The sequence below is a fragment of the Ischnura elegans genome, chromosome 1, assembly GCF_921293095.1.
Source record: "Ischnura elegans chromosome 1, ioIscEleg1.1, whole genome shotgun sequence".
Lineage (NCBI taxonomy): Eukaryota > Metazoa > Arthropoda > Insecta > Odonata > Coenagrionidae > Ischnura > Ischnura elegans.
Window position 1 is genome coordinate 36,565,749 of NC_060246.1, and position 60,948 is coordinate 36,626,696.

Genomic DNA, 60,948 nt, shown 5'->3' on the forward strand with positions numbered 1-60,948 from the left:
CTCGGCTACTGACGAGGCTTCTTTGACAAGTCGATATATCGATCAGTTCTAAGACCCGTAATGTGATTTGCAATAGCATGCGATACAGTGGAATGAATGGGTGCTATGTTTTGCCAGTGAAGAGACTTCACAGTCCCACGCAAAGAGGATAAATTATGCAGATCAATGCGAGGCTTCTCCATGTGCCATCTTTATTTTATACGTCAGAAGAGTTTAACAAATAACAAAATCACTCAAAAGCGGAGACTTTTATTTGAAAACACAGCAGTCGAAGAAAATCATCTTCTTCATCGTGACGTCTGTTAGCATTGAAAATGGAGTTTTCTATTTAAGAAGGCAAATAAAGAGTCTAAGCTGTTAGCAAACGGACGACTGGAACCATAGTCAACGGCAATACTAATCTCTTAAAGAAGATCCTTAGTAAAGAATTTTTATATGCTATATTTTTTTCACGCGTATGGTATCTAAATCTACACAGCAGGTAACTGCGTGCATATGGTACCTCACTATTTACACGAAGGAATTGTGAAATGAGCGCCACTTATATAAGGGATTATGCAAAAAAATAAGGTACAAGGATTAGAAAAAGTATACCTGAAAAATCCCTGAGCCAAAATGCCATTTCAACTTGATAACCATAACAAAATTCAATCAAAACTCAGCTTGCAAATACGATTTTCAATCCGAAATATGAGCTAAATATAGTTAAAATTAAACCAAAATAAAAGAAATATTACTTAGTACCAAATAGTTTTTAAAAACATAAAAATATCATAGCAGCACTTATTAAATGAATAAAAAAGCATTTAAATAAAAGTACTGACTATTACTATTCCCGCATGAATTCTCTCTATGAAATAAACAGACAGACGAATGCATAATTACAACTATAATTAATTTATAATTTTTATTTGATGAAGCACTTGGGATATACAAAAGATTTCCCCCCACCAAAAGAAAATTCCTGTTGAATTTACGGGAAAAATAAAGCTCGTGGACGTGGCCTGAGTAAACAAAAAGAATTTCCTTTGCCTCGCGCTGGCAGTTCTCCTGAGTGCTTGCGTTATTCCGCGCGTCTGCCTCGGGCAAAAGGATTTGGCGCTTGCCGTATCATGTAGGCAGAGAGCGGAGAAATGTCCCTCCACCCTGATTAGAGCAGGGTCACGCCGGAAGAGGCTTAGGAAGTGTCCGTGGACGCTTCGCCCTATCCCTTGCCCCTCATATATATGTGTCAGCCCGACCCCACACTTTCCTCCTCCCTTGAGGGGTGCCTCGCAGTGCTCAGTCTTCCGAGTGCGTGGACTTTGAGGTCGGTGGCTCAAACCGCATCAACGCTCGCTACATTGGGTGCGCTGCATCCGAGCCATATTCGTCCCCACCCCCACCTCCGCGCCTGTCTAAACCGCATCCTTCCCCGGACATCCTCTTCCTCCCAGCCCCTTACTCGCTGTCCCCTCAAGGCTAACCTCAAATAATAAATTATTAAAACCCGTTTTGAAGGAAACCCAAGCAGCAGACGATATACATTCTTTCTAAAAAATAAAGGTTGACACATGCAAAATATGTTATTTCATGATGGATATTTTGACAACGTTACATAGATGTCCTACTTGTAACATTTACGACGAGTTGTAAGAATATTGTTACATAATCACCCAGGTTGTAAAATCGGTGATAATATTTAAAAAATTCATTCCATACAGTATTCATAGGTTCAGGCGCGCAGCTAGGAATAAAGGCTATGGGGGGTTTTAGGAGCATCTAATACTGGGGGTATGGAATACAGGAGTTGCGGGTGCCCTCCCCCAGAAATGTTTAAGATAAACTGTTCAAAATGGTGAGTTTTACGGCTTTCTGGTGTATATTTTATTAAACCTTACACTATTCTATAAGTGATATTTATCCAATTGAGTAAAATGGATTAAATTTTAAAATTTCTCTGAGTTCTGAGGGGATTTTTATCCCCCTAAACCTCCCCCCCTCGCTGCGCCACTGCATATGTTGCGTATTCCCTATAGAATTGAAGAGCACACATGTTTTGTTTGTATATCTAGGGATTACCAAAAACCATAATGAGCACATCCATTACCTACTCATAAGATACTGAGACGATATCTAAGAGATGTTGTAAAATGAAATTCGATGTCCACTGTGTTGAATGAAACTCCCTGCAATGTTGTCTGGCGGGCTCATTCGATATTGGACGGCTATCCATAAAACGTTAATTGGATTAACATGGATATTGTGCGAATGTCATATGTTAACACCAACACTGTTGTCTGGATGATGTAAGAATATTGATTGTGACTTGGGCAGCATCTAATTTCCATAGCGTTGAACATCTAAATGAGGATAAGGCTTTCGGAAAACAAATGCATATGCCTATATCACACAAAATATGTATGAGTCGGAATGAAAGGAAAGCCAGATGCTCCGAAGATCTTTGGCTGGATCAAGTAATGTAGTATGATGGACATGAACGACGCATGTACGTTTCATTTACGTTAATTTTATTATCGTTTTCATTTAACAAATTACAAATAAAAAGTTATCAAAACGCCTATTTGAAGGACATGTGTCATTTCACCTTGAAAATTCGCAGAATGAGGAAATAATCGTCTGAAAATAAATAGATGTTGTTGTGTAACACCAATAATGAATCCTTAAAAAAAGGTAAGTCACATACCAGGCTAAAAGTTATTTTGATGGATCAGCTGAGAAATAAAAATGGACATGAACACTGCTTACATGTTTCAATCGATTTCTCTCGAGTTCTTCTGAGACCTCGGGGATATCCAAGGTGGTCAATATCCTTTTTGACGGAAAACATATTTTCATTTATCAAAACGTCTAAAAAAGAGACTTTATTGCCAAAAATATATTAATAACACCCCGTATCACTCTAAATATGACTCGGCCGGTTTAATATTAAACCGGTTCAATCATTTAAATGATAATCGTTGAGATCAAATAAGATAGCGAATTTGATGTGATGCCCTTACATGCATAATTAAAAAAGTTCGCGCGTTCTTATCCAGACCAAGGCTAATAATATAGGATTTAATCTGTTTTTCCAGATGTGTGCATATTGCTATCTCAAAGAACGCTGAATGAGGATATTTTATGCCCAAATTAGATCACTTTTATCTTAAAGTACACAGATTATGCGTCAGTAAAGAGGAAAAAATCAATCCTAACAGAAATCGGTAAGCCTGCTAAGGAAGGTTTTTGCATATGAATGCATACATGCCGATTTCCGTCAAAATTTAAGCAAAGGGGAGGTCCGCCATTGAATACATATAATTATTTCTACTTTTTATTAATCTTTTCTTATTTTTAAGGCCACCTCACAACTAATAATTGCACTAAACCAGGGGTTAGTTCTTACAGGGGAATTATGCGAAGCACTTGCTTACTCTAGTTGTGTCACCATATTTATATGGTAAGACAATTAATTTGAGGAGATGATGATCCACGAGTTAGGTCATTCGCAGCTTAAGGGAAAGGTTAGGAAGGATGTGGCAGAAAAGTCAAAGAGTCCATCGCTCAACGCAGGTTTTACACTTCCTCAGGATATTTCTACCAAGATCGAGATATCAAAAAAAGATCCTCGATGTGAGGAGGTACAAGGTACAAATTATCCAAATTCGTGGTATTCGCCAGATTTAAATGCAATCCGATGTTGAATTTTTTCCCACCAGAGGATTGCCTACCCGCACTTCATCGATTGGGCGCCAACGATGGAGTTTAAATTCATAGATTGAATATTCTGGATGCGTTAAAGCTCGGCTGCTCAGAGATCTCAGGGAACTTTTAGTTGACATTAATGATACATGTATCAGCAATTATGGTAACCAAAAATATTAGCGAAGTGTTTTCTACGACAAACACACAAGTATTAATGAAAACAAAGTGATTATTCTGTATTATAATTTTGTAATTATGCATAATCTTTCAAATTTCTCAGCAAATATATTAGGCAGTAAGAAACAAGCGTTTACGTTTCATAAGTTACTGCTTACGATTTTCAATGCTACTTATCATGCGTAAAGTAACTACCTTTTATCTTCTTAGCCATTGATAGTTTTTCATTCTCAACTCAATCTTTGGGTTAGTGCATTATTAGTTGTCCGTAGAAATCTATTACGGCGAAGTTTCACATCAATTTGTAGGTGTATACTTTTGGACTTGGTCTTCGCGTAGAGACGTCAAAGCAGTTATGCCTTTTTGTAAAGTTAAGTATGTTCCCTGTACTTGTAAATATTTGAGCTTTCATTTACGTATACTTCTTAAATAACATTCTCAAATCTTCGATGGACTCATACAGCAATACTTGAAAGTAGTCATTAATTAAGTGTCACAAAATATAAAGGCTATAAATAAATCATGGCATCTTATTTTGCCGCGTTTTGATATATTGGCTAACCAATCCTGTAACTTGTGGTATTCATACGGTAGTTGAATGAAAAACGCGTAACAATGCCCTTTAGGTGCTGGAAATACGTTCATTGAAAGCTTTTATTCATGCAATGTTCTGCATTCGAAGCAGCCTAAGTATTCTAGATATAAACACTGGGTAACATTCAATTTGTTGTCTTAGATCTGTGACTTGTTTTTGACTAACCTTTTGGCTCTGTATAAGAAAATTCCGTTCCGTTTTTGCCTATCACGTCAGCTTTTTAAGGTACAGTATACCCTCTTTTGGTCTCATACGTCATAAAAATTTTGCAAATGAAGGAATTCAAAGAGAAATCTTACCTTATAAAGTGTACGTACAGGAAATTTGTTGGTAATCTATGAATAGGTATGGTTTACCGATGCTCGTGAATTGAAAAATATAACCGAGTATGCAACCCATACAACAAAAATTGTCCCCAAAGACGCAAGTCTCACTATAGTATTTCCTGCATAACTAGAGTGCTATGCACATGTCGCTGGTGTCCTAAGGCGTCAGCTGCGCGGCGCCAGTTTGATAAGGCTTATGTCAGCCGTTTGGAGCAGGTGACGCGGTAGAAGAAAAATCACTACAGTTTTGAAATCAGCATGCCTATTTTACTCTAAATCAGTGGCGTAGCCAGGAATTTCGTTCGGGGGGGACCAAAACCAGGGGGGAATTTTTTAAAAATAGAGTACTAAATAATGGGTTTTGAACTAATTTTAATACTTTTCACAATCGAAAAAACTGCATTTGTAAAAAAAAATATTTTGAAATCCATGATTTTTTTACCATTTTGTTTTCTTTTATGAAGGAAAATAATTGTGCTTTTATATTTCGGGGGGGTCCGGACCCCCTCTGATCACCTGGCTATGCCAACGCTCTAAAGCAGCTCCAAAATTAAAGTCTACAGAAAATAAGTTAAAATTGTTCCCCAGTGTAATTAAGAGAGCTACCAATGCTCATGAATTGAAAAAAATAAACAAGTATGCAACCCATACAATACAAATTCTACCCAATGACGCAAGTCTCACTGTAGTACTCAGCAAGCCCAGTACGTAGCAGTAAGACCAGTACTTATTGGCATAATTCACGCCTAAATGAGTAATTATCTGTTTTGAGTCTCGCAGTCATAGGAGAGCCTCCATATTATCGCATTTACGGGCTCTGACGCACGCAGTATTACTCACATCGGCTAAAACCTTCCATGCTCTTACACCTCTCAGGCAACTGTGTCCCTCACCGTGTACAGCTTATCCATGACGGCCTAAACCTCGTCCCGTCACACACCGTATCGTTCACAGTCCACCTAGGCGGAGATGTGGAAACACTCTTCGGAGATACACAAAATAATGATCCAAAATAACGATAGTGATCAATAAATGCAGTAAATTGAATTCGAATTACATCTACAAGTAGTAAGAAGAATTGAATCATACCCTAACATGACATATAAAAATGGATATAAATAGAAAATGTTCAGTTATTTTGTTACAAGATTAATTAGTACAATGGTCTCCTTGATTTAAACATTCGTAAGATATGTGATGATTTTTCATCTTTATTACTAGCGGTAAAAAACACTTCAGACTCATGGATCATACAAACAGCGCTATAAATTAAGTTCTATTCTATCAATATTACCAATCCCAATCACTATCGTTAATTTTTTTAACCTTTAATTATTCAATTTCAACATTAGCTCCGCATTTTTTATATTCATAATATATTTTTTTATTTCTCAGCTATACTCATTGGTGTTGCTCAGGTATGTCTTGAAAATGCGATTTCCTTCCCAGCCCAAGGTTATTGCATAGACTGGATTTCTTGGTCTTTCTCTCGTATTTTATTTAAATTTTGACTTTATGTGTTAAATAAAAATATACATTGATGCCTTGTTTTATCATTGATAAATTCAATAAATATCATGTTAGTTTGGTTAGATACAGAATCGCCTTCCCCTTGGATCAGTGTAATGCGTTGGCTTAACGAAGGTTCCGGGATTAAATTCCGTGAGTGAGCATGTTCTTCCTCATGCTCCGTCTCCCTTGAAATCCTCAACCTGCCAACCTGGCCGCACATCCAAATTACCCCAGTTGTCCGCCGTCTCCTCAATTAACCTTTTACAACGAACTGGCGATAGAAGGGAGATATCAGGAATTTTACTAGGTGTACTCTGGAATTGGATTACGTTTAATTAGGTAGTAGAAGGTACTACATACCACCGTCGTTATTCGTCATTACATTCCATGCATATTCAAGACTTTGTCTTCTATCTGATTTTCCCTCCGTTCAATGTCCTTATAACCGGATAAAGTGAATGCAAATATAAATAAAAATATTCTGCTATTACATTACAAGATTTATTAGTGTAATGGACTCCAGAATATTTACATTTCTAAGATACATGGTGATTTTTCATATATATTGCTAGCAGTAAAAACACTTTAGACTCATGAATCAAACAAACCGCGCTATAAATTAAGTATTCTATCAACATCACCGAAAGCAAGGTATTTGGAATTTTGCGCCCAAAACTTAAAATTAGTGAAAACTTTCAAGTCAACATTTCGTCAAAGAAATTTATTTTCATGTCTTGTAATCCCATTCTTTGTCACTATAGCATATTATTCCAATGGAAAACTAAATAAGTATTATTAAATAATCCTAAGTAATTAGTTCCGTAGGTAATTAATATTGAGGATTATGTTAATAACCCCAATAGATTGATAAAAGCTATAGAAATGACTCCTTATTCCGTTTGCAGTTCGAACCCGTCTTTCAAACAGACACGCGCATTATTCTGGGTGAGTGGCTGCGACCATCACCCGTGGAAATAGCAAAATATAGATGGCACGGGAACATCACTCTCCAGTGACTCCACAGTACCAGGAATTTCGAATCCCGTGCCGCGAGATCGTCGAATCATTCGAGTTTCGCCGTCTGGAAAGAGATTTCGTGCGTACCCGTGGATCCTCATTCAGAGAGAGTGTGTTTGAGTTCGAACTGCACCCCGCCAATCTCCAGCCATGCAAAATGTCTTACGCTCTCCTCCGCGAGGGGTAGCCGCGGGATTGGGAAGGGAGTAGGTATCATAGGCCTGGGAAGTGCGGTGAGGAAGGGGGAGCGAAGTTTGGTAGTTCTCTGCTGTAACAGCGCCTAGGGATACTGATACGCATTGTAAGATGAAGTGCTTCAATAGCCATAACGTATTCTACTCGTCCCTTTTACTCCGACACGGATATCACAGTATTGGTTCGCGGGGATGGCGCAAATACCGCGGGGAAGAAACACACTCTCAACCGGCAAGCCTCGACAATGACTCACTCACTCACTCAAACTCACGTACAGACAGTCTAAAATTCCAGGATAGTAAGCTCAAGAAGATCGGGTCAATGATAATAATAGAATAATAATAGCGGATAATATAATCATTAACATTTCTGATGTTTTGAAAACTACGGAGTTGTGAATTCTTCAAAGGTGTTAAACGGACAAGTAGAATACGCTACGGCTGTAGGAGCACATATCTTACAATTCGTATTCAAGGCCGTAGAGCTCTAATCCTCATCTTTACTGATACGTTTTTTCGTTCACATGACGGTATCCAGACGAAAAGCAAAGAATTCGTTTCTTCCTGAATGTTGCATCCACCAATGTGCCAAGAACACACACTTTTTATTTCCGATTTTAGCCATTAGTTCTATCGTAAAATTTATTCTATGCATTATATTGCCAAATTGACTTTACATGTTTCTTATGCAGGGTGTTTTAGGGGGAATCTGCAATCTTCCAAAGGTGGTAGGGGAGGCAATTTTTAAGCACTTTTTCGTCCATTAATATCAGATCGCAACTCCTTGGTTACTGAGCTATGGCAACGCACATTTTTTAATGCACTTTGCTCTAACCATTAAAACGGTTTTTCTTGAGTATCCAGCCTTTTCAACGCTTTATTTAACACTCTGGATTATAAGCGACATTGAATAATTATGATTGGAGGAAAATTTGCGATTATAATTGTCTCTAACAATTAATCTTCGAGGTTAATTAAACGACGTCTTTGAGCGAGGATCAAAAATACCATTGCGCAATCTCACACATTATGAGATCGATTGCTTTTATTTCTCCGTGTGAACTAATATTATTAGCACCCTACTGCATTTTCAAGTCGGACGGAAACGATAAATTGATAGAGATATTTTGACGACCGGATGGGTATGGGAATTCGTTTTTCCCCGGCACGACATTAGACTTTAATGAATGTTACGCGTAATTTCGTTAGAGCGATTCTATTTTATTTGTTGACGGCTGGTCTCGTAAAACCCCCGCAACACGCCCATTGAGGCGGCTTGTAGAGCTTTACGTACAGGGTTGCATAACTAGGTATTATTAAATATATATTTTTCAGCTTGAGACGATTTCCCGATGCCAAAGGCGCTTACATTGAATTTTAAAATATTCATTACGATTCTTATATAATTCTGTATGTATGATATAAATTTCAATAAAATATTTTTGTTAATATGCAATTTATTCGTCTTTTTCAATAAATATTTAGATACCAGCCACCCTGTAGAACAGGGGTCTTCAACCTTATTAACGCAAGGGCCAAAAATCTATTTCACAGCCTCCGAAGGCCCACAATGCTTCACGTCACTTTACAACCACATCAATAAAATTTTATAAAAGATACAAATTCAAAGTGCAATAATCTTCTTTAGATAAAAAGTTCAATAATTCAATGCGAATTTTGACGGTGTTTATTTTTAACGATAGTACAGATGTAATTATTAATATTGTGTGGCACAATAAAATATTTTAATCAGACCTCTAGGGGCGGCAAGAAATTGGCCGACGGGTTGCATGCAGGTTTAAGACCTTTGCTGTAGGTGTAGATGAAGCTTCAGTAGTTGGCAACCGAAACTTGCCATCTCCTGCGTCTCACTGACTCGTTCCTTCGAAACGAAACTACCCCAAACCCTCCCCCAACCCAAAATTCCCCCGAAGCCGCCCGGTCGCTTTAACTCCGCTCATCCGTGCCGCGCTAATCCGCGTGTTTGCGCATCACGAACCATTTGGAAGCAGAGAACGAAGATTCCATCTCCCACTTTCAAAGGTGATGCTTTAATCATGTTGCAATCACCCACGGCTTCCCGCGGAAACATTCATGGTCATGCGCTGATTAAATCACCCGCCCCCCGATGCGCACGCGGAATTGGAGCCCTTGGAGGATTTAAACGGCTGCCACAGGGATGATCAAATGATGCGATTCATCGTTCTCACGGTTGCAGCAATAATTTCGGCCTGAAAACTTGGAGGAATAAGTTTACACCCGAAATATCAAGTGGCTGAATTTGATGATAATTCAGTTAAACTTTTTTTATAAGCATAAATTAATTATGTTTAGTTTTAAACCTACTTAGTCTCTTCTGAGAATAAAATTTCATGAATTCTCTTATAGAAAACATTATTTTGTGATCTAATTATTATTTGGGAAATGATGCGCTTCATCGTTACCACTGTTTCACCTTCAAACTTAGCGGAATAAGTTTTCACCCGAAATATCAATAGCTGGAAATAAAAATTTAGTTAGACATATTTTATACATGCATGAACAAATCATACTTCATCTTAAGTCTTTTCTGAGAATGAAATTCATGAATGATCTGATAGAAAACATTTTTTGACGAGCAAAAGTTATGTTCGTGAAATATGAAATGCATCCACACTCAGACTAAATGGGGAGAAGTTTATGAAATCAGCTTGCCAAGCTAGTGGCATTAATTTTTCTCGTAAAATTTAGCCAGATACATTCAGTATTAAACTCACTGTTATATCCATTTCGAAACGAATATCTATAATATATTTTGAGGAAATGGAATTAAGAAAATCCTTGCAACAAATATGTCAGAGGATTTTTTCCTTCCTTTATGATGTCGCGTTGAGTCTTTTTTAATAAGAAAACTGAAAAATAATGATGAAATAAAAACAATATCACACGAAATTAGGATATAATATTGGAATCTATTGTTCTTCAGGGTTGTAGCGATAATTTTGGTCGAGGAATACACTTAAATAGAATTATTCACCGCACGGAATGTGAATAACAATGAGTATCATATCGGAAATATGAATATTTAAACGATTGCGAACAAACATGGCAGTTATAAATGAATATTTTTCCATGGAATCATTCCGTGATGGTTTAATATTTTGGGTAATGAATTTCATGTGTACCCATATCCACTTAATGAGGCCATCTACCTTAAGCCGGTTAATGCGAGTGAGTAGCTGTCAAATGTAAAGCCATCTCATACCAAATGTATGATTAACTTGACGAGGGAAAAGATACATTAGTTTTCTATCCAAGGCAAATTGGATGACGAATAACTGTCACCAATTTGTAAAAACATCTTTCATCATCGTCATCATGACGTAAAAATCTCTCTAATATTTATAGCGAAATCCGGCCACTGATCGGTTACTTAAACGGTTTAAGTAGAGATTTTGAGTAAAAGAGGCCAATAGTGGTGTTAGTTACTGTATTTTTTTAAAGTCAACCTGAAATTTTAAATAATTAATGATGATGGAAGTAAATATATATTAGAATGGAATCCAAACATTTGTTATTTTTTCAAACTCAATTTTATAAGTTTCAATTTCATGAGAACATGAGAACTCACATGAGAACAAGAAATATCTTCCCGACTATGTTCCCATGTTCTTATGTTCCCATCCGCTACCGAGATTAATCTTGAAATTTCCATTTTTACCGGACTCACCGGTCAATTGGGTAGTTTCCTTCATCAAAAGAAAACGAAATGCATTGATTGCTATTCGTTCCCCGCCATTAGGGTTTTCATAATATACAAATTATTTGGTTTTAGAAATACCAGTTTAAACGAATGGCAATTGTCAATTTTAACCTCATTTGAAAAAGGACAGATTGGCGCCCATGCGATTCCACTCCACGTGACGTCACAGGGACTTAGTTTCTACACGAGAGGACAGGATTTTTACATCGTTTGAGATTACCAATGCATGCAGGAGTCGCAGATCTCAGAGAAACATCTCTTAATGATCACTTATTAAAATTGTCTAAGGTCGGAAAGTTTCCTTCGTTTGATAAGGTAGTAATAATCCATATTTAAGCCAAGCGCTACCTGCTAGCTGGGTACTCGGCTACCTGCTAGCAGCCTGCGTCGTATCAGCGCTCAAGCCTTGCCTCAAGGTCACCTCACAGGGCGGCAACGGGAACCATAAATACGTCACACGGACTTTTTCCCATAATTCCTACTTAGCCGTCGCGTTTTCGCGCGCTTGATATTTTTCACTTTTCGTTTAATCGCGAAAAATAGATATCGTCATTCGAAAATCTGAGAGCGTGAAATGCGTACTCCAGGAGTAATAATCTTTCGATTTAGGCAATAAAAAAATCATAGGAAACCACCCTATTGAAGTCATCACCTAAAAACTCGACATTACAGTTTTAACATGAATGCACAAATTTAATGTCTTCATGTGTGATTTAGTGAATGATATGTATTTTAGAATAATATTAGAGCAAAAATGCCACTTTCTTTGAGTTTAATGTTATCGTAACCAATGCCACAATAATTTTGAATCTATGGTTGAAAATTATGAGGAATTTTACTGAATTTACTGAATCATACACGCATTACATTTTTTCTGGATGTTTTCTATAATTCAACTTTTGGAAATAAATGCAAGCCAAGATTAATTTATTCGAAATTTCTATTTTCGTAATGTGCGTTCTTTTCATTCAGCCGTTTTGCTATTCAACCCAATCGTTCCATATGTTCGCATAAAAAAGTTCGTAAATTAATAAAATACTACTTTCTTATTTATCACAATTATCTGTTAAATTTAGCATATTCCATTTCAACTTCATCTCATTCTATTGTAGTTAATTCAGTTACATGATACAAACATTCGCAGATACCCTAATTATGCTGGTTACTATCACATCTCCCGATATCCCGCTAAATCCCAAAGCCGGCATCACCCACGTCCCGAGGGAGCTGGATTTACGGTGCTCAGCTGTACTCATGGTTATCATTCATGCTTTCTAAGTTTATTTCAAAGTCTAGCTAAAAGCCAGGAGCCTGGCCGTAAACAAGGTGACTTGACTTTTCCACCTGGGGTCAGATATGCAGTGCGGATTGACGACTATTACTTTATAAAATTTAAATAACTCTGCTGTGGAGTCACGAAGGTAGAGCAATTATACTCACATAAGTTTTCCATAAACCACAATACACCTACAAATTATGAATGGAATCGTTTTGCAGCGCTTCACGAAGGATCTTTGTCATTAGTCTAACATTTATCCCAATTAAAATAGTTTTACGTTAATGGTCTAATATTTATCCCAAAAACACTCTGATATTTATGACGAGGTTAACAACATTATATTGTTAAGGCTTTTTGTTTATCAGTATTTCCTATTCTATATTTTGTATTTTGGTCTTTATATTTTTTTATGCCAACACCCAGTCGAATGGCCAACTTGTAAAATTTGTGAGATAATAGAATTCCCTACGTGCACCTTGTTTACTTTTTGAAACGACTGGAATACAAAACCCCTGAATCTCAGCCTTATGTTAAAGGTGAAATTTAAAATTTGCGTGCCAGGCATTGGTTGTTGCTAGTTGTAGTTTATTTATTTGAAAAGTATAAAAGATGAGACCAATGAATGTTACAGTGCCTACCTTAAATTTACCATCCACTATGAAGTTTGCTTTGAACAGCTTGAGGGTTTCTTTGAACAGGGGAAATGTTTCCAAGGTGTTTGCGTGCTAATTAAAAAAGAGCCCATATTGACTACACCAGTCAGGTAGAAAATGGAATTCATATATCGATGGAATATTAAAGGGCATGAAATTCAAGGAGTGTGTAACATAATGATGTGTTTATTCATCTGAAAAACTCATTATGAAGATTATTTATTGGTACTTTTGGAACAAAATAAAGTAAATTTGTTCAAGAAAACATTAGGCAAATTGCGATATTTTAGATATTTCGGTCAACCAAAAAACTTTGAGCATTTACAAGGAAAGAAATTATGTTGATAAAATTAATAACAAGAGTTATGAAGAAAATATTTTAAAATAATTTTAAATGAGATTTTCAAAATGTTTGAATTATAGTAAAAGAAAAAACGAAAAGTGCTATATTGAGTACTTAAGAAAAAAGTGTGTTTAGGCTAACTGAAATTGAACCATTGCTCATCACAGGGAAGTGTTAAAAGCTACATTTCAAATGGTTGTGCCGGGCAATGGTTGTTGCTAGTCACAGTTTATTAATTTAAAAGGCATAGAAGATATGATGAATATACTTAAATGATATCTACTTATTCTTTCAGTTAATAAACCCTTATTCACGGACTTTCCATCCGCGAAACTTCGTCTAGTTTTTATCCCGATAATAATTGTTTTACATTAATAGTCTAATATTTATCCCAAAAAAAGCTCTGCTATTTATAGCAAGGTTAAAAAAATTGCATTGTTGAAGCTCTTTTGCTTATTCGTATTTCGTGTTATGCATTTTACCTCATGTGTATTTTCGTCTTTATATCTTTTTAATGCCGACACCCAACCGAACTCTTACAATTTATGGAATACGCGTACCAAGTTTCATATTTTGTAAACGGCCAAAGTAATAAACCCCTCCACACCCCCACCACGTGCCTGCAGAGATAGCATGCTGATGGGAATGTACGTAGATGAACCTATTTTTCGTTTTCTTCTCCTTGCAATTAATTAACCTTTTTTCGCGGATTTTCCATTCCCCTCTCAACAACGTCCAGTGCTCTCGCCGAGGATTGGGCGACGTAGGCGTCTAACCGCGTGGGTCCAGGACACTTTGCCGCAGAGGCGCGTCTCCGAGGCGGCGAGCGCCGTCTGGCAGGACGGATCCCTGCTCTGCGGCATCGTCGAGGCGGCCGTCCCGGGTTCGTGTCCCGGATACGACTCTCTCACCCCTCCCAACGCCGACCGCGGCGCCACGCTGTGGCTGGGCCAGAAGCTGGCGTCAAGGTACCTCGGAGTGCCGCCGGTGAGTGTATCTACTCGTACTCATCGCAAAGATCCTGGGATTGAAATACATCCCACGCGGGAAGCCTAGAAGCCAAGGGGTTTCAAGGGGTTCAAGCTAACCAGAGCTGTTTTTATAATTTCATAATTTTTTATGTACTCTCTTATAATTTGTATAAGTTCATATATTTCTATAATATTATGATGATAATTTTATAGCCTCTTGGATTATAGGTCTCAGAATCATATGCAAATTATTTTTTCTAACGTTTCGATACATTTCTTCTATGTTCTTCAGGGCTTTGAATCGTGATGATTACAATAAATTAACACATGAAGGCATGAAGGATTGTCACAATGTTTTTCTACAAAAATACAAAAAAATATTTAGACACAATTTGAAACTCAGGCAAACACGTTTGCGTATCATTAAATACCTATGCTCCCAGACGTATAGATCACAAAATTATAAAAAATGCCCTTTGGCACCCCAGAAGTCTATGGTTACAAGAGTAGTTTTTTATAACATTGTGATGAATAACATCTTGGAGTTTAGGTCTTACAAAGATAAGCAAAATTGTTTTCCAAAGTTTCGATGTATTTTTTATTACCTCTTCAGGGCTATGAATCATGATGTTAACCATAAAATAATAAAATAGGTATAAAGGGTTGTAAAAGAAGAATAAATAAGAAATATATGGAAACGCTGGTAAACAATTTTGCGTATCATTCTCAGACCTATACTCAAGATGCTATTGATCATTAAGTAATTGAGGTCGAGTATAAGAATTCGATTCATAATTTTGAAGATAAATATCGATAATAGCTGATGTGGTTCATATTATTTTTGATACAAGTGAATCAACCCTGCCAACCATTATCTGCACTTATCTCCAAAATTAAAAACAAAATTTGCACCTCTACCCCTTGGCTTCTATGGCCCTCAATTAAATACTGCAATGGTAATGTGTTTACTATGATATTGATTTTTCACCTCTTAAAATTATCATTTTTTCCGAAATGGTCCATTGCAATACGAAAGCGCTTCGATATAATTCTCCAAGAGCAATAATTCTTTGATTTAATGAACTCTACATGTACTGAATGCATTTTTCTATCAAATTACATGTTAAATGAAGCATAAAACTTTTAAAAAGGAATTTACAACTCCACCATTCTTCAGATTATGTTTTTTTTTTAATTTCATAAAATGACTTTTCCTATAATTTTATTCATTTCATTTTAATGCTCTAGCTATATCAGGTCTGCATACATTTAAGAACATAATCACATGGATAACCTAACTGCATTATAGGTACATAATGATATTTCCCTGGTGATGTTAGTTTTTATTTTCAAAAACGATCTGGAAGTTACTTTGACTTGGCAAAAGTGTTTATATTTATAGCAAATATGAGATAAACAGGCAAAATGGGGTATTTGTATAGTTCAATTATTCCTACACTAGCTTTTTGCGGTATTATCGCGTTACTCTCCAGTCGATGAAATTTTTGAACGATTGGTTATGTAATGACTTGTGCAATTCTTAATGACATACATGGAGATAGTGAATAATTATGCTTAGTAACGGAAAGTCGCAGTGTATGAGAAGAAATCAAATCAAAGGAGAAGGAACTGCGTTCCCATCCGGCTCTTAATTCGTTTTCAGACCCCTCAAATCTGCGCAGCCTTCTAGACTGACGTATTCGGACGTTTATGTGGCCAGCTCACTCCCCCTGCTTCCACCTCTTGCCCCTGGACCCGGTAGAGGTGGTTAATTATACCCCCTTAATTTCCTGCCGCGATGATTTGTCTCCCTTGCCAATTTGTGCGAAATGGAGAACTGTCCTCCTCCAGGAGACGGATGCCTGGACTCCTGGACTGGACCACACAGCCTCCGACCCCGTTCCCTCTGTCTCCCGCGGATGAATACATAACAATAAGGCCGTGCGTGCGGAGGGCCACTCGTTAATCATGATCTCCGGCGGGGTCGACCCGCCATCGGTTCTGAGTATTTTTTCCCCAACTGCTTCCACTCATACCCTTCTGACGGCATAGCTCTCCGAGCTGAAAAAAAAGAATTAAGTCTCCCTACCTCTCGACCGCACTCATTCCGCTTCTACTCATTACCTACCTACCCTTCATCTCCACCGCGGGATACGGCACCCAAATCTCTTTTGTTTTCTTTTTTGTGATGCGATCTTTCCCTCTCGCTCCACGAACATAACTCAGCAGCCAACGCTGCTTCCTCATTCCTTATCCTTCCGCATTTGCCCCTTTCGACCAATACGACCGTCAAATGCTCCCTCCCCGACCTCTCATCCAGCGCGTAGCTCTTGTGTCCAAGCAGCGTGCATTCTTCGCGAATGAGTACGGGGCTCTAATTAGCGGGAAAGCGACCAGCCTACTCAGTCAGTCAGACGACGTTATTGCATTAACCATCGTTATGTCTGTAAGTGGATACGCTTGATTACAAGATTGATCCAGAAATTGAGGCGCTCAGAGAATAAAGTAGTACACGTAGAGAGTATGCGGGGATTACTGACTTCATTTTAACTATTTTTTTATTTCTTTATTGATCTTATAGTTTTCCCAGCAACATAATTACAGGAAAAACTCAAGTCACAAAAAGTATATAAACATACAGGTAGATATACAGGACCAGTCATTAAAAATTATCAATGATATCGGAATCAGTCAATATAATCATCAATAACATCAGAACTTAACAAAATTAGTTTCTTTCTTGAAACTGATCAAATTCACTACAATACTTATTCTATTTCTCACACACTCTGTGCAATGGCGATTTTCGGCACAATCCTGTTTTATATAGTTTAAATAAATTGAAGGCTTGGGTCTCAAATGAGAATTTGAAGCATAGAAGTGTATACTCTTCAAACAAAACTGGCATTGGCCAATTTTTATAATGCCAAATTAAAATATAATGTTTAATATGTCTTCCTTATTTCTAAACTTTGACAATTAAAAAATTATCTTAAAGCTTTTTTAATTAAAAATAAAATAAAATTTTCATAAAGCCCGAGCAGAAGCTCTAGCTTTGAAAATAAAAATGCTAGAGGATAAAGATAATGTCGAAAATTCCGTTTAAAAATAATTATTGATGATAGCCAGATTTAAGTCAGTAAACTTGTGTATCAATACTTATCATAATATAATAATATCATGTTTTTTATTATTTAACAATTTTAAAATTATTATTGAATGGAAATTCTAAAGTTAGAATGACATACTTGTTGAATAATGTTCGAAGTTGTTTAAACTCCTGAATAAAATGGATTATTTCATGACCTAGTGATGATTTTCATTGACTTAGACATTCATTGGTATTACCTGTGGCCATTCGCTGGATTTTGTGGACATTCATTGGGTTTTTACGCAGATTTCCTTTCTCAGCTGTACCTTTGATCATTATTCTTTTACATCAAGAAGAGGGGCATTTATTTCACATTTGAACATTCAAGATCAAGAAAAGTCTTTATCGAGGCAGTTTGACGACATTTCATTTGTCTAAAATCAAAATTTGGAAGTTTACTTCAAAAGCGGACATTCACTGGTGCGATTACCCTTAGTCAGTCGTTTTTGAGGTTGTCAAGGAAAATATTGAGCCTTGAAATGTTGAGGTGAGGGACGGCTACATTCCACCATAAGAGCAAAGTAATTTGAGGCTGAATATTACAATATTCAAATCCTGTTATCAGCGCTCAACGATCAATGATCCCCAATGATTTTTTCACAGGTCAACTGAGGCATCATTTCTCCGCGATTTATGAAAATATCAGGGAATATTTTTTTAGTAGAGATTCTACTAAGGGTCTAACCTCACCAATTCTCCACCAGCTATTCCGTCTCCTGAAAAATTTTTGCATTAAAAGATATTGGTTCGAACGGAGTGAATTCTTAGTAACGGAGTTAGTGATACGGACTGAACCACAAATTCATACAAATGTGTTTTGTAAAACATCTAATAGAAATCACTCGCAAGATTGCAAACCCATTATTACATACCAGCGAGGTAGTTTAATATTCACTCTATGCATTTGGCCTCCAGATCAGTGGAAAAAGTTTTTTCGGTGTCATGTGTGGCCTCTTTCTCCGTTTTCGTAAACTTTTTCCCTCATTTAAGAAAAACGAATATATTCTACTGGATTACCTCTGCCCCTAAAAAGTAATTTAGCAAACTTTTTATTGCTTGAAAATACATTCACGATATTAATAAATCGAGATATGCAGTAGATGATGTAGTGAAAAAAGTAAAGATCAACATTTCAATGTGGTGTGTGGCTTATTTCAGGGCGGAAATGTATATCATGGGGATGGATTGATCATTTTTTAAGAGAATAGAGAAAGAGAGGTGTGCTCAAAGAAGTACAAAATAGGATACACGGTAGATGAGGAGGATGCATGGATAGGATGAAGAGTGGCCACTAGGCGAGAATGCATCCTTTGACGACATTGACGAGAAACGAGAGTAGGACCAAGCATTACATACAGGGGACGATTACAAGAAAGTGGTGAGGAATAGAGAATGCACGGGATTAATGGTAAATGTGTGAATTTGTCTACCATAGACTGAGAGTGATATACGGCTTATATCGGAGACTTGTATCGGAGAATTGAGACTTACCGTTTAGCAGGCCGGAATCTATATGAATTTCGGTTAAGCGCTGAAAATTCTGTTTGTTCATAACCGCTTAACACGGCATAGTACGGATAAGGAGTACCAATTTTTAATAAAAACCAGACTAAAGGAAGCCAGACGCAAGTAAATTCAAGGGAGACATGCTCATCGATGATTTTGAAAACAATACCATGTCTTATTGCATCATCATTGACATTTTGCGCTATCAGAAATGCAAAATTGATGTGACAAATTTCTCATTGAACATTGTCATTAAAAGCCTGATTACGCCCAGATGATTTCTTTGGAAATGAGAGACAATATTTCTCAGTGTATTCATAATATAATTAGCGGACGATTACGCAAGAATATCCAAAAGAAAGAATATTACGCCTAGAAGAGAGCTGTGTGTAACTGCATTGCCACCGCTGCAGTGGAAGGGGATAAATACATTAAAGCATCTAGATGCGGCGCTATACACAGTAAAACTCGTTTATATTGATCAGGCATGTAACGAAATCCCGCCTATAACGAGATGAGTTCCCGGTCCCAGTGACTTTCCTATGACCGCCAATGTTAACTTCCCCGAATGTTTACAAGTTCGGATGATACCAAATCCCCGCTGCTGTGAGCTATTCTTAGACTTTTGGGGTATTAATTCCGTTCCTATACTTGTCATAAGTTGTTTCCTCGCGTCGCCATCACCGCATAGACATTTGATATATAGATCTAATTTTGATATTAAAATCCTTCTCTTTGCAGCCATTTGATGCAATGGGTGGGACGATGGTTAATTGTTACGGAATTTTTGCTGAAATGAAAGCGATTTACGGCCTGCATCCCTGTGACGTACTGGGCATAACCAGTTATTACCTATGGATACAACGAAATCCCGTTTATAACGAAATAGGACGATGGAACCCTGACATTCATTATAAGCGAGTTTTACTGTATATTATTAGTGCTCCCACTCGCCGTAGCATGGCACCCAATGGCCTTTCATCCCCATCAGTCCGCTACTCCCGTGTCACCGCCACCTCGCCACCCTTCACGGCCTCCCTCCATCCGCCGCCCGCCCGACCGTCAAACTGAGAGGCCTGGCTCTAATGCGATCAAGAGCCGGCTGCATACCGAATGCGTCGCCCCCCTCAGGGTCAAAGGACCTGCCGCCGCGCACGACGGCGGCGCGGCGCCGCGAGGAAAATTTAATGCGGGCACTTGGCCCCGAGGAACGCATAAATAAGTGCGAGTGCTCCCTTTCGCTCATTCATTCGTCGCCGATTTAACGACGGCGGTGGCGGCGAACCCACGCCCTTCCACCGCACTTGAGATTTCCCTTTCCGATGAGGCGCAAAGTGGTGCCGCGGTCCCACCTCCCCTCCTCCCATGGCGCCACAGCAGATAGGACTTCTCGGGTACATGCGGACCTGCGTTTTGTTGGTCGCGTAGAAGGGTTCACCCGAATAATGTATGGAAACTGTCCTTGGGTCCAGAGTAAGCATCATTATTTCAAACGGGGTGCGAGAGTGTGGGCACGCGAACTTTTCCACCGTCGGAAGCGTTCGGAAGCGTGATTTGTGTCCCTTCTCTTTTTCGCTTTTCTTTCCAGACCGAATCACCTTCTTCAACTACTCATAGGGACTACGTAACTGCAGACGGAGAGATTCACGCGGTTTTCAAACGAATTAGGAAGGTAGCTGCGATAGACGCGGAGGCTGCGTGCTATGATTCGACTGGTTGAGCCATTATGCAACACTGCAACATAACTGCACAGTAAACAGGTATGAAAGAGTAAGAGAGACAATTTGCCGAATGGATAGGTATTTGAATACCTCGAAAAATGAAGGAATTCAAGAAATGGTTGGTCGAATTCGGGCAGTCAAATATTTCACAATGCACACCTTAATATTTTTTGCATTCTCCTAGAGGTTAAAGGCTGGAGTCCTAGAACGCCTATTGAGGTGCCTTGGGAGTTAGCAAGTTGATATGAATTTATTTTGCCTATTCTATCTATGAATTCAGTTCTCTTCTTTCCTTACTTTCTCATCCTAAATGCTTCCCTTCAACATGGTTTTTAGCATCATTTTGATAACGCACTCCATCTAAGTTTACTATATCCTTATTTTTAAAAAAGCAGTTTTTCCACTCCTACTACGTCTGGAACCTGGTCGTTTCTTTTTTCTCCATCCATTCTACATTTTATGCTCTCTTCTACCCTATATCTCGATCGCCTCCTACCTATTGTCATCTTCCTTTCTCCGCGTCCACTATCTGTCCCTAAAAGTGCTACGCTCCACCTCAGACTCTTTGTTAACATCCTAAAAGGGTGGATTCCTTTTATTTTTTATTGCTTAAATCGAAAGAATATTACTCCTGGAGACAATTTTACGCTTTTATAGTTTTAAATGACGATATCTATTTTTCGCGATTCAACGAAAAGTTAAAATTTTCAAGCGAATGAAAACGCGACGGCTAAGTATGAATGCTGGGAAAAGGCCGTGCGGCGTCATTCTGGTTCCAGCTGCCGCCGTGTGAGGCCAACTTGGTGCGAGGCTATGAACACCGCTACGATGTAGGCTGCTAGCAGGTAGCTCTTGGCTTAAATAAGGATTATTAATACCCTATTAAACGAAGGAAACTTTCCGACCATAGGTAATTTTAATAAGTGATTATTAAGAGATGTTTCCCTGAGCTCTGTGCCTCATGCATGCATTGGTAATCTCAGACGATGTAAAACTCCTATCTACTCGTATAGAAACTAGGTCCCTGTGACGTCACGTGGAGTGGAATCGCATGGGCGCCAATCTGGCCTTTTTCAAATGAGGATAAAATTGACCCTTGCCATTCGTCTAAACTGGTATTTCTAAAACCAAATAATGTGTATATTATGAATACACTAATGGTGGGTAACGAATCTCAATCAATGTCTTTCGTTTTCTTTGATGAAGGAAACTACCCTATCACACTTAAATATAGAATACCAAAAGCATTGTCGATTTAAATCATTTCCAAATTAAATTCTGGGCTAAATAATGACTCTTTTGACTGTCTAAATCGACAGTGTACTATTGAATGTTCAGGACAGTCGTGCTCTTTCCAATCCATTTTGCGTGCCAGGCCCAATCAACTCTCCCTCCTTCAATAATGGTTGGCGTACACACACATACTTACCTTCGCTTTATCGGCTAATGCCACAAGCATTTCAGTATGGGCGGCATAATTAACATGGTAAAAATAGTATTTTTTTCCAGCATACCACAGAGCGTGCCTAGTTTTGATAATATCTTAAAGCAATAGCACTTTTGAAAACTCTTACATGTACCTATCATGTTGATTCCACAATTTTCAACGTAACTTCAATATATGTTTATATACATGATTGTGCTACCTAAGTGTGATGATTACAAATTGGAGTGTACATACATATTTACCTTCGCCTTGTTGGCTAACGTTATCAGCACTTCTGCGTAGGCGGCACAATTAGTATGCTAAATAGAGTATTTTTTCCAGCATCCAGCATAGCACCTACCACAGAGCGTGATTGGTTGTAATAACATTTTAAAGCAATATCCTTTTGAAAACTCTCACAGGTACATATAATATTGACTTCACACTTTTCAACGTACTTGCAATATAAGTTTTTTATATAAGATTGTGGGACTTGTGACGACCACTAATTGGAGTGTGAATTCCATCATCTTTTTATTTGAGGCGTGCTCCGTTCGGCCAATGTCTCACGATTTGGAGTTCCTCATGGTACGGTTCTGGGTCCATTATTTTATCAATGCACCGCATCTACATTTCAGTGATAGGGTTTGAAAAAGTACGGATCAATTCATTCGCATTTTGCACCATCTCTCTCCCACACCCCTTGGGTGCAATCGAGAAGAAGCCACTCTTCCATCATGCATCACGGTCAGGCCCCTTCCATCCCCCATCCCATACTAATAACCATTCTCTCACTCTCCATCACGCTCCACGCCAAATTCAGTGCCCCATCCCATTCACCGCAAACACACATTTCGTGATCAACTTCCCAGGGAATTTGCATTTATTCATTATCCACGGGACTCTGATGATGCGATATCGAGAGTGGTGCTGCGAACGATTGAGTGCGTAAAAAATTACGAGTGTCAAAATACACTTTGTCTGTCAAAACAATTGAATACAGATGCATATTCATTATAAAAATAATACCACGCATACACTCCGGAAAATTTTTCCTCTCCGGATTTTTTATCCGTTGGTATTTTTATGTGTAATCGTGCGCATCACGATCGATTCAAGGGGTGGATTTCGAAATAAAAATTATCACCACCATTTTCTCAATTTATTCTCAAATACACTGCCTGATAGAATCCATGCTCTATTTAATTAATCCGTTCTTAATTATTTCCCATTTCATACAACTAGTATTTCGAGTATTGTCACTATTTCAGTATCTTTAGGTTAGCTGTTCATGTTGAATGAATAATTTCACACCCTTTTTATTTCCATTTGTCAATTAATAGACCAATTTTTACAAGAAATTCGGTGGTCATGGCGCTGAGAGTTACGCTGCCTCAAATCGGAAATTAATTCAATAAACCACGAAGATTTTTAAAAATGCTTCATTTGTCTTTCATTAATCTGATAATACTAAAATATCTTTTAACAAAACGCTTTTTCAGGTGCTTTAAAAGTGTACACAAGTGAAGAAAGCATGATCACAAGGTAAAAAAATGCTCCTTTCCAGTTATCGCCAATTTTACACAAAACACCCTAATTCTACCCATATTAATTGCATTAAATCACATTCACGGGGTGAATAACAAATATATCAGCGATTTCACCATTTTTCACTCTCCCTTTACCCGTTTACGGGCATAAGGAATCGCTGTTTTGCTTATTTCCACAGTTAAATCGTCTAAAGTTATTTTGCCCGTTACGAGTTAAAATTTTTACTTAGTTAAATTTCAGAATTTTAAAATAACTATACTAATGTAATAACAATGAATAATTGCTTTTTTCTAAGTGGTGTAAGCACTTAATTATCAACGCAACTCTTTAGCGCCATGAGCACTTCACACTTGACTTTTTCCACCTGAACACCATCAGATCAGCTCTTGAGAAACATCTGCACTAAAGGCTATAATTTGTATACTCATGTCAACATTATATCGGTATATTTCGATTTTAAAATAGCTTCAATTTCGGCCACTGCCTTCGTATACCATGCGGCTACATTTATTGCTCATGTTTACATTCATTCGCAATGAGGAGTGATCATGGGATACTCTCGGGAGCCCGCTCAATACGAGGGGGAGAGGGTTTTGAGACACCCCGGAGAAGGCGAGTGCGTGAATGGATGAGGAGTGGATGAAGCATTGGCGCGAGGGTGCAGCGAAATGGTTCTTGCATGAGAGTGCAACGCAGAACACGCGTGCAGGCTGAGGATCGATATGTGCCCGTGGCCACCGTCTGCCCGCGAAGCACTCTCGACCGGCCAGGATTCACGCCCACCCCGTCACGCGCGACCACGGGAATCTCACGCGGAGTCGCGCACCACGGAAATAATATCACAACCTCCATCACCCTACATCAATATCAAGGTCACCACGTCCTTCCCACCAATGTGTTGAGAAAAAAGCGCAAACTGCGAAGAAAGCGCACAGGTAACCATTGTGGAGTTTTTGGAAATTATTTTAAAGCAAAATTTTAGCTTTGCCAATGGTAGCTTTTAAAAAATATATTTGCTGTTTTGCATTATACTTAGGCTTGTTTTAAAGTGAGTATAGCTTCGTCAATATTATATGTTTACTATTTGCATTATTATCTTATCTTGATTTTCTTCTTTAGCCAATTTTTATTATATATATTAGCCAAGCTTTTAGGCATGAAACTGTCCTTGAACAAGCTTTAGTTTTGTGTATGATTTAACACTCTCCCAGCTAACAGAATAAATGAACTTTTCTCTCTTTTCCCGTGCCCTAAACTGTCCAATTGGCCCAAGTACGCTTTCTTCGCACATATTTATATTTGGGCTTTATTCGCTGTGAGCTTTTCGCATATTCTCCACGAATGGGCATTCGTTGGTTTTTTTATATGTAATCGTGCGTTTCATGGCGAATTCAAGGGATGGATTTCAAAATAAAACCATCACCACCATTTTCTCAATTTATTCTTAACTACATTTCCCTATAGAATTCATGACTCCATTTAATTGATCCGTTCTTAATTATTTCCAATTTCCTACAGCTATTCAAGTATTTTTACTATATCGGTGCTTAGGGTTAGTTTGTCATGCTGAATGAAAAATTTTACATCCTTTTCATTTCTATATGTTTATTAAAATACCAATTCTTGCAATAAATTTGGTTGGGTGCATGTAGTAAATGCATGCAATTACTTGTGTGTAGTGCACTAAGGAGGGATGAAGATCGTTGAACAATCACGTAGAATGTGTCGGACTTATCAAAGCTCTTAAATTAATGGTTGAAGGCGATACTCGGATGAAATTTCCAACGCTGCACATGTAAAATGAAACCACTTTCACGTTTTTAAACAGCTTTTTAAGTTCCCCTGTGGATTTCAACGCATAATCGTCATTTTCAATATTTAGCTCCCCTCCTTCATAAAAAAGGCTTAAACTTTGAAATCGATCGGGATGCTTATGAAGCTGTGTATAAACGTATAAAGTTACAATTTTTTAATAATAAAGCTCATTTTCAATCACACAAGATCATTTTCACTGCTAGATGATAATTTTATTAAGATAGTACCGACTATGAGGTAAACTTCGTCCAGAATATGAAACCCAACAAGAGGCCACGTTCTTGGCCAGTAACGAGGACTTATCGCTCTCGTCTGATATTATACGTATTTTCCGTTTTATCGTGATGTAGCATTCATTTGTTTGAAACTTACGCGACCATCTTGAAATTCTCATTAATATTAAACTCCTATTAGTATCTATTATTCTAAGAGAAATAAATTATAACCAAAGTTGAAACCATTGAAGTGCACTTTTCCTATGCTGACACGCACCTCTAACGTTAGCGGTGTCCTTCTTTTCATACTCTGAACCTTTCCCGATGACAACGCAAGTTTCTAAACGAGAAACACGTCACGAAAAACTCCGGTCTGGCAAAAAATATTCGTTACTCCTAAAGGATATGGTTGACTGGCTTAGTGATTATTATTATTAATGTATTCTACCGATTAAGGTAGGTTTCCATGGAGTATTTAGGAAGCATTTTGGAAACCTCCCCTTCCTTCAAGCTCCTCACTAAAAGGCCAATTCCCTTTCATTCTATTGAAATATCATATTCTCTTCCTTCCTCTCCCTCGTTTACTTAGCATTCTACCCTCTAAAACCGTTTTCAATATCTCATCCCCGCTAAGTACTCGCTCCATACGTACTTTCTGTCTTTTACCTACCTCATCTAGAAGCTGCCTCTCTTCACCCACCATCTCCAACACTTCGTCGTTCCTCCTGCTCTCTGTCGACTTCACCTTCTTCATTCTTCTCCACATCCACATCTTGAACGCCTCCAGTCTCTTCAAGTCCTTCTTCCTTAGTTTGTGGTTTTCATGATCAAAATTAACTTGACCAATTTCACCGCTTAATTTAAGCACACAGCGCGTTTCTACCATTTCTTTTTTAGGAGAAGAAGGAAGAAAATAGTATTCTTAGATGGAATGAAAGGAAAGAGGCCCTATGGTGAATTGAAGAGGGAGAACCATGAGCGGTGGGGAGACTGCTAGAATACTTCCTAAATATTCCATGCAGACTTGCCTTAATCGGTAGAACACTTTGATAATTATAGTTTTACAGTTATTTCAGTTTAACTATTTTTCTCTTTAACAACAATGAGTGGATACCATTCGTCAAAAATATGGTGCCAAAAAATTGACTGACCTTTGGTCATTCGTAACAAAATTAAAATGTCCATGAAAGATAAATTTTCTCGTTCCATCGAAATAATGCCATTAGATCAGGTTATATTATATTGGTTGCACCATACGTTCACGCGGGTATATGGCGCAACTTAATTCGCACCCTCCCAGGGTTTACGAGATCCCAATTCTACTTCAGGTAACATAACTACCCCTTATATGTAATCACTTACTTGACACATAATAACATTTTTTAAATTCTATTCCTCGGCAAAGAATTTCTTCTACAGATCGCTTTCCCTGAATATTAAGAATTAAAAGAACCAAATATGTGTGCATTGAACACCGTTAATTAATGGAATGACGTCCCCAACACTTGGGCCGCGCAATATGAATTGTATTGGTAAATTTTGAATTGAATACCATTTATAAGCTCAATGATATTCTATTCAAAATAATTTATACGTTATATTAATGACTCAATAACGAGATAAATTATTCCTCATATTTTATAGATATGCTCCTGTAAAATTTGTTTGTAATTAACAGGTTTTGGTGCTGGGAAAAATGCCCATTTTCCTTACTCCAATAGCTGTTTTAATTAGCTCATGAATTTATATATTATCCATGCATACACATCACCCGTAAAAAATAATGAACAAAATCATTTCAGCGAACACTCACTTTAATATTCCAATAACTGCATCAATGCATAAAAATGTCATCTAAAACCTACTTAACCTTCGAAATAGCATTTCAAGGTGTCATGTAATGGCTGCTATTATATTTTTTTGGAAATTTCATGAAAACAAAAATAATTTCTCGCGTACAATTTTACATTTCAATGCTCTATTTTTATCTTTACATTCATCATCATCACTGGTGACAATCCTAAGATTGGTTTGACGCAGCTCTCCACTCAATTCTCTTTTTAGCTAATCTTTTCACACCTACGCATTTCTAGTCTTTCGCATCCTTCTTTAACGGTTCCATATAATTTGTTCGCGGTCTTCCTTTTCCGTTCTTGCCATCTCCTTGTCCTTCTACCATCGTGTTCGTCAGGCCATTACAATGCAAGAGATGGATTATGAGGTCGTTCCGTCTTATTTTTTAGGTTTTCATGAGGCTTCTGTTGTCTTTTATTCCTCTTAGGACTTCCTCATTACTTATAATTTCATTAGCTTAACCTAATTAAAAACAAAGTTTCAAAACTACCTTGTCCGGAATTATAAAAGCAGGGAAAAAATTTTATAGGGTATGCACGCACATTTTGTTTTTAATTTTCGGGGAAACACAAGTATTTGCGAGGTACGATGTGATGAGCCTTTCAGGTCAGTTGTTAACTGTGAATCAAAAGGGATTGATCGAAGAAGAAGACAGCAGAATATGAGCCAAATTAAAGAGGGAATGGGCGACAGGGATGATAAATGAAGACGATTCGTCCTAAATTGTAATTATTATTCTATCATTTCATGTTCTTGTGGGAGTGGAAGTTGTGTTCGCACCGTGCGTAATCACTGCCGTGTTTTTCACGATTAGGGTGGGATAACCGCGCCCAATTCCTCTCTAGGAAGTCTATGAAGATCAAAATATCTCCACCAAGATTTATTATTTGGGTTAAAAAGTTCTCTGGGCATATTAATTTGGTTTGAACTCGGGATTTCCAAATCTGAAACCAAATCCTCTAACTATTACGCAGCCATACCACTAAGTAGGAGCATCATAAAGTTGTAAAATTTCCTCACCACTATTATTGTGCCTTATTCTTCCCTCCTGTGTAATTGAAGTCAGCTTTCCCAAAATAAGTTTTTCGGCCTGGCGTTACTTTTTTAGGGCACATCAGTGCACTCCAGTATTCTTAGAACCGAAAGGAATGCAAAACATTGGTATTTCTTCTACCTTGCATTACCAGTAAATGGATGCCTTTAAAATACTCACGATATTGATAATAACAACAGTCTTCAAGAGGAATGGCTTAAATTTCCGCTTATATTTTTGAATGAACGGCTAGTTTGGGATATTATTGTTCTCTTTCCTTGCCAATATTGTGCATTTTCACATTGATTCGAGTCAAAAACACAAAGAGCCCGCTTTTCTTCTTTCTATACAGCTTATACAATGCAATCGAACGATAACTTGGTTACAAATAGTAAGGGTAACTGGAAAAAAGAATTCTCGAAGCAAATAGACCAGAAGCTGATGGTGCGACGACTCAATAAAGATCCAGTTGAAATTTAACCTTTTTTTTATGCCTAGCTAGGCTATTAGGTTTAATTTATGTCTGCGTTGAATGAGCAATAAATTATTCAAGCGATGTCTGAGAAGAACAAGTTGCTGCGCAATTAAACGTTCAGTGTCAATAGCTCCGCCGAGAACCATAATATCCCGAAAAAGCTGTTCATTCAAAAAAATAATTGAAAATGGCGGTAATTACTCACGAAGACTGCTACTATTAGCAATACCGTAAGTATTTTTAAGACCTCCCTTTTCCGGTAATGGATGGTAGGGAAAAAACACCGCCCGCGTTGTGCGTTCCTTTCGGTTTTAAGGATACTGGAGTGCATTATTGTGGGTTTCCGCGTGAAAAGGCATAAAATGAATGGACGCATATCCGTGGAGGATATGAAGAATGGTTTACCTTGCAGGGGAGCCTTGCATAAGCTGCCCTCTTATCCGCTAAGGAAAGGCAATTTATCAATTTCCCAGAGCTGAAAATTCGCAGACTCGCCCCAACTTCCCATTAACCCTTTCCAGAACCGTAAAAATTCACCGTATCTCCTTAACTCGCCCAAAAAAACCGTCTTATCTCCCTCCTATGCGCCTTCAGATCTCCCGTGAGATTTTTTTCTCTAATTTGAATTCTTAAAGAACCCAAAGCGTCCTCAACCTGTATATATATATAAGATTTTTTTGTATATGCTGGTGCATAGAGAGTCCAACAATAATTCCGTGGTAGGAAAGTATAGACGGTTCTTCTGTAAGTACATATCCATTGAATTCTAAAGCTGTTTCACGTTCAGCCCGATACCTTGAGGTAATCGTCTATTCGATTGCATTATACCAATAATAACAAGATTGCTGAAGCTTGAATCTCAAAGCAACGGATCGCTTTAATGCCTAATGATAATATGGATGGCAATGCATTGGATGGGTTTCCTCGACCCCCTGAGTGGAGGACTCGGGTGTATCCGGCTCAATCCCCCCCCGTCCCCCAGCATCCCCCGGCGGTAACTCGCCTGCCCATCAAAGGGCACCGGAAGTTCACGGCTGACGTATTGCGATTCATCGCTCCAAGTCCAATCACGTCGAAACTGCTTGGTTTACAGAGCCATATCAAATCATCCATTTCGATACCATAACATTCTAATTGATTACAGGCAATCAGTATTTCCGATCAACTTCTTAGAATTTTTTTAATTTTTCTGAAAAGACTGTGTCACCTTTTACACTGGTGCGTTTTATCTTATTTCTCAATAACTAGTAACTCACATTGAAATCGTGTGCGTGTTTAAGTGCTTCAGAGTTTTTAAACATGGATGATTATTTTTAGCCACTCTTTTCAGCATAAACCATCGGAAAAGTTTAAAGAAACACTTGCAATTTTCCACGACTAAAAGTTGTTGATTAGGTGATTGAAATGAATTTGGTTTAGCAAAAGAAATTGATCTAAGCTGTTCATCGCTTGTTACAGTTTTTCATTAAAATTATAATTTCGTCTATCGCAACATATATTCATCTATAAATCTCTTAACTCTAGTAAACGAGTGTTTTGAAATCGGCGGAAGTACGGTCTCAAATAAGGTATAAATAAAGCTCACAATCCGACACATTCAGTTGAGTATGATTCTTTATCAAAACGGCAGTCAAAAGAGTCAAAAAACTCAGCCCGAAATTCCATTGGAACTATTATAACTCAATGTCTTAAATTTTTAAAGCCTAAAATATTTTGTATGAGCTTTATAACAGCGCTGTAATGGATGTTCACCGATGTTGATACCATTATATTGCCAATTGTATGCAATGTCACATCTTTACGAGGCCAAAGCGAAAATAGACCTTTCTTAATAAATTATGCTACTTTATGATAGATAAATGTACCGGAATCATTTCTCTTCTATTTTTTGCACCAGTGAAGCTTTAATTGATTCACCTGGTGATAATTTAGCGTCTATAACAATAATAAATGATTTAACCAAATATTGTTATTTTCGATTTCATTTGATATTATGTTATATGACTTTGTAAAATGTACAAGACGTTTCATTCATCCGTTTTCTTCACAATGACCCATCGTAAGTGCATTATATTTTTTCTGAAATTAATAGCCGAAAAGCTGTTTTAGATGAGGCTTTTATCTTTTATTTCTCAATTTGAATGTTTCATTTAACGGATATTTTGTTTCTAGTAATATCTAGCATGTTATTCCATAATCGCTTATGAAAATTGGTACTAAACATGATCTCGAGATGTCAAAATAGTGCGCCTGATGGTGACAAGCAGGAAAAAAAGAATATAAATTGCACTCGTGCTAGAGTTTCCTTACGTAATTAATAACCCACTCTAGCCAAACACGGCTGATAGATATTTGGAGAGGGGGTGAACATTTCCTGAAGTCTATCCGCCATTACTCAATAGTATTTGTTTCATTTCATATTCAACTCCGCATAAATATCCACCAAGGAATTGAAGAGCGCTCCGTCATTTTCCTTTTCTATAATGCTTTTGATGCTCCCGCAATCCAACTCGCTTCCTTGCCTTTTAAGTTTCTTGGATTTTAATTAATTATGCTATAACTCGAATGAATATAATTCCTAAAATAAATATTAATTTCTAAATAATCCCTGTTTCTCAGTGAATCATATACTCTTTTAGCAAACGGTGTACATTCCACCTATTGAAGTTCGAATCGAGTACGTTTAAATGTTATTTCGATCAAAATACGAATGATTTTATATATTATTATTGATTTTTTTAGTTATTCCAAATAAATGACTGGTGAACGCTCTGGCAGCATTAGGTAGCTTGAGAGGCACATACATTTGGAAGGCATTGACCATAATATTGTTAATTTATATCAAGCATTTATTTTACAAGAAAAAAGTAAAAAACTACTAAAAAAGTGATAAATGCACCAGTTTTTCCATGGAATAAAATATGTTAATAGCAATTCGGCATCTTCCCATGCCGAGAAGATGGTGAAGGAAGCCTAAGAAGAGGTTGATTTGGTAATTTAACTTTAGTTAAATTGGTGCTGAAACGTCATAGGTTTCCTAGTAATCATACTTTAACTCTAATGCTGTATTTTAATGCTGGGAATGCTTGCAGAATCTGGTGGATACCTATAATGTAAACAGGACTAAAAAGAGCGGACGATGATTAGGTAGTCACAGTAATAGAAATAAAAGGAGGAAGAGAGAAGTAAGGATGATATGTAACCATTGCTAGCTATTTCATCGTTACTTATCATAATATTCTATAGTTACTAAGGGTGAAGTAATGATTCTACATGCATAGGCAACAATACAACTTTCAGAATAAAAAATGACAATGAAAAAATATTATCCTCAAGTTTGGATTTAGAGGAGAAATAATTTAGGGCGAAAATAAGTGATGAATTAATCATATACGCTCTGATTTCAATGCACAAAAATTGAAGCTGCAGGATGGCATCACTAAATGTCTATCAAGGGGAATCAAACGGCAGTTTGAAAGTTTTCAGAAGGGAAAGAGACTATTTATTTATGTATTCCACGGTTTTGCCTCCCGTGAAGGAGGCACTTCCATGACGTGTTATCGTCTCGAAAGACTCGGGAGCGCCATGAGAAAGAAAAAGATACAAGAAATGGATTTTTCACGGCGAAGAAACACCAGCACACATTCTTTTCTAGAGGCGAGAAGAGGAAACATGACGGAAGATAAAATGCCATTGCAAAGATGGCCGTCAACACTCAGTTCTCGGATACCTCACAAACAGTCTTTACCTTCACGCTGCCAACTCATTCCCAATCTCTCAAGCTATTTTTCTTCCCCGTCCTTCCTTCACAACGCCCACCCCTGCACGGCGCCCTTGAGTACTTGTTCCACCCCTTGACGACACCCATCAACTCGAGAGAAAGGTATGGAATATAGAGGAAAGAGTTGGTTAGCTGTTGAGTATAGGATGAATTAACTCATTGAAGTTGAAGATGGCAAAGGAGGAGAAAGGTCAACGCCTAAATGTTACTTCATTTATGAGTTTCATTAATTTTTCCATCATGAATGATATCATTTCCTGAGTCATTAATTCGATCTACTTAAAGTTGCATTGATATTGAAGCCTAAGTTTTGGTGGAGTGGAATTAAACGATAACGCAGGTGATGGAATCGCAAGCCATTGAATTAGATAGAGTTTTAATTAAAAGAAAGAGACTTATTTTTCTCATTTTCAATTCGTCGCCCATTTATCGAGCTATTCGCAGCGAAAAATCGCTGGTCTTAAAACCTTTTTCTGATGAGTCGATGACGTCACCACATCTGAACCACATCTGGACCACGTGTATCGACATTGCATGTATGTTGTGTCCGTCACGCATTCCTTCCTTCAATAAGTAGTTAAATCTGAACGAGTCTACGAGCCGTAACTCTAGTGATGTCACCAACTCAAGAAAAGGGGTGGCAGCTATCGCGTTCTTCTTTTTTTTCTTCTGAGGGAATTGCTGGATGAAGATGTTATTCGTCATATGTTACCATTCCTTTCCATCTACCGAATTATTTTGATGAATTGATGAATTTGGGTCTGGGTGAGCTATCCCGTTGCTCTGACGACATTTCATGCATCGCTTTGACGAAGATAGAGCCCCTTCAGCCTTGTTCATTACGCACGACATGACCTCTCATGCATTACATGGCGAATTTCTTTTCTATTTACGTAATTCTCACAAAAGTATAAGTAATTAGGACAAGATTTATCATGATTTCGAAAAGCTAATGATAGATATGTATTTCGTTTGCTCATACGATTTCTCATCATTTTAATTAAGCTGGGGGTTACAGTGTCGGCCTCGGCTGGTTTTGTTTAATAGCAGCCACTTTGAGGGCTCTTATTCACACACATATTTATTTCCTACTCAGTTCGAGCAGCGTAGTAAAAAGGGGAAGAGGAAGAAATTTGAAATCGTATCGTAAAGTGATTACATTTATTTATTTCGATTGAATTTCTTAACTATTTTATTAAAATTTCACATAAACGGTATTAGAATTAGATTTGTCAAGATTTTAAAAAAATCTATTGATAAATAAGAGTTTCATTTGCTTTTTCCATTACTCGTAGGGTAATTAATGGGATAGTGGGTATTACAGTGTTGCCTCGGCTTCCAGTAATGGCGCAGCCTTTTTGAGAACTTATATTTACACACATACAATAAAACTCGCTTATAAGGATCAAGCGCGTGACGAAATCCCGCCTATAACGAGGTAAGTTCCCAGTCCCTTGGACTTTCTTATGATCGCCAATTTTTATTTCTCCGCATGTTTACGAGTTCGGATGATACGAAATCTCCGCTATTACGAGCTATTCTTTGTTCCCACGGGGAATCATTACCTACTTCATAAAGAATTTACGGCTAATTTCGCTGCTTAACCGTTCCATATCTTTTCATCAGTTGTACTTACGTAATCCCATCACCACTTATTTCAACTGTTGATCTTAAAATCCTTAACAGCCGTTTGATGGAAAGGGTGTGACGATGGTTGAATCTTACGGATATGATACTTAAATAAAGACGATTTACGGAATATTAGCCGGCAAATCCTTTGATTTATATGACAAAATTCCTTTCCTATGGATATAACGAAATCCCGTTTTTAACTAAATACCCAGATGTTCCCCTAAAATTCGTTATTAGCGAGTTTTAATATTTTTAATCGTAGAATTGAGGCTTACCGTTAAGTAGGCCGGATTTCATATGTACCTATTTCGTTTGCACACCGGAAAATCTGTATGTTCGTAACCATAGCGTAGATTGATATGGAGTACCAATTTGTTATAAATTCCAGACTTAAGGAAGCCAGACGTAAGTCAATTCAAGGGATTCGTGCTCATCGATGATCTTGAAAACAATCCCATATCTACGGCATAGTTATTGCCATTTTGCGCCATCAGAAATGCAATTGATGGAACATATTTCTCAACCAAATGCAACGATGATCCCCTGAAATCCGTTAATAGCGAGTTTTATTGACTTTATTTACTCCTGAGGTCGAGCAGCGGAGTGAGAAGGGAAAGTGGAAGCACAATGGGTGACGTGAAGTGAGGGAGAAAAAAAAACAAAACACAAAAGCACGGCGTTTAATAAAATCAAACCATGTCTAAAACTGCATGAGCGATCTCCTTTCGGGCTGTAAGGCGATGATTGTTTCACATTCGTGGGTGCAAGAGATTCTATTTTCTTTAAATATAGAGATGAAAGATTAGACGGGAAAAGACGAGGAAGGCTTCCCATCCGGTAGGTATGCACGCGCAATATATATTTCTCAACCAAATAGTGTGATGGTCCCCTGAGTGATAATCCGTTATAAGTGAGTTTTATTGAATTTATTTACTCGTGAGGTCAAGCAGCGGAGTGAGAAGGGGAAGTGGAAGGAAGATGGGTGAGAACGGTGTGTAGGGAGTGGGGGAAAAGGAGGTTTGTGTATGCGGAAACAACGGGACGAGGTTTGGAAGTTCGTGGAAGCGGAATGCATGTATGTATGTCGTACATACTGGATGGGTGGGTGGGTGGGGGGTGTGGAGAGATTTGGGTCACGTGGGGGAGGGGTGGAAAGAGGAGAACCCTCTCAAAGGGAAACTTTTACCGCTCTCGTGCATCGGAAATGCTTCCCGCCGCCTCCTCCCAAACCTCGAGGATTTTCTCTCCACGGACTTTTCCGTGGGGAAACCCTAAAACTGCTTAGACCTACGTACACAAGCATTGGTTATCTTTCTTTACTGAATAAAGCGGGATATGTAACGGGCCCGAGAGAAGCGAAGTGAGAGAGAAAAAAAAACAAAGCACAAAAGCGCGGCGTTTAATTAAATCAAAGCATGTCTAAAAATTTTTATGAGCGATTTCCTTTCGCGGCTGTAAGGCGATGATTGTTTCATATTCGTGGGTGCAGGAGTTGCTATACTTTTTGGCAAGTATAGAGATGAAAGATTAGACTGGGGAAGGCGAGGGAGGCTTCCTTATCCGATAGGTATGTACGCGGGGAAAATGTTATGGCGCAAAAGCTTCCTCATTGAATGTATTACGCCTAATCCCTTTAGCATCGGCCGCCAAGTTACGTGATGCTAGGCGAGGGTCTTTTTTCCTGCGCATTGGAAGTAAAATTGCTTCAGAAAATAGAACTTTGTATCACCAACAAAGTGGCTAATATTCGCATTTCTTTATCAGAAGTTTTCGCTCTAATGATGTCCTTGCCATTATTTTTCTTGTATAATGCAATAACTTTTTCTTATGTTGCATAATAAATATTTGACAAGGCAATTAGCACTAATATATAAATGTGGATATTTTAATGAGTGAAACCCAAAATAATATAAACGTATGCTTCCGTATCACCACAAATATTATTGATTCCTACGATTTAAATTTTAAATATAAGGCTTCATTTATGATGTTATTTAAGCCGCCGAAAAATTTCGTAATACAAAAACTGAATATTTTTTGATGGAAGGCAAGGACAGGCTGAGCAAAATTATGACTATAATGTTGCGTGAAGGAATTTGGTTAAAGAATTATTTAGGTTTAAAATATCAATTATAATTCGTTGCAATTTAACGGTACTTACATGAATTTGATAAGTTGTATTTGGCCTCCCACTGCCAAAAGTATCAATTGAAATCCATGCATTTTCATCGTCATTAACATGAAAATGATCTTAAAATGGCATCATTAATTTACACAATTCCATCTGGTATGGATTTTCGTAATTCTTTAAATAGTTGATATGATTAATTAGTATTGTTAATTTCTCTTCCATTCCTTGATCTTCATTTTTTTTCTGCGTAACTATGAAATTTTAGCAGAATATAGGACGTATTTAATAGTATTTTTATATCAGTGATAACTACTTCCCAAGTATTTATGAGTGATGACAAATTTATGTTATATTGTCTAAGTCTGCATTGAAGCACCATATGGAGTAAAACAACCCCCAAAATTGGAGGAAGTCAGACTATGGAAAACACATCAAAATTACAAATCTTTCCCGTAGAAACGTAAATATGCGTTACTTAGCTAATGGGCCATTGTCCTCGCTAAAATAACCTTGATAATTCTTGACCTTGTAAAATATACAAGGTCAAGAATTATCTGAAAAATGCGTCTTACTGCTCATTTTAATATATTTTGCATAGCCTGACCACCTTCAATTATGGGGTTGATTTAATCCATATGGTGCATCATCCACATTGTCATAGATATTTCAATGCACGCTTACACAATATAGCATAAATTTGTCATCAATCATAAGTTCTTTGGAAGTAGATTTCACTGATGTAAAAATACAAATAAATACGTAATATATTCTACTTAAATGTACAAAAATACAGTATTTTGTTAGATAATCAGTAATTTGAAATAAGTGCTCAAAATAATTAATCAAGAGCTTCTCCGAAGCTTTAAAACCATTCATCATAAAGGCATGTGTCAGTTTTGTAGTTGAGGTAGCTTGGTCGTTCATGATCGTTTTTATGCCAAGAGTTACCATACTCTTTCTTGAAGTTGATGAACCAAGCCACGCATTTATGGGCTACAAAATTCTTTCAATATTCTGCTTATTTTCTAGATTCTATCTGAAATGCACATAGTGCTATGAAACTATTAAAACAACGACCAAAAGTGTAAGTATTAGTCTCTAAAATGTCGTGCATCGAATTATTACTCTTTTTCTCGCTAATGGCAATAAAAGTGCTGAAGAACCTTGTGATGGTGCTGTTCTATATTTTATCTGAAATCTTATTAATCACTCATTTTTTACATTTTGGAAAAAATCATCTGAATCCCCTGTTCATTTATATTTGAGTGCTTTTCAATCACAATATTTCAAACTACAATATGAAATAGTCAAGTTCATCATCACTGTGTCTCATCATTACTTAAAGTTGACACGATTTTCCCCGCAACGTAAACGTTCCATCATTGGGTATTTATCAAGATTTTTTAACCGGCTGTGCGAGAAAAGGCTAAATATGGTGTATGGTGGATTTTTCTCAAAACCTCTGTGTATGAGACTTGAAAACCTGCTTTTTACATCTTAAAATATATTAAACTTGTTATTAACAAGATAATAAACGATAATAAATTAACCACATAGGGATATTCTACTTTTTATCTCCATGCGTGAATTTATTGAATAATATTTATTTATCTTCACCACTCCGAATGCATCACAAGTTCGATGGGAGAGCATTGTAGGGGAGAGCATTTTACGTCGTGGGGTTATAAACCAGCAATATTCTACGATCACAGAGCACGTATTCCGTTTTGCATGTATTGTAGTACATGTGTTGAATATTTGACTTTTGTATTCTAAACAGAGCTTTTATTTAACCTGCTCTCGTGAAGTAAACCTACCATTAAAATTACTTTATCAGACTTTCTTTACCGAATAGGGACTGAGATTTGAAAGGGCAACATTTCTCCCCGTGTAGAGACATTGATACAACTATTTATTTACACCTCCAGTTTGGACGATCATTTGCAACCATTAATTGAATTCCAATCACCAGGGGAATATCATATTGAAATTATATTCATAAGTCTATGTTTCTTTTTTCCAAAATTAAAATCATTATCATCAATAAAACAGTGAATGTCACACCCACTTATATTCCGATACACCCTCTTCATCCTCTCTCCCTTCCTGCCTAGGCCTTCAGCGATGAAGAGTTCTCAATTCCGCACCTCACCATCCACATGGAGCGCCGGATGCTGCGCTACCTCTCGGCGCTTAAGACTGCGTCGGCGAGGGTGGAGGCGGAGCGAAGGCGTCGCCAGGCGGTGCTCGAGAGCAGCGGCGCCAGCGTGCTCCAAGAGGACGCCTTCTCCTTGGACACCATCGCCAACAGCTCCCTGCCGCCAGGGGAGAGCCTCCTGGAGTGCGTTGCCCGTGGCATGGGGCTGATCCTGGGCGTGCAGGGTCGAAAGTCCACCTTCTACCTCTATCTCAACCCCAACCACCCCCACCGACACATCCACCGACTCATGCGGTCCAGCACCTTGGAGAGACAGCCGAGCTTCGACGAAGAGGCCGGGGCAATCCTCATGCAGATACGGGGACCGGAGGGTGACTTCGGGGCTACCCTTCTGTCGACCGCTCCCGGGTCGAGCTCGACCACGTTAGGCACCTCCCTCGAAATCATGAACGAGAACTGGTTTGGCAGGATTCCCATCCGCTACGAGACCACGGAAGAGTCGGTCATGGTGTCCTACGTCCCGCAGACGTCCGGTCGTCACGAGCTCATACTGCTGCAGAGGGGTGGCTCACACGTGCCTGGTTCGCCCTTCTCCATCACCGTGGAAGAGTCATCGGATGTTCCGGACGACAACGGGAAGCTGAGGAGGTTCGGAAGCGAGCCTGTGGACGGTCTCCTTCCCCCACCCAAGTATTTGATGACCAAGGCTACATCTTACGAGTCGGGTCTCAATAAGGGGCACCGGAGGTTAGGGAGCGGGGGAAGTGACCCAGGGACCAGATCGGAAGGGGACTATCCTGGGGAATCGCTCGGAGTTGGAAAGAGGCGTCGGGTTGTCGCTCGTGTGGTGGACTTTGTTACGGAGAAGATGCTTCTGACGGAAGATGGAAAACTCGAGAGGCTTCCCAAGAGACGCAAGGTAGGCAGGCAGGAGAGATCGGGAGAAAAGATGGGCCTTCTCAGCGAAGATGATGAGACCATAGATGTTTCGAGTGGTAGGCGATACTCGACCCTTTACACTTCGCTGAGCCGTGTGAAGCACTTAGAGGTTGATGAACCGATACACGGCACTTACCCCGGTCGAAGATCACCTGTCGATTTCGGGAAGTCTGAGACAACTTACGGAATATCCAAATCGGGTCTTGAGATGGACACCGTTTCCGATGGTTACAGCAGTAGAGTGTACAAAGGCAAGCGGAGGGGAAGCGAGAAACAGGTCAGAGTATCTGAAATTGCCAGCCACGGCCAGAAAGAAAGTTTAGATTCAATCAACTTCCGAGAACACTGCCGTCGGATCCTGTGGCTGTGTGACATATTGCTCAAGCACAGTCCAAGGCAGGAGAGTTTGGAGATTCTGAACACGGCGGGAGATATATTAGATGGTAAAAGAGTCCATCCGACTATAATGGAAGAGAGCGAACCGGAGGACACCTCGAACGCGACGCCACCTCAGTCCGTAACCATGCCACCGCCAGCTGAACCTCGAGACTCGATTCAGAGCTCAACCCCCCAGGCACATGAGCTACGGGTGACAGTATCGCCGCCAGTCACCAAGTCACTTGCTCAGAGACTTCAACGGGAGCCGAGCGACACCGGTGGTCTCAACGAGGTATCGGCGTGGAAGGACGGACGTCGGCAGTTCCATTCGTGGACCCGCAAAGAGAAGGATGGAGGTGGAATCGTGGGAGGGAGACTAATACACAAAGGTGGAAGCTACCGTGGCGTTGTTGTTAGAGACATGACGCCCGAAGCACTGTCCGGTGCCTACACGGGAGGTGATGAACTGACGAAGGACGAAGTGTCGCAAAAGATAGGATTTGACGACGAGGACTTGACCGAAGAAGACTTTCCCTTCGAAGCCGCGTCCGGAATGGCTCGTCATTCGCTGCCCAAGATAAGACCTCCAAGTCTCGGGAAACAGATGGAATGTCGCAGAGCATCCGTGGAGACGCCGAAGCAGAGATCATCAGCATCAGATCGAGGAACGGATGGCGGCCCAGCAGTTGTCATCGGTAAGCGACTCAATAAATCTAACGCATCTGACGTCAGAGGGCAAATTAATTGTAGTGGCAGGGGCTTAGGGCCGGCGTGTGGCGCCATTGTGGAGAAGGATAGGTTGACAGGGGTGAAAGTTAGCACACTGAGAAATGGAGGGGGGACGGAAGATCATCAGAGGTGCCACTCCAAGAAAGAAGATAAGTCTTCGAGCAGCGTTGCGAGAAAAAACGTTGTCCTTGCTGCGGCTGTGGCGCTGGCGGAAGGGGAAATAAAAGGGTTAGAAGGAGAGCCGTGGGAGGAACCATTATCGGACATCGGGACGGCCGCGAATTCTGAGAAGGAAGAGAAGAATGAAGAGTGTGACAAAACAATCATGGACCCTTCGTCGAAAGGAGAACCCCCTCCCGTCCAGGAACACAAAGAAGGCAAAGAGGAAGATCACGAGGGGGCAGGAGGCGAAGAGGCAGCGGTGAGTGGCGCTGAAGACGGGGAGGAGGAAGAGAAGCAAGAATCGGGGGAGCCTCCCACAGTGGAGACGGAATCGCTTACAGCAAGGGAGATTAATGAGCATTCACCAACCCCAAGTGGGGAAATGCCCACTCGGACCCCGTCGCCACCCATCCACAGTGCCAGTGCCGAGAAATCTTCGGGGTGCCGGGAAGAAGAGGTATCGAGGATCTCAAGGGACAAGACGGGCGGTGTGACCACTGAATCAGAACATCCGCAGACCACCTCCAAAAAGGATGAGAAGAAAGAAGAGAGTGTAGCGGTGAGGGAGGTTGAAGAGAAGAAACGGAAGAATGAGGGAGGAGAGTGCGAACGTCATGAGCGATTGGACAAATGTGTTGACATGAAAACGGACGAAAAGAAACGAGAAGAGCAGATTGCGAATAACGAAGGAGTTGATGTCGTGAAAAGTGATGACGAAAGAATTCACCCAGAGACACCCGGGATGGAAAAAGAGGAGACAGATCAAATGAAAAAAATTGATTTTGAATTTTGCGTAGAGGAGAAAGACAGAGATCGTGAGGGATCACGTTTGCAAACCGAATTGGAGATAAAACAAATTTTAGAAGAAGGGAGTGATAAAAAAATTTTATTGGCGGCGAAGGAAACCCTTAAATTGGGGGATGACAAAAATGCGGATAACCTGGAGGAAATCGGAGCAGCGGTAGAAGAAGAAAATAGAGAAAATGTTGAAACTTTTGGGCAAGGAAAGGGAAAGAGTGAGGAAAAGAGTTTAGAAATAGGAGAGGAAAATGGCGAAGATCGAAGCGAGAAATTCATGAAGGAAAAGAAGGAAATTGAAAGTATTGAGGAAAGCTTAAGGGTGAGGGAGGATAAAGGCCAAATATCACTATCCAGTGAGTCTAATGCCTTCGAAGACGCGATATCACAGGAAGAAAGTGAAATTTTAGAAGAAGCTAAAGACAGTCTTCAGGAAAGCAATTTTACTCATGACTCTGAGAACAGTGGTCGAAACGAAACCAAGAGGGTTGAGACTAGTGTTTTGGAAGGAGACGATCAGCTTGTAGTAACGACAGAGGAGACTTACTCCGTGAAGGAAACAGTTGTAGGAAATGAGGATCAACCCTTGCAATCAGAAATGGTCATAGCTGAGGAGAGTGGTACAATAGAGTTACAGCCAGAGTTAGAAATTGACGTCACCGAATTAGATATGGAAGAAAACGAAGAAGTTGCAGCGGAAAAAGTTGAAATTCATAAAATTGTTGATGGTGAAAGATACGAACCTTCGGATACTCGAATAAGAGAAAACGGAGGGAAACTCATAGGAAAGGAAAGTAATCGGCACTGGAAAGATGAGCACTATTTGATACCAGAAAAGAGGACTGAAGCAGAAAAGTTAGTGAGTGATAAATATCAGAATGAAAATATTCTACGGGATGATTGGGGCATATCCTTGTCAGAAAAGGAAAAACGGGCTAACCACAGTGACGGTTGCAAAAATATAGATGAAAAGATTACTACGGCAGAAACGAAAGTAGACGAAATAACTCAGGTGGGAGAACGTGAAAGAGGTGAGGCAGATGCAATAGGAGGAGTCAGGAGTTCTTCAAAACGTGAGGAATCGTCACAGCAGGCAGAAACGACGAAAGGAATCGAAAGAAGTCAGGACGCAAATCCTAATGTGTTCAGTTTTGACCAAGATAAGAAATTTATGATAGGTAGTTTCCATGAGGTGTTGAAATTGGAGGATGCATTTTTCACGTCGGCGATAGGTATACAAAACACCAAGGAATGCGGGAATGCGCATGTTATCCCCGGCGATACAAACCGCTCCTTGCCACGCGGGGACGAAGGAGCAGATGAGAAAATTGATGAAAATATTGTTAAGATAGAGCAACGTGTTAGCCAAGAAAAAGAAGGTGAGACGAACAAGGGGCTGGAGGGCGCTGCGTTAATCAAGGAAAATCCATCAGAAGAGACGGAATTAAGTGAAACTATTAAAAAATGTGAACCGGAAACTAAGGATGAACTATCTCTGGGTTTTGAGGAGACAAGTAAAGGTAAGGTAGGTGCAAATAGTATTAAAGAATTTTCGGAGATTAATGACGCGGATAAAAAGCCGTTGCAAATGCAGGAAAATAAAGAAGCGACAATTATCTGCCCAAGGAACGAAAACCATGCCGTAGGGAATAAATCATCAAGTGAATTCAGTAAATTTGACAGAACTTCAATAAAGGAGCCTAAAGATTATTTCAACGCATTCATAGAAGAAACTCAAACGTTAGGAAAAGGGGATATGGATATAAGGTTAAGCACTGGAGTAGAAATCGAAGACCTCAGATTAAATGATAATGCGAAAGGAAATAAAGACGATACCTTGCCAGAAATTGAAGAAACTCGATCGCTTAGTTCGAAATATGAGGACATTTCGAGGAAAGTAATGAATGAGATTGTGTCAAAAGATTGTGAAAAAAGCAAAGTGGAGGAGATACCTGGTATGAAGGAGGAAACTACGCCAAAGGTAGAGATAGCAAGCAAAACATTAACATCGTCGTCTTGTACTGAAGAGTTCATGGATAACTTAAAAGAGACCGCAAAAATTGACTCTGAGAAAGAAAAATCAGCTTCAGAAAAATTTGTGACGCAGGGAGGGGAAGTAGGGCTCAAAGAAGTTGTCGAAACAGAAGTTGAGGTAGTTATCGGACCTGATGATGATACTGTAACAACGAGTAAGAATAGAGTCAATGACAATAGTAGCGAAGAAGGGCGTAGAGAATTGATCGGGCAAAGGAAGGAAATATTGGATGACGAGAAGATAGAAGTTGCCTTGAAAGAAAAGAATGAAGTATTAGATTTTGGACATAACCAAACAAAAAACATGATGGCGGAGGAAGGCGATCAATTTCGACACGATGACATACTATTGGGGAACAACTCGCAGAATAGACCTAAAAATAAGGATATGGGGAATGGAAGAGTGGTGGAAGGTAATATTAATTTGGATAATATGACAGAAAATACTCTTAACAGAAAACTTTGGGATGGTGAGGAAGTGGAAGTTAAATGCGAAGAAACAGCATTCGAGAAAATTTTAAATGCAGAAGAATCTGTCCAGGGGAAAGGAAGAGAACATGAAGATAAAATTGGACATACAATTACAAGAGACAATTCACTTGAGAGTGTAAATAAACCTGACATCGATCAAAATTTCGCAGAGACAAAAGAAGTTCAAGAGGGCGCTGCGGACGTAAAGGAAAAGGATAGCTTACAGCCCTCCAGCGCACATGTGGATGATAAAAGAACAATTGTTGAAAAACTGCAGGGAAGGAACCTTACGGAGGAAGATATGGGAAAAATATCTTCAACAATTAATGAAATTAAAGACCATAAAGAAGAAGCAAAATTATGTGTATCAATTGAAGAACAGCCACCAAAAGGGGAAGAGGATTTCAAACAATTATATCCTGATATGAAAGATGAACAAGTGACCGTCAAGGAAAGAACACAATCTCTGAATGAGATTTCCTGCGATACAGTGAGAGCAACAGAATCTAACGCCAACACTGATGAAGGAAAAGAAACTGTACGCAAAGGAACGGAGGAGTTGGAAAAAAGTTTGGAAATAAAATCATTGGAGATACAAACCATGATGGAGAGTGTCAAAACTGCGATATTGGAGAGAACTGCAGTTGATAGTTTGATTGATTTCGATATTCAAACATGTGAATATACTCTCGGAAAAGTTGAGATGTCAGTTGAAAAGAGTAAAAAAAATTATTTTAACGAAAGAAAAGAAGCCGAGGAATGCAAATTTACTGAAACTAATCCATTTGCAGAGTTTAATGAAACGAATGAGCCTGAAAAAGAACCCACGGAAATTCTTCATGAAAATGATGCGGCCGACGGGGTGAAAGAATGCAAACTTAGCAGAGGAGAGCCGTATTCTGCAGCGGATGGAGCTGAAGAAGCCGAGGTAAGGAAAGATGAGGAAGGGGGACATGAGATAGAGGGCGCTCAAAAGGAAAATGACGAAGGAGGCGGGGACGCTCCGTTAGGAGAGGGGACGCAGAAGGAGGAGGAGGAGCCCTCAAAAGAAGAGATAGCTCCATTGAACGAAGAAGAGAGCAAGGAGAACCGAACGGGGGCGGAAGCCAAGACTCCCACCTACGGCGAGATAGTCGGCCGAATTCTTTGCACGGACTCCTTCCCCTCGGAGTCACTCGAGTGGTTCGAGGAGGAAGGGAAGAAGGGTGAGGCGGTACAAGGCACGCTGGAAAGCATGGTGGAAGCAGGGGGAGGGGCTGAGGCGGTGGAAGCGGGCACCGCGGTGGGCGACGAGGTGTGGGAATTGCCGGAAACCGCTCGAGAAGAGGAGCAGTCTCCGGATATCGCAGAGGCAGAAAGACATGAAGGGTTGAGGACTCACAGAGAGGGGGAAGTAGAAGGTGTGGAGAAAATATGCGAGGAAACGATAGAGGGCGCGGAGATTGAAGACGACGATCAGTGGACGTCCGGCACCCAGTCCAATTTGGAAGAGGATGAGGAAGACGCGGGCCAGGAGGGAACGACGCGAGGTGGCGGGGGATCTTCTCTTCGGGTTGGTGTGGGCGTGGTGGTCGCCGGCGGGATAGTATCCCGGGACTCCTCGAGGAGAGACGGCAGCGAGGGAAGGGACGCAGCGTGGCGCCGGAGCAAGTGGAGGGCCAGTCGCAGCAAGAGCATAGAGGAGGGTTTGCCGCTGCCCAAGGAAGACCCCGTGGGGAAGGAGTGGGAGGAGATCTGCATGGGCATAGACGCGATGGAGGACGGGAGCATCTCCCAGGTGATCGCTGAGGTGAGCGGAAAGAGGAGGCGCCGGAGGACAAGGAAGGAGAGGGGAGACCGCTCCGGGAAAGCAATGAGAACCGGATATGGGCGGTGGGCAAAGGACGGGACGGAGGCCACTAAAGAACCCCCGATCCCCGAGTCGCAGACCCCAGAAGAGGAGGCGGCGGAGGCTAAGAGATTGACCCAGCTCCCTTCGAAGGTAGGCGTTGGGCTGATGACTGCCGGAGTCATCGGGGAGGAAGAAGAAAAGAAAGAGGAGATGGAAACGTCGGAAGGAACTGGGGCTTCTAGGGAGGAGAGCCCTAGGGTGGGGATGTTCGGAGATCCGCGGTGGTACAGCAGCAGTAGTTGGAGCAGCAGCTTGGGAGGGGCCAAAGTGGAAGAACTGCGTGTGGACTGGGTGGGAGCCATGGAAGAAGGGAAGAGGGGCAGGGGGCCCGCCGAGGAGGAAGGCGTGGAGGCGAGGGAGGAGGCGGGGGTGGAGGAAGCGAGCGAGAGAGCGGAGGAGGGGGAAGATTCGAAGATTTTCCTAGGAGATAAGGGCGTCTCCTTCACGGAAATGACACCGGCGGAGGGGTCGAGAATCAAAGGCTCCAGCGCTAAAGACCTCGAGGTTCCTGTCGTTACACCAAACCGAGGGATTCGCTTAGAAGAGATGGCTGGCGGTAAGAGCAGAGGCGAGAAAACGGATACGGAAGCAATAGAGGAAAGGAAGAGTAGCCATGTTCATGATGCCTCTTCGAGTAACGAGGAAGGATTGCGTGAGGCCGACAAGGAGAAAGAGGGGAAAGTACACAAAAGGAGAAATGCAGAAAATCTTGAGGTTACATTTAAGAAAAATGTTAGGGAAGGCGATGAAGAGGGAGAGGAGATGGAGGAAGAAGAGGAAGAGGAGGTGGGAGGGAAGGTGACTGATGAAGTAGTATCATCGCATGTAACGGGGGAAGATTTAAAAGAGACTGCCGGAGTAGAATCAGAGAACACTGAACTTGGGAATATTCCCACTGGTGAAGAATCAGAGGAGAATCAGTGGGACGGTGAAAGGAGGAATTCGAAATCCATGTACCCTCCCGAAGACGATGTCTCCTCCAAGTTTGAAAATAAGTACTCTCAGGAGGAGAAAGAAAGCATATTCGGTCGAAGGGGTTCAGACAAAGGAAAGCTCACGGAGGCACAGAGTTCGGGCGAATGGGAATTTGTTGACACAGGAAGACATTTTGCGGGAAATGAAAATTCTGAGGATGAAACATTTAACGAATATGAAGGAAGATTCCCTCGGGATAACTTCGACGGTGACTCAAAAGGGTCGTTCCTTCACTCCCTCGTGGGAAATAGGGATAGCAACCAGCCTCTTGGTGTCGTAGGCATGGGCATAGAACTACTGCATTCCCTCGTGGACATACCAAACAGAGAGGAAACGGTCTCAACCGATGGAGCTAGTCCAAAACGAGAAGGTGAAGAACTCTTTGGAGTGCGAATGACTTTAGATGATTGGGATGGGAGGAGAGGGCCAAATTACAGTGGATCGAAGGCGGAGGTGGTCGTAGGGGAACTCGATTTGCTAGACGACTGGGATCATGGCGTTGGTCGTATAGGATTCATTGAAATCGCAACAGACGAGCATCAAGAAAACCATCTAAAAGACGATTATGGCGTGAAGATGCAAATTATTGAGATGGAAAAGGAAAAATGTGTGGAGGAAATGGGAGAAAAAGATGGAGATCAGGATGAAATTAGTCACGTCGAGGGTAAAAGTGAATCAACGGTCATTTTTACCGAGAAAGAAGTGATAGCAGAGGATCGGGAATCTGATGTAAAGCAAGAAAAGAGAGGAGAAGATGAGAATCATGAATCTACAGACGACGATGACATTGAGGAAATTGTTAGAACCGAGCCCGATGACTGGAACCGCGGGACTTTTACATTCACTGATTCTGATCATAGGAGTGCTTTCCGTAACTTCGAGGATCTACTGGGAGGAGATGTAAGTTTTAAGATGACAACTTGTACTGCCCAATTTAACCTCTGGCCCTCTGAGGAAGCTTTCGGAGGAAAGGGAACATGGATGGAACATATAGACATGGATGCCTTCATGAGCACCGCACAATCACAGCAAAAACCTTGCAGTGGAAAGGGTTTGCTGGAAGGCATGACGACATTCGCGAAGACGTGCGTAGTTGGCGACGAAAAGGGATCCACCACCACCAGGGAACAGTATTATTTCACCGACGATGACGAAGGGGGAGAGATGAGAAAAGAGATTCTCGCAGACGGAGATGAGGATGACGTTGTACTTGTGGAACAAGATTTTGACGACCGCAGCGATGAAATCGAGGATAACGTGGGATCCGCGTCTCCCTGGAAATCTACCTATCAATCCTTTGACTTCAGTCATATGTCACACGTTAGGAAGGGCGATGCATTCGCTATATTTGAATCGCCCGGGGTGACAACGAGAGCTACTCAAGATTATGAACAACTGAGTGACGACGAAGTCGCAGACGATGAAAGCGGTAAAAATTGGAACAGGGCGACTCTTAGCGGAAGCGAGGAAATGGAGATGTTAGATTTGAGTGGAGATTGGGAGGAAAGCGTCGTATTCGTTGATGATGACGATGGTAAAAGTATTCCCATAGGTGGCAGGAGAGGAAGCGGAGAATACCGAAAGTTTGAAAACGAAATCGAAGGACGCGTGGACTCAGATCTCTGGGGAGCTATGACTCTGAGTAATGTGGATTCGTGTTCGGGAGATACGGCTTTTGCTATCGTTATGGATTCGGAGGATATGAAGGAAAAAACGCCAGTCCTGCCAACTGGTAGGTGGTGTCCAAGATTGCCTTTGCTTTCGCCAGCCATGTCCGCCATTTCCGAAGAGGAAAGCGAAGAGATATATCCTGAAAAGTACGAAAAACAGGATGAGGAATCTGGATCTTTTCAAACGGACAATGAATGGGATAATCAATCTTCGCAGGATAAAGCAATTACAAGGGAGGCCGATGATGAAAACCTACCGGACAATACTGTTCTTTGGGAGCCATCACGTGAAAGTGAGGGACGAGGAAGCGGTTTGGAAAATGTAACAGGTGGAAATGAAATCCAACCTACTGCTATATATACTATAAATTTAACACCTGATGAAACTGACACAAGAAGTTCACCTGATGAAAACCTGGAGCAAGGTGATGCAAAGCACCAACTACCAAAACTAGACGTCGAAGTTGAAGATGGATTCGGAGAACCGTTTTCCAGGAGAAAGAGTAGTTCATCTTCAGTGCTAAGTGAGACAACCACTGTGGAACCCATGGCAGATTGTGGGGCAGCTTTTGTTGTGTCATCAGAACTGGCAGTTGCCTTAGCACTGGGGGTTTCTATAACACAGATTATTCCGCCGACAATGGATCAACCAGAACCTCCACCTCTACCGCAAGTAGAATTAGGTACTGATGCATTGCGTGCTGGCCATGCCCGCGAGAAAGAAAGGCTTGAAGTTCGCAAGAGCAGCATTTCATCAACAATGAACAATACCCATGTAGCACAGTCAAATCTATCCGATGAAGAGCAGAGAACTTATTCAAATGAAATCGTAATTACAACATCGGATAACAGTGTTTCATTGAAAGATATTCAGTCAAGCACAGTCTCTACAAAAGAAAATAATCTTGGAAGAAAAGATGACGTAGATTTCCTTTTTCCAGAGCGTAACGTCAGTTGGTACAATGAAGATGATGAGGAAATTGTTGACTGGTGGAGGAATCAAAGGCTCATGACTGAGACGTTGCCCGTAAAAGAGGAAGTAGTAGACGATAAAACGGAACTTGTGACCCAGGAGCAGCCTTCAGAGAACAAAGAAAAATACATTAATACCTCAGTAGATAACAGCATAAATTTTCTATATCCCGAACGCAACGTCAGTTGGTACAATGACGATGAAGAAAAAGTGGTACACTGGTGTTATAAAGAAAGGATGGCCACTGTGAAATTATCCGAAGAAAAGGAAACTGGATGTGAAAAAAGAGAACCAACAGATTTACCAACAACAGATATCAAGGAAGAAATTAACATGGCAGAAAAAGAAAGCATAGATTTTCTTTTTCCCGAACGCAACGTCAGTTGGTACAATGACGATGAAGAAGAAGTGGTACACTGGTGTTATAAAGAAAGGATGGCCACTGTGAAGTTATCCGAAGAAAAGGAAACTGGATGTGAAAAAAGAGAACCAACAGATTTACCAACAACAGATATCGAGGAAGAAATTAATATGGCAGAAAAAGAAAGCATAGATTTTCTTTTTCCCGAACGCAACGTCAGTTGGTACAATGACGATGAAGAAGAAGTGGTACACTGGTGTTATAAAGAAAGGATGGCCACTGTGAAGTTATCCGAAGAACAGGAAACTGGATGTGAAAAAAGAGAACCAACAGATTTACCAGCAACAGATATCAAGGAAGAAAATAATATGGCAGAAAAAGAAAGCATAGATTTTCTTTTTCCCGAACGCAACGTCAGTTGGTACAATGACGATGAAGAAGAAGTGGTACACTGGTGTTATAAAGAAAGGATGGCCACTGTGAAGTTATCCGAAGAAAAGGAAATTGGATGTGAAAAAAGAGAACCAACAGATTTACCAACAACAGATATCAAGGAAGAAAATAATATGGCAGAAAAAGAAAGCATAGATTTTCTTTTTCCCGAACGCAACGTCAATTGGTACGACGACGATCAAGAAGAAGACTTTTATAACTGGAGTTATATGAGGCCGCAAACGGGAACGGTTGTTGAAGAAGAGAAAAAGGAAGTCAAGACAACCGAAGAAGAAAAAATTATTGCATTCTTGGATAAAGAGCGAGGCAACGAAAAAGGGCGAAGTGCTGCTCCTGATGAAGAGGTCTCAGCAGAGCCTGGAAAAAAGAGGCGGCCCTTGGAAAGCAAGGGAAAAGTCTCTCCTCCTAGCGGGGCCAGGAAAAAAGAATCTCCCGATAAAAAGACAAGGGACAGTCCAGCGAGGCCAATTCCACTCGAGAAGCTTCTCGGATGGCCTAGTGAGAACGGCAATGGTAATAATGGAATAGGGTGCTCCGGGATAGCCTCTAGGAGGGAATCCGTGTTTGATGATTACAATTTCAGCTTGTGGGAGAATGAGTTCAAACTTAATAGGAATGACGGTAAAGAGAGGGGGAGCAAACGCCAGGACTCCACCGGTTTGGAATACTATCTCGACGTGGATCAGCTATTGAACGTTCCCTTGGCAGCGACGGAGCCGGAAGTAAAATACGTCTCAGCAAAAGAAATTATGGACACGTTCAACAGAGAGATGGATTCTCCAGAGAAGAGTTCGGATAAGGAATCCGAGAGCAAGGGAGAAAAGGCGTCCAAATCTGATTCGCTAGACGATTCGCTTTTAGGAGCGGTAGGGGGGGCTTCAATTCCACCCATAGATGAGGCACTTGTGGAAGAAGCAACTGGTTCTAGCCAAACTGTAATTGAGACGAAAAACAAAGGACCGGATCTTTGGGCAGATGACTTATTCACCGACGCTTTCCAAAGTAAGGCCAGAATGGGATCTAAATTTGAGCCAATGAATGCGCCATGGGTCATCACTGAACAAAGACCAATGAAATCTATCGCTTCACAGGAGGTATGCTGCAAGGCTGCAATGTCTGTCAGTAAGCCTGAGGAAGATATAAAACTTGATAACACATCATGTGTAAAGGCAGAGGAGACATGTACGCTAGGTAATGAAATTGAGGAAGTTAAAAAGGATGCCGTCATGAGCGCAGGGATGGGAGAAGGTATAGAAATCAAATCCACCGACGGCGAAAGTGTCGGTGATCAGAAGCAGTATGGCGCTATTTCAAAGAAAGACTGTGGTGCAGACGCAAAGAATCGACGGTTCTCAAGCGGAGGGAAAGTTCGTAACATGATAGGCATTTTTGAACAACAGCCAGGTGTTACAAAGTCTCCAGCACGTAAGGAATTGGCTTCTCACAAAGACGGGGATATTGAAAAGCGCCCTGAGACTATGTTTCAAGAAATAAGGTCTGCTGATATCAAATGTATGCATGGAAAACTGGGGTATACGGAAGAAGGAAAGGTCCGTTTAGAAATCAAAGAGCCGATGAAAATGCTTTCGGAAGAAACATTAAAAGAAACAACACTTGCAATGTCTCGTTCGGTAGATAATAGTGCAGGGGAAAGAGGCGTAGCAGAAGCTGAGGCAGTAAGAAGTACACAGCTTGAATCTTCCTCTATAGAAAAAGTTGCTGAAAGTGCGGCAGCGGAACAACGCAATGTTCAAAAAGAGCAATTAATAGACCTCGAGGAGGCGCAACGGACGGAAAAGAGGCCTCCAACGCTAGAGGATAAAAGAGATGATATCCTTTCACTAACTGAAGAACCGGTTGTTGGTTGGGAAGCTATTAAAGTAGCGACAGAGGTGGAAAATATCATTTTAAGCACGGGGAATGCGGTAGAGCAAAAGAGAAACGTAATGGGCGAGGTGATCATTTTAGCAGAGCCGGATAAAAAATCGGGAGAATCAGGAGCGCACGCTAATACAAGAGTGAAAACAAGTGAATCGGAAGTTAGAAGGAAGGAAGCAGAGAGAGCATCGTATTCAAGCACGAAAGGGAGCGGATCAACGGATAGAGTGGAGGAACACTTACCCGAGTGGGAGAAGTTACTTGACCGGAGTGAGATAAAGGAAGAACCGTTGACATCTCGCATGGAGCGTATGTCCACGTCGTCGTCCTTCGAAGAGTACAAGAGCGTGGTCAGCGAGGCTTACCAATTTCTGGAGGCTTTACGGGACACCATAGACGAGGATGATGAGGACAAGGAGGCACTGCCCGGAGAAGAGGCGAAGGAAACGGGAGGAAAGGCGGAGGAATCGGTCGGTGGCTTAGGGAGCGAGGTGGAGGAATACCACCCGTGCGAAGAGTTGCCTGGCGGCGAGAGAGAAACGATTCCGCGCGGAGTGGAAGGCGCTCCGACGAAAGGTGGACAGGCGGAAGCACAATCATCCCCGTCGTCCCCAGAGAGGTGCAAGACGACAGAATCCTCCACTTCCTCCTCACCCTACTCCTCGCTTCCCACCTTTGCCGACATCTCCAGTGGGATCCTATCATCTGCCTCGTCTAAGGACGAAAACTCGCTCAAGACGGAGGATGGTCCATCCCGCAGGGAGCGGACTACTCACAAGACGAAAGATACCCGAGGCTACCCGAAAGCGGAGGCTGATGGCACGACGGATGGAACTCCGGCGGCGGCGGGTGATATCCTCGAGGAGGAAATGGACAGCACCACCCTCGCGAAGATGAATGTGGCATCGAGAAAAGAATATTGGGATAGGAGGCTAAAGAGAGCCCAGGAGAAGAGCAAGGAACCAGTTACGGTAGGATCGAAGCCGTCGCCGCTCACGCTTTCCGGAATAGTGGCTAGAGGAAGGATGAGCTTCGAGAAGAGCAAAGACGAGTACTCCACCAGCGACAGTGGAGGTGACGGAGGCAAGTCCTCTAGTGAATCGTCACCCACGTCTAAGGGGAACCAGTTTTCCCGCAGGCCTAAAGCAGTTTACTCGAAAGGAGCTAGAAGCATCTTGCCTCCCAAACCGGTTGCAAAGGAGCCATTAGAATTAACGCTTCCATCTGAAGAAAAAGAAGCTGCGAGACCGATGGAAGGGCAATCAAGCGAATCAGTGGAAAGAGTAAGCAATCAGGATATTCCCAAGGAAATAAGAATTCCATCAGGTCAAGAAAAGGCTGAAAGTTCGAGAAATTTGGATGACAAGGAGGACTTATCTCATATATCTGTTTCAAAAAGAAGAGAAATTTGGAACCAAAAAGTGCAAAAAATTCCAGAAGACGACTCGCCACCTTCATCAATTGAGTATAGGCGGACAGAGAGGAGAAAGTCCAGTAAATTGGAATCTGTAGAAGCAATTTCTGCAGAAACGCCATTAAGAAGAAGAAGTGACGTACCGCCTTACACACGAGAGTTGGAGGAGCAGTCATTGTCTCTTGATTCGTCATCGGTGGATGATAGGGTAGGGAAAGATTTGGGTATCAAGAAGCCCCCTGCCATAAAAACGGGTGGATCAGTTTCACAATTAGCTAAACTGTTTTCTTCACCACCTCCAGAACCTCCACCAGTGAGGAGCAGAGGAATTCGTCCAATGTCCAAAGTAAAATACTCCAGAGGGCCGGAAGCAGGAAGTCTATCGTCCAAAGATGAGTCCGTGGATGAACCTAGAGGTAGTGCAGAAAGCTCTTCTTCAGCGGCATCTCCTAAGGCTAAAGCAATCGTAAAACCTGCCACAGTGGAAGCTTCGATAACGGGATCACGTTCACCGAGTCCAGGAGAAAGCCTTGCTAAGAAAATTACCAGCGATGGCAGAAGCGTAAAGAAATTCTCGGAAGACCTGAGAAAAACCAGTTATTCTCCGACCTCAAAATCTCCTCGTGGCGTAGTTGATAGAAGCACATTTAGGACCGACAGCGAATCATCAGAGATAGACAACATAGCTTCCAGAAGACAAAAATACTTGGAATCTGTGCAACAATCGTTAGAAGGTGATGATGGTCGTCATGAAGGAACCTTGAAAAAGTCGGAGTCAGAGGATTCGATGAAGGAGCACATGCGTAAGAAAGCGGTATCCGAGGTCAGAAATATATGGGAAAAGAGGGCGTCACTTGATGGAAGCAGTTCCTCAGAGAGTATGAAGAGGCCAGGAAAAGTTGGGACCATCTTACGATCACCAATTTCAAACAAGAAAAAAGTTGCACAAGAAGAAAGCCTAGCCGCAATGACTAATGCAGGTCGGTCTGAGAGGATACGTGCGACACCGTTGAAGGGAGTTTCAACTGTAGCAGGAATTGAAGGAAAAGTAGATATCTCGCAAGATATGTCTGTAGCACAGAATAAAGCGGCATCTAGTGCAGTGCCTCCTTCGGTCGCCATAGAGAAAGGACATAGTGAAGATGATCATTCAACACATATTGCTCTCCGGCGCAAGGAAGCTCCGATGGACGCAGAGAAAGATAGTGAGCCGCAAATACCCCTCTCAACCGAAAGCGCAGGTGGGATCGTTGCTGGTTTGTCCGTTCAAAGCAGCGTACTATTACACGAGGAGAGACCTTCGTTGAAAAACGAAGGTAAGCAGGTTCAGGGGGAAAATACGACTGCACAGCTTATACAGGCCAAAATAGAAAATAAAATAGATTCTCACGATTTGTCGTCAGAAAAAATGGCGGAAGGAAGCGATCAATCAGGTAGCCTAGTCGCGCGAGTAGAAACGGCTTCCGCGATAAAGTTCGTGGCACGAGGAAGTACTCCACAGGAAAAGCCGAAGTCGCCCTATGGTAGGGGATTTACCCAGCAGAGAGAAGGTGCAGCCAGGACAGAAGCAAAGGTACCTGGTGACTCGACTGCTCAATCTACGTTAAAGGGGAGGAGGCACTCCTGTGCCACAGTTTTCAGTCCACCCAACAAGGTAGATCTGTCCAAGACAAGGGAGAAGTTTGGATCCGTAGAGGAGAAGATGCTCGAGTTCCAGGGGCACAAGGTGAAGCGAGACTCGTTGGAGATACGCGTGACGGACGATGAAGACGTATGCGTGATGAGGGAGGTCACGTCCGTGCCACGCTTCGCCCTCAAGGAGAAGAAGATGGAGACCCACGCAGAAGAGGACGTTGATGAGAGGCAAGCCGGTGGTCGGAAGGCCGAAGGAAAGGTTGACGATGAAGAAGACGGGCACAAGACGCCTTCCCCGACCGCCAAAGGGGCTACCAAGAGGAGGTCCCTGCCACAACGCACCCTATCCATCCAGGTATCTGGCATAGTGGCCAGCGGGAGACGAAGGTTCGAGAGCGGAAAGGCGGTCGCGGAAGACATGCCGACTCTCGCGGAGGAAATAGCGGAGACGGCGAACAAGTCGAATGATCCTGCGACGGAAAGGTCTTCGGAGGAGAGGAAGGAAATCCCTTGCGTCGAGGGTGCCGTGAAAGAACAGGATGAAGACAGAGACCGCAGAGGTGGAACGCAAGATCAGGAGGATGGCCCTAAAATAACTGGGTCAAACGGGAGGGAGTTGTACAGGGCGGTACCCGCGAGCGTGACGGTGGAGGGAGAGCATAGGGTTATCGGGAAGGAAGCAGTGAGATCGGAAGCGAGGCTCTCCTTGGAAAAGACCTCGCCGGCATCCAGAGGAGGAGAGGGTTGTGACGACGGTCGCTCCGCCACCTCTCGGCGGGTGTCAAAAGGTGAGCCCATCGAGTGGCCGAGGATATACGCGATGGAAGGTGTAAAGGTTTCATGAGTCATATTCCTTTTTGTCAACTTCATCAGTGCCCCGCGGCCATTTCAGAGAGTTTTTACTTATTTATCCCTACAGCTGGATGCAACCGTTTCTATCCTCGCAGATTATTTTCCTAGTTAAATCTATTTTTAAAATATAACGACCAAGTCACTCTCGATAAATGTTCTCCCAAAAGCTAGTTTACAGTTTCTTTCTTTAAACCCCCTATATATTACTAAAAGAGGTCCACTAAGCGGACAAAGATATCGTTCAATTACTTTTAAATAAACGCGAATAAATATGCACGCGAGTGAATTTTTACATTATTATTCAAATATGTTATTCGTGATGGATTACGAAACAAATTACGTCATAGCAATAACAACACAACGTCAGGAACAAGTAACCACAGATAGGACAAAAACCAGCTTACATAGATAAATTGCAATTAATTAATATTCATAACTTTTTGAGAAATTATAGATGCATGCTTCTAGTGCATTTTTAGCTTTCATTCAGTGGATGAACTGGAATTGGCTCATAAGGTAACTACTGGCTCCATAATCAATTTAACGCAATCGCCTTTGTTTTCGCCGTATATGAGGGGTGAAATAAACTATTCGGGATATCAACACGAAATAAATGTGACAGTGAATTTAAAGGCTGATAGGTCAACCAAAACCTTGCCCAAAATATTTCTGACTAGGATAATGAATGTGCTTCTTAATGAGTTGAATGACGTTTTCAAGTTATTCATCAAGGTTCCTTTTCACTATTTTAATTGTAGAATTGCAGAACTTGTTGGCATAACCTGATGTCTCTCACTCAATCACTCAGAGTCCAGACAAAAAATAGGGGAAATACATGCTGCACCACTATTTTAGCAGATGAGAGAGCACCAGAAAACAGCTGGATCTACACTGGAATTTAACATATATTTTGTTTACACCGGTGCCGGACACATACTGCGGGCGCGGGGGACACTCACCTACCCACATTGCGGGGCTGCCCGCAGTGCCTAATATTGAAGAACCACAATTTCAACTTTTTATGTCATAAGATGGCATTTTCTTGTACTCGTATACGTGTATCATCAGTTTAAATCAAACTCTCTTTAACTTTGCATGTGTATTGATTATTTTTCATAATGATAAAAGTGAAAGTGGCTAAAGATTATTTTTGGTTTTTTTTTATCTGTATCCGATACTGTTTTACACACAATTTAATAATATACTATCCTTATGGGCAACACTTCATTCGTTATAACCAGCAATAATGTCAGTCTCGTCAATGACTCTTTGCATTCATTCTCACCCTTTGATTGAGTGCAGTCATTGTGTTAAAACTGTGTTTCCATCCTCATTCAAACCCGCAGGTAAAGCACCGCCACCGGCGAGACAGCCCCCGCCGTCCGCCGCCTCGTCCCCCGACAGCGAGAGCGAGGGCGCGGCCGAGGCAAAACTACTCGGCTTCCTGTCCACTCCGGCAGCGCAGGCCCGCCGTCACTCGGCCGTCGACGTGGCCTCGCTCCGCTCTTTCACGGGCGGGGACGCGGCCGGAGCGCCTCGGATGCGACGAAGGGGGAGCGGGGACCTCGGCTCGCCCTCCCGCCTCAAGAACGAGGACGAGAGCAAGAAGCGCTTCACCCGCGCCCGACAGTTCTTCGAGACGCTCGAGAGGGGCAACGACAGCCCGCCGTCGCCGCCGCAGTCCGCCGCGGAAGTGTCTTCATCTTCCGCCACGCCCCTCAAAGCCAAAGACGGCAAGAAGAAGAAATCGTCGAGGGAGGAACGGACCCCGATGGGTACCTCGTCCCTGGGACGCAGGACGGGCGGGACCAAATACCGCCCGCCCGTCCCCAGGCAGGCAAAGGACAGCTCCGGCAGCACCACCGACTCGGACAAGGAGCGGAAGCACCGCAGGAAGGTCAGGAGGACGCCTTCCACCCACTCCGCTCCTGGTTCCGACGTCGACAGCTCCGGGAGTACTCCTTTGAACCACCCGTCCCTGCACCGACGGAAGCGGGAGAGGGAGTTCGTGTTGAGGAGCCAGCGGTTCGGCGGCTCTGAGCGCGAGGTCAAAGTGTCCGAGCGATTCAACGTGATGGATCTCTTCAGGGACGTGGCGGGGCCGGGAAATGGTGTGTCCAGCGGCCGCGCCACCCCGTTGGGCATCCCGCACCAAGCCGCTGTCCTGGCGGCCCTGCGCTCCGTGGAGGACGTGCGCAACTGCGAGACCACCTCGCCTTACGACATGTACCGGCCCGTGGAAGCGGATAACGACTGCGAGCCGAGCGCGTCGGGCACTAACGCGTCCGCCAGCGCGTCCACCAACGCCTCGGCCAATGCGTCCGCCAACGCGTCAGGTGCCGAGGACGAGGTGGAGGGCGCATCGGGCGCTGGTGGTGCCGTCAGCGACGAGAACGCCAACCCAGGAGGAGAGGACGAGGAGGGCAACATAACCTTTGGTTCACCCATGACTATGTGCGTGAAGAAGGAGTACCAGGCTGAGTATCCACACCTGCCCATCACATCTCCCCGGCACTCAAGGCACAGGTCCTCAAACACAGACCTGATCCCACGTAATGTTTTGCTCCAGCGAGATGCCAATGAGAACAGTCCTGGTAAGGCATCTAGGAGATCCATTGCGGAACTCTTCTGAATGGAGTATGAAATGAGGTACCAAAATCAACAGTCTAAAGTGGACACTAGAGAATGTGAACCTTATGGTTAAGGAGAATTATATGAACTATTACAATTCCGAGATGGGTGAACAACATCGTTTGATGATGGCCAAGCAACTGCCTCCAGGACAACGGCCATGTACTGGAAGAAGTACCAAGCCAACTATCTGGACCATCCCGGAGCTGTTCTGATATGGGGAGCTAGTGAGGATTCAAGAATATTGTCACACTCAAAAAGACATCTTTGGAGAGACATTGGTGTTTGGTGACAAATTTGCTAATCCATTTATGAGAAAGGCAAGCAACTTGAAGCAATCCACAGCTATTTTATACAATGGCCAGCCCATATTTTGTTTTTGAACCTTGAAAATGACTGTATGAGGTTATATGGCATAAAGAAAGGCCATAGCCAGTGGAGGGAAATGCCAAGGGGATGAAACCCCTTACACAATTTGTAGTTGATGAATATTTAATTCCTCCTTGCTCCCTTCCAGTTGAACCCTTCTGAAATGCATCCCCCTTTACAAATGGGCCCTTAAAAGTTATATCTCAACACGGTCAGGATAATACTACATAAATATTTTTAGACTATACAGAGTAGATCTCCTATCATAGCAATTGAGCCTGTGATTTTAAAAATATTGATATTTGCCTCTATAAATATTTCAAAATAATGACCATGACTTACTTGCTGATCACTTTGGTATCCCTAGTAAAAGAGCAAATATTGGCTGAAATAGAGAAAGGACTAGTTTTTTACAAAGCCCACTTATTAGTCACCCTAAATCCATGCCAAGGTCCTTAAGTATTTTTAACTGATGGTCCAACCATTTCCATCCCTGACTATCCCCATTTTAAAAGACTGGTTTAGAAAGTGTTAAAGTGAAGTCATTGCAAGGTGATATTTCATTTGTAACCATGGAAGTTTGTAGAATGAAAGTTCCTATTTTTTCTCATTTTGTGAATTTCAGATAAATTCTTCAAATATTGCAAATTTATTTTTTCCTATCATGCTTATATAATAAGGTGTACACACATTTCATCATACAGTGAAGGACCAAGGTTTAGCCTCAAAATTCTTAGGGTGTGAGGTGAAAGTTTTATTTTGTGTATGTAATAGTGTGAACTGTAACATTTGAGGTAATAAATTGAAAAATTATACTTGCCCTTTTTTCTCACATATGTACAGTATATAGGTCATATGTCAGTACATAGGTACAGTATAGTATTTTCCCTAATAGGGTAGTTTCCTTCATCAAAGAAAACGAAAGTCATTGATTGCGATTCGTTACCCACCATTACTGTATTCATAATATACAAATTATTTCGTAATAGATATACCGGTTTAGACGAATGGCAATGGTCCATTTTTATCCTCATTTGAAAAGGGCCAGATTGGCGCCCATGCGATGCCACTCCACGTGACGTCACAGGGACCTAGTTTCTATACGAGAAGATAGGAGTTATACGTCGTCTGAGGTTACCAATGCATGCATGAGGCGCAGAACCCAGGGAAACATGTCTTAATAATCGCTTATTAAAACTGGCTAAGGTCGGAAAGTTTTCTTCATTTGATAAGGTATTAATAATCCTTATATAAGCCAAGCACTACCAGCCAGCAGGGTACTCAGCTACCCGCTAGCAGCCTGCGCCGTATCAGCGCTCAACTCGCCTCAAGGTCACCTCACAAGGCAGCAGCGGGAACCAGAAATACGTCACACGGAGAGATTTCCCGA

General features: G+C 41.2%; 1 protein-coding gene across 1 annotated transcript; it reads left to right on the top strand.

The window, feature by feature from the left end:
• The first annotated feature begins 46,744 nt into the window (after positions 1-46,744).
• Positions 46,745-60,373, top strand: LOC124158798. The gene is made up of 2 exons (XM_046534121.1): positions 46,745-56,494; positions 57,905-60,373. The coding sequence occupies exons 1-2, from the start codon at positions 46,798-46,800 to the stop codon at positions 59,188-59,190; spliced, it is 10,983 nt and encodes a 3,660-aa protein (XP_046390077.1). The 5' UTR covers positions 46,745-46,797; the 3' UTR covers positions 59,191-60,373.
• The last annotated feature ends 575 nt before the right edge of the window (positions 60,374-60,948 follow it).

Coding starts and splice junctions, on each gene's coding strand:
- LOC124158798 (XM_046534121.1), top strand. CDS start 46,798: ATGACACCGGCGGAGGGGTCGAGAATCAAAGGCTCCAGCGCTAAAGAC. Junction 56,495..57,904: donor CTCTCGGCGGGTGTCAAAAG/GTGAGCCCATCG, acceptor TCAAACCCGCAG/GTAAAGCACCGCCACCGGCG.